Genomic DNA, 72,089 nt, shown 5'->3' with positions numbered 1-72,089 from the left:
CTCAGAGAGGATTGGGGTAACACGTGGTGGGTAGTTCTCTGGCCGTAGGGCCCATCTTGATACATATGTTGTATATCGGTGCCGTTCATCAGTTTTCCAATTTTGTTTTAGGATATAGTTTTTTTTTTTTTTTTAAAGTAAATCTAAATCTCAAATGGACCTTGTTGTAAACAACAGTGGTCATTAAATGCCTACCATTAAAATTTCCTGTAACCCTTTATATGCCATCCAACCTATTGATAAGGTAATACCGACCTGGACGGAAAAATACAAATTTCGTAACTTTTGTAACCCTTGAGTAGTTTTTAATGGTGGAAATTAAATTTATACCATGTAGTCCACTTGAGATTTGGATCTGCTTTGTTTTTGGAGCATGCCATAAAATAAGGAGAAAAACTGACGGACGGCGTGAATATACAACACATATCAAGGTGGGCCACGGTCGGGGAAACAGGCACTCGGTCTTACCCAACAACACCTACTCCGCTCCCAGTAATCTCGCGCACACCGCGCTTACGTGGCGCGCAGTTAGCGGCAGTCACGCTCCTGTACGCGAGACGAGTTACGCGAGCACGGTTAGGTTGAGAAAGCGATAGGTTGTCGTAGGCGAATGCGACAGATAGGCATTCTACTCCCCACCCAGCTGACTTTTGCGGGTACGCCGGTTACTGCCGACACTACACGATTTCGCGTTTCACAGCTCGAATAAACACGCGCATAGGATAAAAAGAAAGAAACACTCTCTCTCTTCGCGCGTGTGAAACTTTGGGACGAGCCCTGGAGTTATCTCGGACTGTCTCAAAATCGGATCGATAGGATCACAATATGGGCCACACTCGTACAAATACAGGCCATTGCTTTGTATGGTTTGGCCCAATGACGGCCTCGTCGATTTTTAGAAAGCAGATAAGTTGCATGATGAACGGCTCGGATGTCACAGATTCTTTCCCCATCACCACACGTGGAGATGAGTGCATTTAGCATTTCTCACGCTGAGCAGCCGTGGGCCCACGGACACAAACAAAAGAGATCGCTCCCCAGAACTTGACACGAGACGGCGTGAAGTCGTGGCACGCACACGTCAATCCACACCGTCCAAGTGGCAGATCACATGGAGGATGGAGCATATATGGATACTCGTATTAATCAAAGCAATGGTGACGAACGAATTGATGACTGTAAATCCAACCGATCAATAAAATGGCCAGTGGTCTAAATTCTACGGACTGATTCAGAAGGTTAGAACTGTCCGACATTATAAAATAGGGTTTTGCTCTATCCTCCGTAGAATCGTGATTTGGACGGTCCAGAACACATGTATGCCACGTGTGCATTGGCTACGACGACACGAGAAAAGCGGTGGTGAACCATCACCGCTGACTACACACGGCCAATGTACGGTAGCGGAGTGCCGGTGACCCTGGGCACAGGGCACAGAGATATTCCTGTGCCGGGCCTGTGTGGGGCCCACAGAGATGTGGTTGATAAATCTGCTCCGTTCATCTGTTTTGCCAGACCACAGTTGGAAAGCAGTCTGAAAATCAGGCAGATCCAAAACTCATGTGGGTCATACCAAACGAAACGGTGGGGATTGAATGTTGGGTGACAGAAGCTTTTTATCCAGCTGGTATTTGTGCCTACAGTTCGGTTTGAAAACGGTGGACGTTTCCGTTCCCACCGTTTAGTTCGGTGGGACCTACTTGAGTTTTGGATAGGCTTGAAATTTTAAGCCTCCTGTAAAAGTGAGAGTAGATTTATAACCGGAATCTTTTCTTGACTTCCCTGATGGACATAGAGAAAAACTTAGATGCCAATGTTGATTATGATAAATGCAGTCATTATAAATTGTTTATGTTTACTACTGTGAGTAAAATGTGCCGACCAATGATGAAAGGTCAAGTCGAGACTTTGCATAATTCTCTAGGCTGGACACGATAGCAGGTTCGATCTCCTACTCAGAACACGAGCAAGAAGTAAGATCTAGCTCGGCATCCCGTCACCAGAAATGAACACCTACTGACCCGCCCAAACACCTGAAGGAACACCGCCTCTGTCGATTCCAATATCTCCAGAGTTCGTCAAGAGCACTACGTCCCATGGCTCGACTAAGGAGACAGGTCGACATTACTCACCCGGGTTGGCGTCAACCAGGTCGGCCTCACGCAGGTCGACATTACCCAGGTCGGGACACTTTAGGTCGACTTCAAGTCGGCGTGTCCTAGGTCGGGACACTTCAGGTCGGCCCATCCTGCCTCCCATCAAGGTTTGACCACATCCGCTCGAGATCGTTGCTGAAGACCCAAGAAATCCATTGTGATGAAGATCTGTCCGAGGTCTTTGGAGGATCTCCACGACACGCTCGGGATCCCGAGATCTTCACCGAGGATCTCGAGAGATTCACCGCACACTCAGAATCCAAATCCCTCTATAATACGCACCTAGTAAATAGGGAAATCTTCTCTACACCACTGCCTCTCCTAAAACTATAAATAGAGATACCTCTAATGGTAAAAGGTACATTATCTCTAGCCTTAAACCTTCAATACTCGACTAGACCCAGATCTCTTTCTTGACTTTGGTATCGGAAGGTCCCCTACACGAGTCAGGGTTTTCCTTGTCCGCTCCTTATGTAGGTACACGATGGTTTAAAAGGGGCTAATCAGATTTCTGCATCAACATTTACACCTATTTAGCACTTAGACATGGACTAATAAGAGGTTGTCACACGTTGACACTAAGAGGTTAGTACGAACAGGAATCATATTAACACTTGATAGTATCTTTGTTTAATCTTCATTCGATGTTACGCATTTCGTTATAAATATGGTGGCACAAACCCTTGAGCTTGCCTTTAGGAGAATAACTTGAGAATGCCACGTGACCACATTTATCGTGCTAATTAATAAGGTACCATCATGTCTAGAAAAGACCCACTAAGAGGACGGATCTTATCATGTATTTGACTATGATATACTTAACGAAGTCATCTCTTACTGTCCTTAAAAATGGGAGATTGTCCCAGAGACATTCAAAAAGTTTGTAGTATTTGAAAAGGTTCCAAATATTGAGAGATCACACCAATATTCAATCCAAGTCAACCATGGTTCGGACCTAAATTAAGAGAGATAGACACATCAACCAGATCGGGTCTCAATTTCGTATATTGGAATAAAAAGAATGAGAGAACTTGAAGACTTAATCTTATAACCATGGTTTGATTGAGATAAGGAGAATGGAAGAACTATATATGAACTTATTCGATAACAAATCAGTTTCATATATCAAATTCCTCCAGTATTCCAAACTACTAAGGAACAAGATTAAATGCAGGAGGTGGTTCAATCTGAACCTTCTAATACCCAATTGAAAGTGTGGGAGGTGGGCCACCAAAAGAGCGGCCATTAGCCCCAATTTTCTTGATAGGTCTCTGATCTTGGCCCAATTGTCTTCATCACAGGATCTTAACATTCCCAAGACTGATCTCAAACCTAATTAATGAATCGCAAACATTTCTCATTGAACGGATTAGCAACGATAAAAAAATCTGAGAAACCAACAATTTTTTATCTATATGGAGATTTTCTTATTCGAAAAACATTTTAGATATGTGAAGGATCTAAATCATCAAAGAAACTCGACGAGGGTTTTGCCACCATGATAAGTCATAAAAAGGAGACACAATGAAAAGCTCGATACTATACGCCAAGCATATCTATATACTTTTTAATTTATCTTAGCATGGCCCAATCTAATTATAGCATAGATCACTACTACCTAGAGACTTCCACTACAATACTTTAAAAGTAGAATTAAATATATGCAATCTAAAATCGTAGGATCATGATCAATTGAGTTTTGACTTGGCTGATTATACCCATTCAGTCATATATTGCTAACCATCAGCCTTATTTGTCTATTTTGATAGATGAATTAAATATTTATCTCTCATTTATTTTATTTATTTGGTTGTTTAATACATTGTCAATTATAGCAAGTCATATATTTAAATATTAAACATTATTTAACAAATTTTATTTATCTATTGATTTTTATTCATTTGAAAAATATTAAGCTAAAGTATTAATGAAAGAACAGGTACTTAAATTTATAGGCACAGGTTTATTGTCACGATGCAAGAAGAATCTATTAGGAAGGGCTTACCCCTATACTTTCATTTACTGCCAGAATGCTGAGTGCAACTGTTGGTTAAAAGGATCAATGGATATTGCGTGTAGCCTCTAATCAATCTAACTTAACGCGGAAAATACCGAAGACACCAGTTGTCTAGTCAAACCTTGAGTTGAGTAGAATCTGACATGCTGGCACATCATACCCAACCATCATTCATGCGTGTGGTCTCGTTAGATTGAATTAGCAACAACTTAAAAATTATATGTCTATCATATAATTAAATATGTATAGTAAAGAAAAATAAACTAAGCTATTTGATCATCTGATCGGCAGATCAGTAATGTATGGCTCAAAATGAAAAACATCTAATGGTCTCGGTGTCATGAGGTAAGGACTTCGCAACCAAGATGATTTTTGTATTGTATTTTGACTAAGGTGGGTCCAACACGTTAGCTAGTTTAATTTAAGGTAGTGTAGCCCACATGTATCATTTCAAAGTGCATGCATATCAAGTGCTATACAGAGCAGAGTATAAAAAACTTACCATATGCATAAAACTCTAATTACTCCGAAAATAATGATCGAAAAAGTTCCTTTCTCATTTTTTTTTTTTTTAATTTTTATTTCCTCTGCTGCCCCGAGCCCCACATTCAGAGATTACGGTATTTTCCCGTTTGTAAGTATTGCTGCCTGTGGCATGTAACGAAAATATTCCAAGCTTTATGGCCAAATTATAACATAAGAACAATTTGTGCGATGATGCAACCTACTACCTAACAAATCAAAGCAGCAGTAACTCAGGTGGTGTGTTGACGTTGCTCAGATCAGTGAATCCAACCATGATGTATGTGTTATATCCACATCCCCCATCCAATTTTCAAAATCATTTGAGAAATATGCCAAAAAATGAGCCCATTCAAAGTTGAAGTAGACCACACTATAAAAAGTAACGGGGATTGAATGTCCATCATTGAAAACTTTTGGAGTGCCGTATAAGTTTTGGATGAAGTTGATATATATTTTTTTCTTATATCTATGTCTACGTGACCTTCTGAACAAGTTTGATGGCAAATAAACAGTAAGCCTTGGGAAGGTTTTAATGGTGGGAGATATTTTCCCCCACTGCTTTCTATATAGTATGGTCCACTTTGCTTTGGATCCATCTCTTTTTTTTCTTTTTTTTCTATCCCTAGATAATTTAGAGGATAGATGGATGATGTGGATTAATACAAATATCATGGTATATTCACATGACTTGGTGACGTCAACACATCACTGAGGTAGGTAGTGTGTGGCACACCACAAAATCCGCTTCCCGCCCCGCATAAGATCAACATCCATCCATCGATAAAAAACTTTTGTGTGCCCGTTAGCAGTTCTACTCGGAATAAAGTGGCGATATGGGATTACTGCAGGTTGAAATGACTAATTTAGGCTTGTGATTTTGAGTGTGCTCTTGGATTGCAATCAACGATAACGAATATTGTAAGGGCAGGATTGGAATCAGACAAAAAGTTGAGCACAACCCATATAAAATAGTATTCCATTGAAAAATATTGCCGGTCTTTATCAAAGATACCTTTCAGTTTTAGACCAAAAGCGAAGTGTCGGTGGGAATATATGGTCCATTAATAAAGGGCCGCTTACTTAAGGGTAGGTGGAAATGGACCTGGTCGAGGCTGGCCCTAGCTCTCAGGTTAGCCCGATCTTGCCATCCCAGCCCTATTTCTTAAGCCCTGGCCTAGCACCATAAGCCCTTATAGTGCTGAAAAAGCCCCAGCCAATGCCCTAGCTAGCACCCAAGTGTTGCAAGTGACTTTAAACCATTCATTCTTTCTATTAGGGGTAGCAATTGACCGGCCAGGATCAGCCCTACCCCTACTCTCATCTCCTAACTGGTGCTGGCCCTAATCAGGCTAAAAAGACTTTAATCCCACGGACGCAGATCGCGTCCAACTCCTGCCCGTCTCTGGCCACTAACGGGCAGTTTTCTGGGCGGGCCCACCGTGATGTGTCTGTTTATCCACGCCGTCCATTCTTTCTCTCGGATCATTTTAAAGTATGTGCAAAAAAAATTTTGAGGCAGATCCAACGCCCAAGTGGACCACACCAAAGATTACTCTTGCATTTAATTTTTTGGGCATTTAATACAACCCAAGCTTATTATTTTGTGTGCTCCACTTGCGCGTTGGATCTACCTCATTTTTGTGCACAGACATCAAGCTTATTATTTTGTGTGCTCCACTTGAGCGATCTGCCTCATTTTTGTGCACATACATTGAAACGATATCAGAGAAGGGATGGACGGAGTGGACAAACAAATTTATTAAAGTGGGGCCTGCCCGGAGAACTGCCCGTTCGTGACTAGCGAGGGGCGGGGTAGGGCACAATCCTCGTCATAATCCCACAAGGTCGACAGTGTGACTAGACCTACTTTCTACCTAACGGTGGCCCACTTGATGATTGGACCGGACCAACGGCCCAGGCTGGTCCATTCGTCACTGGCCCTGTCTGGTACAGGCATATTAGGACCCAAGCCATGGCCCCCACCACCTTATTTAAGTATAAGTGTGAGATGGACAGTTATTTATTAAAAATAGATAGGGGCACAATCAGAATAAATTAAAAAAGGGCTGTTCTACTACCGTACACGTGGCTGCTTAACTGGCATCTATCCGATGGGCACCGTGTCCGTGCGTAACGGCATAAAAATTCACACTTATTTCATGACATCGACTGTCACATGGCTCAACCTGCCGATCTCAAACCTATGGTCAAAAGCAAAAAAGTGGAAATCCATGGTTCTTGTTCCACCTTGATTGAACGGTCAGGAGTCACGAGGTATCTTTTATGGCCCACCCAATGGGTGGTCTCATTCATGAGTCCCTGCTGCCACTCTAGTGGAAGTGGTTGTTATGGGTGCGGTAGCAATCTCCATTGACTGGAACAGCAGCATGATAATGCAACCAATCTAGGCCGTCCATATTGGGCACCACCCTCTGGATTTCCAGTGGCCCAGTAATTTTCTCTGCAATGATGATCTTAGCCACACGACCCATGTTTTTCTTTTGCCATTGAATAGGTACATCGACTATAACTTTTCAGACCAGCCAAAGTTGTCACCTCAGTGAACAGTTAGGATCATCTAATCAAAATATTTTCATGCGACCAGCCAATCTGTACGGTAGGATTGGTATTGCAACTTGTCTGATACACTGGAATTGTAGATTGCCATGGGAAATGCATGGAGGGATCTACCATTCAACGGTTCTGATCGTCCAAATGCAATATCCGACTGTAGGACTACAATTCTGTTTAGTAGCCCGCAGACTACAAGACCGTGCCTCTGCTCAGGTTAAAAACACTCAGCAACTTCTTCCGGAACCATTGACAAAATAGGAAAGCTTCGATACTCTTACAAACATCACAATGGCCCACACCTACTTTACAGCGCAGGACTTCCTTTCGCAGGAAATCCGCGTCCGGCCCTGTGGGAGCGGATTACGTGTTACACGGGAAACACATTAGTGGCTGCTATCCCGCCTACCTTGATTACTATGTTGTATATCCACTCCGTCCATCCGTTGTTTATCGCTGATTTTATAAGTTATTCCAAAATTTAAGTAGATCCAAATCTCCGGTGGACCACACTAGTAGAAAAGTGGTTAATGACCATTAAAAACTTTTTAGAGGCAACAAAAGTTTTGGATCAGGACGAAATTTCTATTTCCTCTTCATCCCGTTCTGATTAACCTCATCAAAGGCTTTGATGGAAAATAAAAATTATGGATATGCTTACGGTGGGCCTTGGGAAATTTTTAATGGCCTTACTATTTTGTGGTCTACATAATATTTGGATATGCTTAATTTTTATTATAATTCATAAAATGGGCAGTAAAAACGGATGGACGTATATATATATATATATATATATATATATATATATATATATATATATATATATATATATATATATCAAGGTGGGCCCTACGGTAGGCGCAACACCTACTTAGGTGTTGCCCAGGTAACACCTAATCCGCTCCCATTCTTTGGCAGTCTGGGTCGGAAGATATGCAAGAACTGATAAAATTGTACGCGTGGCACCTATTAATTAGAATTGAACGGGCCAAACCTAAGCTACAAATTTAGGTGCGTCATAAACCAAAAATAACACATTTTAATTTATGTAACTATTGGACTAGGAAACATTTATTGGACGGTTGGAATGAAACATAACCAACGGTCCTGTTTCATAAACAAGCGTCCGCAGATCAAAGGGTATATTTGTTCACTAATATGATTTTCGGAATGTAGCTCCTTTACAGTGTGTTCCACATTTTAGAAGGTTTAATTTAAGTAAAAAGTTAGAAGTATACAATTTGTTAGCGTCAGTATCTCAAGTACCATACGCTACCAGAGAGGAAAAAAAAAAACAAACACTCCCACAGAAAATTTCACCACCATTAATATATGACACGTGTCAACACTCCACGAACCGCGAAATCAGATTGCGTACTATTTTTTCAGTACGTAAACTCAGTTGGGAATACTTCGAATGTATGGAGTCTATCCATGCCGTCCATCCGTTTTCCCATCTAATTTAAGTGGTTTAGCCCAAAATTGAAGCACATGGAAAGATAAGTGGATCATGGCACTGGAAACAGTGGGGATAATGATTTCCACCGTTGAAACTTTTCTAGGCCCCACAGTGATGTTTATCTGCAATCCAACACGTTCACAAGATCCTACAGACATGTATAAAGTTAAAACACAAATATAAGCTTGATCCAAAACTTCTGTGGCCCTCAAGAATTTTTCCACGGTAAACGTTCAATTCAACTATTTCTAGTGGTGTGGTCCAACTGAACACGGTCAATTTTTGTCTCAATCCCTAAAAATATCTGATAAAATGGATGGATGGAGATGATAAAATACATAAATTACGGTGGACCTCACAGATTTTAGTGGACGTCGATTTCCTGCGAAAGCATTTGGCATGAGGTTCCTGCGCAAGGATGCTGGGTGGGGCCCACCGAAATTTTTTTAAGAAATCCACCCCGTCCATCCGTTTTATGAGATCAGTTTAAGATTTGTGACTAAAAATAAAGCGTATCCAACACTCACGTGGGCTATACAAGAGTAAAAAGTGGGCATTCAGTGAGAACCATTGAAGCGTTTTTATGGCCACGAAAGTTTTGGATCAGGCTATAATTTTCGTGTTTCGACTTCATCCTACTGGGAATGACTTTGTGAAAGGTTTGAATATCATATAAACTTGGTGAAGTCCAGTAAGGATTCAACGGTAGACATATCTTTTCCCAACTTTCCCTCTCGTGTGACTTACTTGAGTGTTGTATCCCCTTAATTTTGGTAAAATTTACTAAAACGAGCTCGAAAAACGGATGGACGGAATGGATTTTTACCGTACATTGCAGTGGACCCCACCTAGCATCCTTGCGCAGGAACTTCCTGCGAAAGGCTTTAGCAGGAAATCCGCGTCCGATTTTACTCAATACAGCGTAGTGAGTAACTCACTACGCAATCCGCTTCCGCGAACCGCGTGAACAATAATAAAGCCTCGGGTAATGCCTAAGCAAAATCGAGTAATCTCACTCTCTCTCTCTCTCTCTCTCTCTCTCAAAGTCCGTTTTTCTGCCTTTCGTTTCTCGCAGCGCTGCGAATCCTGCCACGAAGGAAAATCTGAAGGAAAAACGATCTAGAAATCGAAATCCAGGCACAAATTCCCCCCCGCTAGCGATTAACCATCAGATTCTCTCTGGAACGGTACAAATCCCACCTATTTCCACGAAAAATCCACTTTCGCTGCAGTGATCTAGGGCATTTTCACAAAATCCCCGTCGAATCCTCCTCCTCCATCCCCGATCTGGGTAAATAAGTGCGGAATTCTGTTGTTTGGATTTTCTAGGGTTTCAGATGAGGATATGGACTGGAATTTCATGTCTTAGTGGCGTTTAGGGTTTTTGTTTTCCTTTTGGGGGGCGAATTGTCTGAAATGCAGACCAAGGAAGGGCGGAGTAATGGAATTTCTCAGTCCGTTTCAGATTATTTGATCAGTGAGAGAGCAATCGATTCGAGTATGATGACTTCGTCGAATCTTCTGTTGGCTCCATCATCCGGTGTCAATCACATAGAGCACCGCGTCTCGAAGATGGATACGTTGGCTGGCGTTGCTATCAAGTATGGCGTCGAGGTAAATGGATGATATTCTTTTAGATTTCTGTTCGAATTTTGATTTCTGCATCAGATTGTTTTTATGTATGATTCTTCAAAGCATTGTATAATCATATATTATTATTATTTGGCATTTTTTCTGTATATTTGATTTATTGGTGGATTGAATGAAGTACATGCCTGTACCCACCATGCACACGGCATGCAGAAACCGGCCGTCCAGATTGTTGGCCCAACACGGATTGCGTAATAGTGTAAAAACCTCATTTTGGTCAGATGATGCTATCCAATTGATGGACATTTTCCCCGTTGAGCCGGGACCTTTCTCCATCCCCCAACCCCTTCTGTTGATTGGGTGGTTGGGATTTTCTAATTCATGTGGTTTTTTGGGTTATGCTTGTGTCCAGTGGACTGGCTAATTAGATCATCTAGATTGAAGTGCATGTATTCCCCTTGCATGGTAGATTCATTCATTGAAATGACCAAAATACCATGGCATACTACCTTGTAATTCATCTTTTGATGAATAATGTCTTGATTATAAAATTGTGGGGTTGCTGTTTTGTTTTTGAGTTGCTTATTCTGTGCTCTCTCAATTCTTGGATAATTCAGGAAGAGAATGAGGTTCACTTTCTACTGAAGAAGCTGAACTTTGATTTGGAAAAGAAACTTGGTAAAACGTTTTTGTAGTTTGTGAAAATATATTGTACGTTTGTACTGTACCATTCTATTATACATTTGCATTGTAGTGGTTGGATGGATGTGTTTCTCCATAACCTCTGCAGAGGTATATTTTTTCCCCTTTAGGCATAGCCAGCTCGAAAATCTGGGCTTTAGTGATTATGATATCAGCATAACTATTTCCAAGATAGTGATAAGAACCAAACCTCAGCAAATAAAGACTTACCATTGATGTCAAGGTCTAAGGTATCGACTGAAACCACTCTATATCAACCGATATGTACCGGTATCTTCCATGAACAATACAGCCACATCGGCCCAAAACAGCTAATACAGGGTGATAAGCGGCAATATGACCCTATATTGGTGGTGAATGATGCAATACATCAAAACTGATTTTTTAAAACCATGATTGATGTCTAACATTGTGGTGTAGTTTTGGCCACCTTCTCGGCTCCCTTTTGTTGTTGTTTTTGCTTGTTTTCTGCTTTCAATAAAATTTCATCATCTTTCAAAAAAAAAGAAGAAAAGATTGATGTCTAACATCGGATCATTTCCCTACTTGGTAAGCGTGGATTCTGATTGTTGAGAAGTTCTTTCAGTAAGCTGTTAATTCAAATTTGAATTCGTATGTAATAATCACAAGTAGACGTGCGCGTTGTGGACTTCCGAAAAGATAATTAGATGCTTGCATTTTGTTTCCAATTTGTTTGTTACGAGGGTTTGCATGTCTGGTGCTTCAGGTTGCAGACATTAAACGATTGAATGGCTTGGTAACAGATCTTCAGATGTTTGCTCACAAAACACTGCTAATACCACTACCTGGAAGGCACCCACCATCTCCCATTCTATCAAATGGTTCAGCTAGTCCCGGGTACTGCTACTGCTCTTGCCATTGCATATTTATACAATCATTTCCCTTTTTTCATTTAGTGTTGACTTTATCTTTAATCCAGAATGACATTTTGTTTACATGATTACTGAAAATTCCATCACCTGCTGTACCTTTCTTCTTGATACCTTACATCATCATGTTAGTTCATGTATTATTTAGTTTTGGTGTGTTTGCAGGAGATCTTGCTTATTATTGTGTTTTGCTTTTGATGTTACACTGTGGAGCCATTCTTTCACCTTTTGTGATTTGATGGGTTTGATAACCTCTGAAAAAGTTCAATTCGAAGAGCTAAACATTTCTTTTGGTTCCCAACCGCTTTTTTTTTTTTCTTTCAACATTGGGATGGACACCCTCCCTTATGTGTACGGTCTCTTGCCATTGATGAGAAACAAACTGCCAGCCCTGAGCTGACACGTTTTTGGCAAGCTTACCATTAAATCTTATATTCTTGTATCTTCTTGATATCTTGACTGAATATGAAATTAATTTATTCTTTTGTCATTTGATTCAGATATTCTAGAAAATTGATCTCTCAAAAAATCCAATACCCAATACTGGAATCAACATTTTATTTGTGCCATCGCTTAGAAGCACACCAGTGATTCTGTCACATGCACAAGTTCTTCATACGTGATTGTTTCATATTTTGTTTTAGATTGAGAATTAATACAAACCCCAATTTTAGTTACAATTCACTTCTTCAATAGGAAATGATCAAAGATAGACTGTAAAGCAACAAAGTGGCACCCATCACAATCTTACATATCAAAGTTTGCCATTTTACCCCAGCAAGATGCAACCAAACAAGGGGAAGTCGTCCTCCCTCTCCAGGCCAATCTGAAAAATTCATATAACAGGGGCCTTGGTGGGTTATAAATAGACAACTACATGGCATCTGCTAGGGGTCGACAAGCTTCTTTAACCCTGCTATAAATTGGTGCAAGGTGTGATGAGGGTAAAAAATCTGATATCCATACACAGCCGTTCAATGTTAGTTCCGTCCAGGGTTTTAAATAGCGAGTAGCGTGTAAGGTAGCGTTTACCTCTCTAAAGCATGAGGCGTAAGCAGTGTTCGAGTTGTCAGTATTGCTACAAGTTTCGCTGGCTAGAGATAAAGATATAATATCGTTATCGCCGATAACCGGAAATGTGGGGAAAGGGGGGAAACATGGGGAAAATGATGGAATTTTTCAGTGAAACTTTAGGATATGCCTAAACACACATATTTGCATATTTAGGTATAAAAAATTGTGAAAAGAATACATTACATATTAAGTTTTCATTTAATGGGACCCAAAAAGCATGTGATACCATAAAAAATCACTCCAATAGCAAACAAAATGAGTTTATATATTACAAATGCAGCTAGCATACAATAATTAAGAAATGCAAAAGTAACTAAACTCAAAAAAGGCCAAATCAAGGATGGATTGGATTATCCGATTAGTGTGGTTTTTGCATGATAGAGATGCACGTCACAAATCTACTCCTACCATCTGTTTTGAAAGACTACAATAGGATAGTGTTCTAAAAGTCAAGCAGATCCAAAACTCAGGTGGTTGGTCATACCAACAAAATAGTGTGGGAGCAACAATGCGTTGAAACCTTCCTATAGGCCGTCGCTGACCATGATGTTTATATGTCATCCAAACCGTGCATACAATTATTACCACTCACATAAACTATAGGAACAAATACCATCCTAATACAAAACTTTTGTCACCGCCAGGTGTTCAATCCCCACTGTTTCTTGTGGTATGGCTCCCCTAACCTTTGGATCTGCCTGATTTTTAGAATCTTGTCTTATTGTGCTCTTTCAAAACAGATGGATGGAGTGGATTTGTGACTTACATCTCTATGGCCCCACGGAGGGGTCTTCCAGTTTCATAAGGGCGCAAATTAGGTGTTACCCGGGCAACAACTTAGTGGGTGTTACCCTTACCATAGGGCCCACTTTGATTATATATTGTATATCCACTCTATCCATCTGTGCCTATTTTAGGACATGGATCCAAAAATTAAGTATATTCAAATCTCATGCGAACCACACCACAAGAAAGAGTGATGATTGAAGGGTAACCATTAAAAACTTTTTGAGGCCCAATGTAACACAGATCCGTAATGCTTTTTTGCCATCCAACCTGTTGATAAGGTCCAACCAGAACTGGATGAAAGGAATATACAAATATTAGCTTGATCCAAAATTTTTGTGGCCTACAAAAAGCTTTTAATAGCCATTCGCTACCTTTTCCAATGGTGTGGTCCACCATAGATTTGGATCTTCTTAAGTTTTTGTATAAGGTCCTTGAATGAGTTGAAAAAACGGATGGGCAACATGGATATGAAAAACATTCATCAAGGAGGGCCCCACATGGTAAGGGTAACACCCACTAAACTGTTACCTGGGTTACAACTAATCCGCTTCCCTTTCATAAAGGGAAGGTATTTGATACTCTGGCTGTGTATGACACTTGATACCTAGCATTTGAAAATGTTACATGTGGCAAATTCTAACACAATCTAAACCGTATTTTGCTTCATCAAGGTCTGTGTGACCTAATCAAGAGGTTGGATGGCAAAAAATATATATTACAATGGCCCTAGGAAGTTTTTAATGGTGGGCATTTAATCACCATTGTTTCCCTTGGTGTGGTCCACCTAAGATGTAGATTTGCCTCATTTTTGGGCTTATGCGAACAACATTGATAAAATATTTATCATTATGATGGTGACTTTGTAGGAACTAGGAAGTGAATTGCGCACCGCGTAAGTCGATATGCTTATCGTACTGAGTCAATTCTGTAGGGCCATTGTGATTTATGTATTTTATCCACTTCATCCATCCATTTTACCAGATAATTTTAGGGCTTGATCCCAAAGATGAAGCATATCCAATGCTCAAATGGACCACACCACAGGAAACAATGTGAATTGAACGCCTATCATTGAAAAATTATTAGGGGCCACAGAAGTTTTGGATTCGTGTCATTTTTCTATTTTACCTTCATCCATCTTCGTGTGATCTTATGAACAACTCGAATGACAAATAAACATCACTGTGGGCCTTAGGAAGGTTTCAATGATAGGAATCATTGTCCCCACTGCTTTCTGTGGTGTGGTCCACTCAAGCTTTGGATCTACCTCATTTTTGGGGTCAACTTAAAATGATCTTGCCAAATGGATGGACCGTGTGGATATATAACACATGCATCATGGTGGGCCCACGGAACTTGGTGATGTCCATACACCAATGAGGTTGGCACCCGCACACCACGCAAATCTGCTCCCGTAAAAACCCTTTGAGAGGCCGTTTTCGAAATGGAAGAGGGTTCCTGAAGGAAACCCTTAAAACCCTAAATTCCCGAAAGAAAATCTCTTCAAATCCCTACTCTTTAGCAGATTCTTCGCTGAAATCATCTTTTGGTTTGAAAATTTTGACGTATTCGAAGAAAAAAAGTGGAAAGTAGAGATTGGATGGCACTTACAGCCCATCGATCGATCGATTGGCCCACTGCAATTTTTGATCACCAATCCTCTTCTATGATTGCCCCATTGCCATTTACTATCAGCGATCCTCTTCTATAGGTATGGAAATCCGCAAGTTTTCCCTTTTTTTTCCTTCTTTTTTTGTTTGTGTGGATATTTTGCGTATTTACGTAGCCCTGATGTTATCGGTCCTTTTATTGTCAAAAAGGGGTTGTTAGCTACAATTATCCCATGACAGGGTGGGTAGCTACTACGATTTCTCACTGTCAATTGAACTTTTTCGCAAAAAATCAATAAACACCGAAATTATCGGCGATAATTTAAATACTACGCATAAGCTACATAGCATGTAGCATAAGCTACATGTTATTTCTAGAACTTTAATCAAGGTTGCGCTTGGTTGCACCAATTTAGTGATATTCTACACTAAATTAGAGGGATTAATAATGAAATTTAACAAAATTTCATGATGTTTGGTGCAGCCAAATGCAACTTAAAGAATAGGAAAGGGCAATGATAAAGTATACATTTTTATTGAATATAGAAAAACGTAATAAATCATTGAAAACATTAATTGAAAAGATTAACTATTTTTTATTGAAAATAGAAAAACGTAGCAAATCATTGAAAACATTAATTGATTTTAATGTTATAGTAATAACTTGTCATGTGAGCTACATATTGTGTAGCGTATGCAAATTATCACGTACTGTAGGCTACATGCTAGCTATTTTCATGAGTTACGTAGTGTTAAGGCTAAGCTACGCTACATAGCGTAAGCTACATGGTATATAGTGTAGCTATTTAAAACATTGGTTCCATCTATTCCCTGCAACCGGTATTCATCCCATCTGACGTTTTGACTCTGTTGGCTAATAGAATTTCCTTAAAAGCAGATGAACTATTGAGCATGTTGTGTCCCAATGCCTCTTCTCCAGGTTGGTAAAATGCAAAAATTTATTGATGTAACTTACATCTTCAATCATGAAAATTCACAAAATTGTCCTTTTTGAAGTTGCATGTTGTGTAAATCTGCTTTCCTGTTGTAACTTGTTTTTGCATGGCGTGCATATGCATTTAAGTTTTTCAGCTCCTACTGAAAGAGAAGGCATGGTAAAAAAGAGGCTTATTCAGCTTATTTTTCCTGGAGTTGTAATGCCTGCTTACCCACTTCAGTGTTGTCAGGCTTATTCGTATTACAGTTATTGGGCCAATTGTTTTTCCCTCTATCAATAACTTCATCATAATGCCTGACAATTATATCGAAAATGATTAGAGGAAGTTCTGGATGACTCTGATAATGAAGATCGTATGTGGGTGTTGATGTTTAAATTTAAGGTGACATTATGTATGTGCACAACACTTTCAATTCAAGATGTTGCTCCTGTATCTGCTTGCATTTTTTGCTTAATAAGTGCTAGCTCTGTGCTTGACACTGTCACCGGCGCATTCTTTGGTTTATGTATTTGGTAGACTTCAGAATTTAATTCTTGAACAGCTTACACATGGTTGCTGGTAGTGATTCTGGCTATATAACAAACTGATGGTCCTTATCAATTGACAATTTAGGTTAAGAATACATTAACTTTATTACATAGCTATAGCTATTACAAATTTGAATCTCCCCTATCTTTGCCTGGTGCTGCAAACTTGCATCTTTGTAATGGCAACAACAGATTTAGGAGCAGGAGTTGGGAAAACTGTCCTGAAATGTTGGAAAATCAAAAGCTTCTCTTTGCATTGGGCTGGCATGCATTCATTTTATCAGATTTCACTGAGAAAGAAAAATTGGTTTCCCAATATGCCGTTTTCTGCTTTGGAAATTGCAGAAAACATGAATTATTTGGTGTTTTAATTGATTAATAATCATTAATTAGATCTTTGGTAATGGGTTTTGTTTTCCTAAATGATTGATGATTAAGTGTTTGCATTTCCTGAGGGAACTTAGGAGTACCACCAATAGATAGTAAGATGAGGGAAAGTAGACTTAGATAGTTTGGTCACTAGCAATTGATACCAAGAAATGCGCCAGTTAAAAGGAGTTGGAGCAAGTTGAAGGGCTCTAAAAGGGCAAGGGGAAGGCCCAAAAGGGTGTGGATAAAGGTGGTAAGAAAATGCTTGACAACCTGTGGTCTAACTGATGGTATGACCCTTGATAGAGTGGAATGGTGGAACAGGATTCATGTAGCCAGACCCCAATTAATTGGGATAAGGTGTAGATGATGACTATAATGATTTTCCTGTGGTTTGAGTTGTAGATTTTAATTTTGTTGTTCAAGGAAAACTGGTAATTGCTATCAAGTAATGCAGCAGAACTGCACTTGCAATATGCATCACAATGACACTGTTAATTTTGAATAGAATCCATGGGAGGTGTGCCTCTGAGAGTAATGAGTATAATTGAATTCATTGCAGGGAAAGTAGCAATGGACATACTAAGACCCGCCGACCTCATATTGATCTGTTGGATTCACTCCAGTCACTAAAGTTGAAATACCCACAACGAACAGTTTCTCCTGCCATGTGCAGTTTACAGGGCTACTATGGTCTCACACCTTCGAGCAACAGAGGTGCACCTGACGGCACAGAGATGGCAGTCTACAAAACCCACACAGGTTTTTACCCAGAAGATGAGTTGCAGCCCAAAACATCAACAACATCTGCTCAGCCTCCAGGCCATCGGAAGTCTAGAAGCATAGTTAATGGCCATTTACTAGAAAATGGTGAAATGGCTGGGGATGTGCAGTTTGCTGAAGCTGGGGACAGTGATGCTGACAGATCAAATGATAAGGCTGTCCGCAGGCGCCAAAAGGCTGATGTCGATCCTACCACCCGAACCCCAGAATTATTGTTGAAGGAGGATAGCAGTGGTGGCTTCTCAGGTATAACAGGGAAACGTCTAGCTCTGAGACCCAAGTCCGCAAGCAGGACTTCACTGGCAGCGGATGCTGAATCAGGCAGGCCAAGTCCAATTCCACTGGGGGACTCTTTAGTGGCTAATGGGCACGCCAGTGTCAGGAAATCATCGAGCACGTCAAGTTTGCAGGACTCGTCTGAAAACAGCTCCTCTATCTGGCCAACGGCCAAATGGAATTTAAAACCTGATCTGCAGGCTCTTTCAGCTGCAGCCATCGCCCGGCCAATCTTTGACGGTTTTTCAAAGCCAATAACCAGCTGGATAAACAAAGCTGCCCGGGATTAACATACACAATCCATTCATAGTTTTTGGAAAGATATATTCATTTTTTTTAAAAAAATATTCATTTTAAAGTTACCATTAGGATGCATGGATCTTTACTCATTTAGAAAGTGAGAAACCTCAAACGAAAGCCTTCCATTGAGGGCTTAATACAACAGTAGTTCATAGATGCTCTCTGTTAAGGAACTGAGGGAGAGGAAAGACACACCAGCCTAGGCCTTATGTTGACTGGGGTTTGGGAGGAGGTGGTGGTTCTGCTGCTCTGCTGCAACAACGAAGGTAATGTAATTATCATATTCCTTCATGTGGGGCTCATGCCTGTCGCATGATGGTACTAGTACACTCGGAGAGGGAACATTACCAAATGTTTATGAGGATATATATATATAGTTCATGGATTAGCAACATTAAAACCGAATTAAGTAAAAATTGGCTTATGGCTTGTTCACAAGAGGGAGAGAGTTGTATTATTATGTGCAGTTGAAGTCCTTTTTTTATGAAATTGTATTTACCAATTGGTATAATTTGTTTCTTGTTTATTTAATTTACTTTTAGTTGTGTCCTTGATAAATGGTGAACCCACCCGGTTAATGCAGTTCGTGTATGCTTTTCTTATCCAATTTGCTTCTGGGTGCATGCATTGCACTATTTACAAAAGATTATCCATGTTGTTACTCTGTATGAGGAAGTATTGAAATAGTTGGCAGATAGGAGTCTCTTAGCCGTTGCTGGCATGATCAGATGAGCCATTGTCTCAAAAGAAATAAATGGGTTGCAATTGAAATACGAGTCACGGTGGCATATCACTGAGACTTTCTGTTTAACATGGCAGCACTCAAAAAAGTGGGAATCCAAATGTGAGGCAAGTACACTCTGGAAACCAAGGAAAGGTGCCTCCCTAATCAGTAGTACATGATCGTTTCATATACCTTTTGTTTATTTATTGCAAAGATGCAGATGGGCTTCGATCCTTTTCTTTTATTAATTTTCCAAGTTAAAATGGACCTTGGACTTTGATCAATGTGTGCTGTGTTCAAGAGCACCTTTTTTTTTTTAACGTGTGGCCTCTCACAGAACCATCAAGTGCCATACCATGTGACAATATGGTGATAGAAAGGGCTCACATCTCGTCGGATGAAATTTTCACTGGACTGCTCTGACCATTGAGCTGTTCCGGGTTATGCACATAGGGCATTGATTGTAGCAACCTTTTTAAATCCTCCTTCAGCCAATAGACTGGATGGTCCATTGCCTTTCTTTTTGGGATATGGGCCACCAAACCACACTTTACACAGGTGCCACACGGCAAATAGGTCCTCACAGTATACAGTGCCACACAACCAGTCAAGAGTAACATTCCTCAATATGTTCAATTAATACCGTGCTTTCAGTTCTTGTTTTCCTTTTCTTTTAAGAACTATTCGCAGGCGTGTGTATGAGTGTTCCTTACTACCATTTAATAACCCCCACCCCAAAAAAAATAAAACAAAAAAAGCAGCATGCAATCTATCAAGATATCTTCACCTTTAATGACACAAGAAATGAGACTCTCTCTCTCTCTCTCTCTCTCTCTCTCTCTCTCTCTCTCTCTCTATATATATATATATATATATATATAATTAATAGCCATCTAAGGCCCTCAACTGGGAAGGGCAGGTCCTAATTTTACTGATCGAACTGACTGCAAAACGGCACGTACAACCCAAATAACTAAGCTTTAGGTGGCCCACTAGCACGAACAGTTATTACCTTTAAAGGCTTAATTGGAATTCAAGGTTTAAGGTTTGCATGATAGACAATAGTTCAAACAAAACATGAAGCCCCATGCATTACTGCAATTTCACTGATGGTTCCACGTTTTGGCCAGTCAAGCTCTCAAGTGATGTTGGCCAATGGATCTTGGATTTGTCAATAGCATCTTCCCATTCATTTCTTCCCAATCGCAATCAAAAGCCCCAAAGTAGTCAGATCAAGAACGATTTCATCTGTGGGCCCACTTCCTAGTTTCAAACACCTCAACGAGTACCGCATGCCATTCTAACAACAAAGGTCCATGGACCAACCATTTTCCTTCATGTATAGATCGGCCATGAAAAAGTGGAGCAGATGCAATCGTCATGTTGGATTCAGCAATCTTCAGCAAGGCAAGAAGCTACAAAGGATTTAGTGCCATATGAGTCTCACATTCAATGTCTCAAGATGAACAAATCCCATTCGATTCATCTGAGTTGACTCGACCCGATTCAGTTCAACACCATGAATCACCCAATACTCCCGCCACCATCAACAGCCATTCCATTCTTCAATGAAGGCATTGTACCATCAAACTAGATGTACTTCATTTCTTCAATATGATTGCCAAAATGAGTAGTTTTCATTTTCCATGTGTTCTCCAAAAGGCCAACAAGGGTGACATCAGATTGGTTTTCTGGGGTCCCACCAGCACTGGAGAGTCAACCAGAGTGAAATGAAGGGAACTCATAGGGGATCCAATCTCTTTTAAGAGGGGTATTTCCTGGGCACATTTTGGTCAACGAGGACTCAAAATGCAGTTATCTCCGCAACCAGGAAAGGAGTCGAACCATGGAGATTTGTGCCTCTTTTCCATCACAATCCATTATGAGGTTATTGTATAGTATTTGGGGAGGTGGGTGCATGTCTAATTTTATTTTTTTTACAAGTGCTTTAAGAGAGACACTCTGCTTAAAGCTCAGATGGATTCTATGAAATTGTTGGCACCCAGCTTGTGGTTTATTTTCGAGCATGAACATATGACAAGATACCCCATCTCTGAAATATATACTTCAACAGCTGGGTGATTGACATTCCATACAGCATATTTCCTGTCCCACTAGTACATTCATTTTCTCATCCATCTCCATATATACTTACATCTGCAGATATCAGACTCCTACCTTTAGAGAGTTATCCCTCTTCTCCAGTAAACTTCTTCTAAGCACCAAACCACAAAGACATTGTTCCCAACTTCCCATGGATTTCTAAAGCAAACTTGCTGGAGACTCCCAAATCCAATCCCATGGCAACATTTATGATCTTGGACTTCCAGAACCTAGTGAGGGAAAGCATTTTCAAAAGGTGACTGTAGAGTAGTCGGAGCTGGGTCAAATAGCATGGTAGTACATGGATGGCACTGCCATGGTGAAATATAATAAACAAATAACTATTATAAATTGTACTGCATGCAATTGCTCCAGAATTCTTTTGTTCTATTGTGGTAAGCCAAGGCAAAGATGCATTCCAATGAATCTGGTTGAGCAATTTGTAGTAAATTCAATATAAATTAAGTGTCAGGCTTTCTAAGCGAGGCTCGAAGCACAGAGAGAGATGCACTAAAAAGGAGGTTATGATTTATGAACTGCAAAAATATGAGTTCAAGGGAACAATACCATACTCAAAGCTTCAATATTCAGACAAACACTCCAGCAAGCTACATGTCATTATAAGAACCTAGTTCATATATGCTATATATTTTACAGAGGTTATCCTATCAACATTTAGGGATCGAAAACAATATGGCAATGTACAAGTATTAATAATTCATATGGGGTTTAATGGAGACCTGTACATTCAAAGATCCCAACTCTCGGGAAATACGATAGCTAAACAGTTGCTACATGTGAAATGGACGGCATTCATGATTAGTAGTTTCAGAAATGTTAATAGACCCAATACAGCGCCCAGAAAACCAATCAAAGTTCTGTTGAGAATTGAGAGATCAGATATCAACTAGCTAATCCAATATATTCAACATAACAATATTGTTGTAAGACTAATGCCAGCTTTTTGATGGGGAAGAGTTTTTCATGGTCTTGCAGTCTAAATTCTCTTTCTTGGCAGTTAAGTTATGCAAACCCCAGACTTGCTTCCACTACAATCAACTCTTTTTTTCTTTTTCTTGTTTTTTTTTTTTCTTTTCTTTTTTTTGGTCATAATGGGCAGATCGATGTTGTTTGAACCATACATTTGGTGGCAATGTATTATAGTGTCGAGAAAAATTAACTTGCACTAGAAAAAGAGATGCTGATTGTACTCTGTAGATCTGGGTATTAAAACGTTACATTTGAAAATGTAAAGCATGTCAAGGCAGAATACATTGTGGTGATGGGCTGGGAAAGACACATGCATGGCATGGCATGATTTCCATCCAACCACCCATTTGGCAGGAATCAGAAGTCCGCTGTAAGTTCTGCATGATACAAGTGACATCGATTGACATGAGTGTTCATGTGGAGACAACAATCATCTGCAAAGAGGCATTCCAAAATTCTGAGATTTGCGGGCTTGGAGATCTGTAATTGCCTCTGGTCAGTTTCCACCAAGGATTCCTCTTAAAGATAAAACCTTGAAGATATTTACCGAGCAAGGCAATGTTCATCTCCCCACACTTTCTGATGCCACCCACTCTCCCTTTTTATTCTCAACGTCTTCCCCTTCACAAGATAAAAACAAGGTCACCCTCTTTTCTCCATAGGAAATCTCTCAGCAACTGTTTCAAATTATCGATTATGCTGTTCAGGAGCATGGAACAAAGACAAACCTGACCCCTAAATAAGTCCCATCTTTACCAATGAGATTCTTCCAAAGGATAGATGTCCTCTTTTGGATGGTAAGTTTCCTTTCAAACATTTCAATAGTGGTATCAGCAAGAGATTTAGGCTGCTTTCAATGCATACTGGAGCCTAGCTAAGTGCGCGGAAATGAAATCCTATAATATTAGAAACTCGTCCAGCTCCAATCACTTTCATTTCTCATCCATATCATTTCACTTTTCCATAAATTACATAACATGTCAACATAGCCTTCAAATTAATCACTTGCGCTGTGAAAGCACCACAAAGCAAGAGCTCTATCACCAAAATATAGGTGCATAAATTGGTAGATTAGATCTATTGATCTCATATCCCTCTATCAAACACAAACCATACACTTTGGACAACATCTACTTTGGGTAACATACAACTGAACGCTTATGAAATAATCAAGAAGATGAATGGGGTAGTGAATGACATCGCCTCATTTTACAGATGAGGTGTTTACGGAAGTACCATGTAGATGTGGGGCCTACTCGGTTTATGTATCACACTCAACCTGTCCATCGGATGCGTCGCCTGATTTTACATCCAGGGGTTGAAAATCAGTGGATCTGAAACGCTGGTGGGCCACTGCACAGGGAACAGAGTGGGAAGGGACGCCCAACCTTGATTCTCACTAGCACACACTTGAGTTGCAGAATGATATACCACAGGAGCCCAACTCATCTTCAAAAGGATTCTACAAAAGCTCATACGACAAGCTTCAATACCCCCAACCAGGCCCCACTTTTCCATTTCCACCCTTTTTCTTCTCCTCTCAACATTTTTTGAGTGAGGGATTGTTTTAGGCCCATTTTTTACCAGATCTATAGTAGTTATGAAGATCAAAACAATGTTTTTTTTTTTTTGCCTCAAATCGAAGGATTGAAGGCTAGGTACCTGATTTGGGGAGGAAAAAAAAGGTTAAAAAGAAAGGAAAAAAAAATAAAAATTATTCTTATTGGAATCCAGTCAAATCAACATGATAACCCCAAATCAATCAATCATGCTTGATTTTTTATTTTATTTTTTTGAGGATTTTTTGTATTTTTTTATCGTTTCGATTTACATTGGACTTTTCTAAGCATTTCAGATTTTTTAAAACATTTTTCAACTAATTGTTGTAATGATGCATGAGAAGTCATTTAATGCTATGGATCTACATATTCCACAAATGATTGATTAAATATTTCAACTTTTTTATATTTTTGGGTAAGCTTTTTGAAATTTTTTATTTTTTGTTTTCAAATAATTTTAGGGAAATGAATCAAAAGATAAATCTAGGTAAAACAATGTTTCTTTTGAACATAGATCTACCATTTGTTTCTGAATTTAAATTATTTTTTGTATTTTCCGGCCATTTTTAGGCATTTTCAACTTTTCTTTTCTTTTTTTCTTCCAAAAGTTCTTTGGGGAATATAGTATATTCATGCTGTTTAAATATAGATTTAAGTTCTTTGAAGATAGATTTACATTTTATAAGCTGTAATCTTATTTTAATGTATTTTCATGGCAATTTTCATTTTTTTTAAAAAAAATCAGAATGGGGAAATAAAAATTTATTGTTTTCTTTAACATAGATCTATGTTGTTTGGACCTAGATCTACCAACTATGAGCTCTATTTTTTTAATGTATTTTTTACCATTTCATTTATAATTTTTTTTTTTTTTTTTAAAAAAAAAATCAATTTGAGGAAACAGACATGTGGATGAAATGGTACATGAATAAATTCATTTTCAACATGTGTTTTACTATTATGATTTGAATCATTTGATATACTTGATAGATTATCGTATTAGTAATATATGATATCAATTTATGACATATAACAACAATCAATACCCAAAAGACTCAACATTACAACTTACAGTAGGTCAGCCCAACATAGAGTGTGCTTACCAAAGAATGATCCAATACACCATTGAATAAATGGTCAAGACAAAAAATGATAATGATACAGACCGAGTTGTGGCCAATACCAATATGTGACACTGTATCATGTAGGTTTTTTGTCCGGGCCAATATGCTTGCCGATACCTATATTCAGAACCATGGACTGCTCGCCCACCAACCAATAGAAGAAGTGACTCTTAGCAGACCACAATATTTCCAAACTCACACTGTCAGAGCATCTTTGCTCTCCCCTGACCTCAATCAAAGAAAAATGTTTTAAGGATTTGACCATGAAATTGGCCCACATTGCATCACAAACTGTCACTTGAGGAGTCGTTAAAGTTGTTTGGAGGGGCATTAGCAAGCATATGGATACATCTGATTCTTCATAGAGAGGTTTCTTCAAAAGCAAGGCCCATAGACCACATAATTCCTGTTACATATCCTGTAATGTGAGATCCTCACATTTCTTGGCTGCATGAAATCATTGAGAGAAGCCAAATAAATGCCATAATGGTCAAGCAACACACCACCTGTCTTCTCAAAATTTGATGCGAATATCATTCCCCACCTCATAGGATTCTCGATGCACCACATGTAAATCTTGCTGCCAATTCCAATTTCAAAAAGTTATATATTGGGAAGACTCCTAGTATGCTATGATTTGTTTCCATAGGCTTTCTTCCTTGTTTTCAAACCTACATGACCTTCCCAACAAAGCTTCCTTCATGATGCTTAGCTTCTTCATCTGGGTTTCCCCCTCAAGATTGTGACTCATTGAAATTTCTGTTTCTCCTCATTTTTTTGGCATAGACTAATCTCCATGAGATGCACAGACAGCCTAGAAACAATAGCATAAAATAGATAAATAATAATAATAACTTCCTTTCCACCTTCCAATGATCAAATCATACAAATGCTTTGTTAGCTTTCCAATACACAACAGGAGGCCACAATAAATTATTGGCAGCTTCCCAACTAACCACCCAAACAACTCAGTAAGCCTTCTCATTTACCCATCCCCTGAACAGGCCCCCAACATAAACACTTTTTGCATGTTTATTTTTAGCCCCACACAGCTTTGGAGCATAAGATCTTCCTTAGGTTGACCACCTTTATTTGCCTAGTATTTGCTGAATAGCACTGTATGATCTGCATATTGCAGATTGGTAACCCAAAAAGGCACAACTTGAACCTGCTTACCAGACCTTGCTCAACAACAATAACCATCATTTTGCTCAACGCATCTGTTGCTATGACAAACTGAGGTGGGGGCAGAGGATCCCCCTGACGAAGACCCCCCGAACCACAAAAGAAACCTTTTGGAGGACCATTTACCAAAACTTAGAAATACGCAAAGCCGAAATACTTGGACATACATTCTTTCTAATTTACATCGTCATATAGACCTTTCCGTATCAAGCTTTACATAATAGAGACACCCCTATGTGTGCCTCAAATCAAAACTTCCATGCACAATAAGGGCCTTACCTTACTCTTCAACAAAGGGACTCCATCTAAGATTTGTCTCCCAAATAAAAAATCCCTTCACAAAAGTTTAAAAAATAAATCTTCAAAATATATATATATATATATATATATATATATATATATATATATATTGAAAAATAGCAAATGAGCTCTCTTCTTCTACCAAACAGTCCCATCATAGGGGATTTGATCCATGCTCCAGTGAGCTATCATTCACATGTGTCATATCCTAGATAAGGCACCAACTAAAGACCTTAGTCGTCCGATCATTGGCCTTAAATGGATGGTTAAGATGATATTAGGATTGTCCAACAACTGCAAGAGTTTTTTTTTTTTAACCTGTAAGGAAAAACTTGATAAAATAAATCATAACCAACATTGCACCATGACAGGGGAGTCATTTTATTTTTTATTTTATTTTTTTAACATGAAGAGTTTTTACAATTAAAATCAGGCTGTTTTGGAGACTGACAGACAACTGCAGTGGATTTGGGTCATTTCTGCAAAGAATAGCTACAAAAATCAGCACTTGATATCATGCAAGCAAACATGCATGTACTGAGTTTAGCACATCTTCATCACTAAATTAAAAACAAGTGAAAACTTTGACACAAAAGCAGTAGCACAAAACATTATAGAATCCCTGTGTTTCCAATGGTTTTTCCTCCTAATTTACATCAGTAACTTCTCTAAGATATAAACCTAGATTTGCATTTAAACCACAATATGACATTGAGAAATCAAAGATCAACTGCACATGTGATGCCTTTTAGAAGTTTAGTTTCTATCACAAATAAACAGTAAGCAAGCATGTTTGCGAACTTCCTCCAAATGCAGCACTCATCTATTTGCACGCCTAAAAATTACTGTAATATCCTCCGAAAATAATAAGCTAATCCTTTGGTAAGAAACCCATGGTTTATAATATTTACCTCTACGTTTGAAGCAATTTCATCTGCCAAGAAACTTTGAATGTAATTCCTTGATTTGTTGCCAACAAGAAATCATACAAATGACTTCATTTTTATAACATCATCATTTGCTGTTGTAAAAACCTGTAATAACTCTCTTTTAGTATGGATATCAGACAGCACATTATTCTGCAGATATTTCTTTTCACTGGATAACATGTGATGCATACATTGAACATCTCTAAAAGACTATAGAAGATAAGACATGTCCAATGATTCAAGAATAAGAGCTAGACCATACGTATGTGTTTAAATATCGTTTATAGAATATTGCAATATGAATGATTCCAACAAAGCAGTGACAACAGGGTAATCTCACATGTATTGCCGTCTCGAACAAAAAAAAAAAAACACAGAGTGCCTTTAATCCATAGTAGAAAAGTATACCATGAGGCAATAAACCACACATAACCTAAGGGCATGTTTGGATTGTCTTGAAAACAAACACAAAAGGAAAAGAAAAGAGTAATTATTATCCAATGATGGATTCCCAAGGATTCCATGGCACTAGTCAACCATGGATTCCATTTTTAGGATCTTGTTTGGATGGCAAGAGGAATCTCATTTTTGTTAGACAATGCTCACCTCGTATCTTCTGCTGGGACGGACTACGGAATAAGTATAATAATTGCTATGTGGAATCCATTACTGTTTTGCTATCCAAACAGAGAAATATCCCATCATAGGAAAAGTGTTTCCTTTTCCTTTCTTCTATCTTCCCTCAACACAAACAGGCCATGAACTTCTATCAATGTTTAATTTTCACGTCTCCACAGGAGGAGCAGGTCATTTATCACACCATTTATTCATCGAGGTTCCTTGATCACTGCCTCCCAATCCCAATCAAGGTCCACCCGCACATGATTGCAAAAGGAAGGATCCTCCCAAGATTCCGCCTGCTGCCATCTGCTCTCTAGATTGTCGTCCAAATTGGAAGAACCCAAGAAATCCTAAACAAACAGCAGAAGAATCCCCAAACTTCTCTAGATGCCTTCCAAGGAATAACAAATGCTCCCCCAAGCTTAGCTTCCTATCACATAAAGCATGTGTTGGGGAAAGCAAGATTTCCATTACCAAAGGAGGGGGTCCAACTTGATCATTTTCTCAGCCGTCACATCATACAACAAATTTCTCTGGTAGGTAGACAAGGGTTCCCCACACTTATAGACAAGAAACAACTCCAACGATTCCCAGCACCAAGGGCTTCTCAAAATATTTGGTTGAGAACTTGTGCATGGTAGGATCCCACAGTCATTTTTCCTTTACTATTGAGAGATAGAAAAATCTGAAATCTATCTCTACTCCCTAAAGGTCTCCAAGAAATCAATTTCCAATTCTGAATTGGATACACTCAGCCCAAGTTGCCTACCACTTTGAACCCCATCCCAACTTAGCTCATATCTTCTGAAACACTCGGTGTCTTTCCTCTTTGGTCTCACCCTATACCTAGCCCCTCTCCCCTCTCTATTTTTGCTTCTATAGACCTATGGACAGTGTTCCGAGTATCAGCGATTATCGATAATATTGCCGATATTCTCAATATCGCCAGCTCAGCAATACCAATAACACTAGTAGTATTAGAAATTCCAGGTATCAGTGATATATCGCTGAGCATCGCCAATTTATTGCCAATGTTTTCGAATGTATAAATTTCAGGTGTCACCTGCATTGCCAATGTTTTTTTTTTTTTTGAAAGACGAAACAAATTTATTAGGACGAAAGGCCAAAACAGAAAAAACAATAAAGAAAAAGGAAAAAAGGAAAGAAAGGGAAAAAAAATAGTAGAAAAGCCAAGTACAACCCGACAGGGAGCCACCTCCCCGAAGGACAACCAACCAAGGCACCCAAAACCCAAAAAACGCCCCAATGTATCGAGGATATTTTGATAATATTGCCAAGGTATCGACATCGCCAAAAATCTGTTTATTAAAAATAATCCCTTTCAAAAATTTTCTTATTAGTGCATGGTTGTAGGATGAAACACATGAATGGATGTATGTGTGTGTGTGTGTGTGTGTGTAAGCATGCATGCATGGATGGGTGAATGGATCATGCATGAATGAACGGATGGTTGAACGGATGGTTCCACCATTTTCCCCATGTTGCCCTGAGCCAATGATACATGCTTTTAGGCCCCCATTAAAGGGAAACTTATTATTTGATTCCTAAATATGCAAATATGTGTATGTTAGCATCTGCTAAAGTTTCATTGAGAAATTCCACCATTTTCCCCATGTTTTCCCAATTTCTCCCTCAGTTGGTGATACATTTTCGGGTATTGGCGATATCAATACATGTTTCCATATCCCCAATCGGCAATACGTGTAGGGCCTATTTGGATTGTGAATTACGACTTATTGTATTATAAATGTGTAATGATTACAAATTATAATACTTGTCTCCTATTAGGCAGGTGAATTGACTGTCAATTCTTATGTCTGGATAGGCGTGCGAAAATCGTAATGATCATACTTCTACATTACTGAAATGTCAAATCGACATGAAAAATACACTAATGTGCATGTTTTGAGAGGATATTTCCACTTAAGTACAATAGAAAATTGTAATGATTTTAAATTCCTTTCCTATCTCCAATTATATCTGCATTTGACTGTTGAATTACGTGTTTAAACCAGTGTTTTAAATAGCGTGGAGCGTATAGCGTGGTGTTTAGCCCTCTATAGCGTGTAGCAATCCTTAATATTTTTAATTAAAATAATAGAACATATGATAAAATTTACAAAATGCATAATTTCTATGAGTTCTTGACTACGAATCTGGATCATCAACCACTTATTTCCATGCAAAATCCCTCTCTCTTTGCCTTTAGAAATATCTAAGTATGACTTCTTTTTTATTTACTGAAACATCACAAATTCATGATACAGACCACAATGTGGATGGTCCTGATTGATCTAAGTGTTCTATGTACGATATGGACAACAATTTGGATGGTCCAAATTAGTTTAGTCTAGTGTCATGTGTCATAGGTATAAGTCATCACCATTTTCAAATCGGTGTTTAACTAACATAGAAAAAACACTTGAAAAAAATGAGATTCAGGTAGCTTACGCTACCAGGGAATTACGCTACATGCGTACACTACGTAGCGTTTTCGCTACGCTACGCTATGCTACGTGGCGTACGCTACAGCGCTAATGAAAACATTGGTTTAAACATAGTAAAATTGTAATGTTTTTTTTAGAGGTAACAACATTTTATTAGAAGCTCGCCAAACGCGAGAAAAGAAAACAACCCACAACACTACAAAACTAGGGCCAGACGAATCTGCTATATATTTCCCACCTAGTTCGAAAGAAGACCTTTGATTTTGCCAATGACCTCACCAAAACCTACATCAATAATTCAAAAACATTGCCCATTTTTTGCACCCAATATCACCCAAAACACAACCATAATTAGGAGTCTCCACAAGATTTTGCTCGCCCCACCAATTCCTCCCCCATGCCAAGCCCAAAGCAACATCATCTTGACTGATTTCAGCATTACCCAGGCCATATGAAATGAATCGAAGAAGTGATCACACACTCTAGCAGCAAACGGGCAATGAATCAAGAGGTGGTCGATCGTCTCCTTGCTATTCATGCACATCAAATAGACGTTGGGGAGGATGCAAGCTCTTTTCTGCAGTCCATCTGCAAATTATTAAAAGTAAGAATCTTCTTTCTTCCTACAAGCCAGACAAACATCACAACACGAGGCGGCACACCATAGAACCACTGGTGGAAGGGAGATGTTGGAAGGTAACATACTGACTCAAAAATGATGTTGCATAGTGATTTGATGGAAAACTATCCGGACCGGTTTCTCCCCCAAAAAATGTGGTGCTTTGTCTGAATCGTCGGCTAAGAAGAATTGAGAAGATCCAACGGTCCTGCAACCTCATCGATCTCGTCTTCCCAATCACACATGTTCCGCTGACATAGGGGGGTTCACACCACTTCTGACTTGTGAATGGAGAAATAATCCGCAACCATGGCGAATCGATCAACAACTAAACGGGCAATTTTCGAGAAGAGTTCTTAAAGCGCTCTATCTCCCCACCATGCATCAATCCAAAAGTCGATATGCTTTTCGTTTCCAAGCTTGAAAGGCATGCCCCTCTGATGCAGGACATGAAATTGAAATATGATGTGAAAGATTTCAAGCTTAAGATCACGTTAGTTCAGAAACAATTACACAAATTCCATATCCCACACAGAGGTCCAAACATTCAATGAAGGGAAATCTATGCAGGTCCAGGCATATACATGTTAGGGCTGGATCAATAAAAACTATGAACCAAACGATACTCAAAGGGAAATAGAAATCACCCACAAATGCATGACAATCAATCCTAAATCCAAGGAATTCACCAATTTCAAATCAAGGAACCCTGGGGTGAGAAAAGGGGCACATAAATTAAGGATAATGCAATCTAGGGTTATGGTTTATGAAAAACAGGTATGAGAGGGTAAAATAAAAGAAAACTTGAACTGCAAGACAATTCCAGCATGTGGACAGCGGGCCAGGGCCTGGCGCACGTGCACACTAGCCTAGCCGCACATGCGAATAGGACCCACACCTGAAAACTGATTCCTTAGCCCTGGTCAGCTAGGGTGGGCTCCAAACCCCCAAAGTTTTGGGCGATCCGAGCTACGGGCAGTGTGTGGTGCTCCACGAAGTTTCAGCCCTCCTGTAGGGCCAGATTCTGAAAACTAGCCGTAGGGAGAAGATCCACTGCAAAAACTGATTGATTCGAGGCGAGGATGGATGTAGAAGGTGAGAGATATGGATGGAAGAGTGTAGGGGCGAATGGGGATAGATATGGCTTCACACCACGGTAGTTAGCCATTCGAAAAGGGAGGGCTTCGCACCCACTTGAATTTTTCCACGACTCAGAAACTCAAAGAGTAGAAAAAAACTTGCAAAACTTTTTATTAAACTTCAATGAATCAAAAGAACTACAAGGGGTGCTTATTTATAAGAAAAACCTGTATCCCAAAACTCGGGCTATATGCGCAACCTATTACTTGGCGATGAAGTAAACCAAAATAAAAACTAATCAAAGAAATCTAAAGCGTTCATGATATTCTAAATAACATAAATAATCAAAACCTAAAATATGAACTTAATCTGACTAGTGGGCCCCGATCATGAGATCCCATGATGGGCCTTGATTATCGGGCCTACTCCAAGGACCCAAAACTCCGTCTTCTAGCTAGGGGGGCTCTCCCTCGACGTCGTCATCGAGCCAGATCAACGGTGGGGTCCTCCCTCTCCTTGCGTACGTGCGTGGGGGCGGTGTGCGTACGCATGTGCGTGTGATGTCCCCATCAGTATCGTTACATGAACCGTTGGCTAGGGATATAGAAACGTGTATTCATATCGCCGATATTATCACAAATACCCGAAAATGTGTTGCTAACTCAAGAAAACATAGGGGAAACATGGGGGAAATGGTGGAATTTTTTAATGAAACTTTAGGAGAAGCAAAAATACACATTGGAATTTTTACGACAAAAATCCTAATAGATCTATATTTTGCCAAATAATGCCTCCACCGTTAGAAATAATGTGAAGGTGCTTTTCAAGGGTTGAAATTACAAAAATTGTCCTCATTTATTTTATTTTTTTCCTTTAAAAAGTAGTAAAACTCAAGGCTTGTGGGCCACGTGGTATGTGTATAACATCCAACTCATTAAAACGTATGCACCATACCATGTTGATAACACGAGAAAAAACACCATGCCAATCAAATGATCAGATGGGCTACACTTGAAATGGGACAGTTGAATGGTGTACATTATTTTTAATGGATTGGCACATCTTATGATTGGAACTGCCATATTGGTTGTTCGTCGGGTAATAACAATGTTGGTGTGCACTTGTTGGACGGGTTGGATGTGAGACGCATACCACGTGGGCCCCACAACTTTTGTTTTTCCACTTTGTTGTAAAGAAAAAGAATTCAATGGCAAATGTAATTTCTCCTCTTAGAAAGCACTACCTCCGAATATTGATTACTAAAGGCACTACTTGGTAAAATCCAATTCCTTGAGGAATTTTACGGTTGAAATCCCTAAATTTTACTATAAAATCCCTAATAAGTTCCTCTTTAATGGGGGCCTAAGGGGTCGTTTGGCACCATGGATTTGAGGGGGTTTGAGGGGATTTCAAATCCCCTGGTATGTTTGGCACCATAAAGTAATTGGGGTTTTTAAATCCCCTCAAAGAGGGGTTTTGATTTGGGGGGATTTGAAATCCAAGTTGAAAGCTTGGATTACATCCAAAATCCTTCCAAGAGTTGCATGTGTAACATGTGTGTCACTAGGCCATTAATCTATTGGGCACATGGCCCACTGATGATTTCCCAAAACAATCAGATTATCAATTACATCACTATAATTACTTTAATACAATGATATGCGTTGTCCAAACATTGTCCATGTAAATCAATGGTTAAAAATCGTTGGCTAGTCACTTGGATGTGATCTTGTGCTTGTGGCCCATCCGAGACTTGGAATTTCATCATTTTCGAGCAAAGTATATATTTCAACGGGCTTATTATAACCATTGTGTCAAACATTACATACGTAAACTAATTAGAGATATTAAAGTTGATTTAATAATTAAATTCAAACCCCTCTGAATATACTATGCGTAGCTACTTTTAGATTACATGGGATTCTGAATTCAGGGTGTCAAACACAACAAAAGGATTTCAAATATAGGGGGTTTCAAATCCAGGGGGTTCCGAATCCAAGGGGTTTCAAATCCACGCTCCCAAACAGGCCCTAAAAGCATGTAATGCTGACTCAAGGAAACATTGGCGAAACATAAGGGAAAATGGTGGAATTTTTCAATGATACTTCAAGATATGCTAAAATACACTTGCATATTTAAGAATCAAATAATAGCAAAAAAGACAAATTTGTATATTTAGGAATCAAATAATAAGTTTCCCTTTAATGGGGGCCTAAAAGCATGTATTGTTAACTCAGGGAAATATTGGGGAAACATGGGGGAAATGGTGGATCCATGTATCCATGCATACATCCATGCATGCATGCATGCGTATACATACATACAAACACATATGCGTGATCCATCGATCCATCCATCTAACCATCAATCCATCCAACCATCCATGCATGCATACATGCATACATACAATGACACACATATATACACACGTGCACGATCCATTTGTCCATCCATCCATGCATGCATGCATACACACATATACATACATACATCCTACCAACCAACAATCCATTCATGCATGCATACATATATCCATGATCCATCCATCCATACATACATACATATACACACATTCATCATACAACCATGCGCCCATAAAAAAATTGAAACGGTAACATCTTTTTGGCGATATCTATACATTGGCGATACAAGCAACACCAAGAATTTACATTAGTCAAAAGAATTGGCGATACAAGCAACACCAAGAATTTACATCAGTCGAAAGAATTGGCGATACATTGGGCGAATGTTGATGATACCTGGAATTTCTAATACTAACAGTGTTATCGGTACCAATGATAATATCGTCGATATTATCGATAATATCATTGATACTTTGAGCAATGCCCACGTTAAGGTATTCCATAACAATAATGGTGGCCATAATGGCCACCACCATTACTGTTATGATACAAGCTGTAATAGCCATTATGACCTTTTTCTGAATAAAATCTGTATTGTCTTTGTAACGGGCCACCGTTGCCGTTACGGCACACCGTGACCCACATTGAGTGGAAGCATTAATTATAACCATATCTGTAACCTTTTAGGAAAAGTTTACCTAATCCTCCAACCAAAATTGAAAATGGTGATAGCTTAATGCAATCCACCTAAAGTTAAGAATAAACTTTTATAGGAACAATGATCCAAACTTAGAACTGACTGGAAACTATTATACCCTCTTATCCAACCTCCTCCAAAACTCATTCTTTCAAGCATACACTCTAGCAAGTTTCAATCTACATGGTTGTAACTTGTAAGCCATTCCCTAGTCAACATGCAAATAAGGATAAGACCATTAACGGGTGTTTGGACCAATGCCTAGTTCATGAATTGGGCAACTAGCAAAATTATCCAAATTTATGAAGAGATTTGAAAATTTTTAAGTTCTTTATTTCACAAATCGCGTCTTGGGAAAGAGATCTTGCACTTGACAAGCAATAAAATGATCTACAAGAAATCAAATGTGAGGTCCATAGGATGGTTGGTGTAAATCAATGTTTGGGCCTTTGTAAGCGGTATGGACCATAGATTTTAATAGGGCAGTAATTAAATGGTGATTATTGTCTGCAGGAGTGATTCTTGGAGACGTGACAATCTGATGTGAATCACATGATGGACAGTTCGAATTAAAGCATATTATTGCCTTAATCAAAGGCACACTAGCCAACTTGCCAGTCTATTAACTATTGTTATTCGGGATCCCATTAGTCGTCACAGTGAAAATCGAGAAACTCCAGACAGATTTTCCAGAAGTTCTGAAGTCAATAGGAAATTTCATCTCCTTAATTGGAAAGAAGCCCACAGAAATTAGCCTAATTGGGGGCTTGAATAAGATCCTAGCAAAAATCTTGGCTTCCAGATTTGGTCAAGTCCTAGTGAAGAGTGTCTCCAACATCCAGAGAATGTTTGTTGCTAGTAGCAATGATTTCAAAATTGTTATCGTATCGAATCGCAAATCGTATCATAAATCATAAGATTTTATTATCATTTTCTTAAAAAAATAAAAATATAATAAATCAAAAAAAAAATAAACTCAACGATCCTCCTTTTGCCATCAATATGCACCAAGTAATACCATGTCATGATGATGTCAAAGGATTCCTATCTTCCCCCTTCTTCTTCTTGTCTTTCTCTTTTTTAGTCTTTCAAGAAATTTCCCTTAAAAGCATATAAGGATCCTTTAATGATTTATATTCTTGTTGCCATTCTTGAATGTAGAATCACGTTGGAAAAGTGGCATTTTGATTATGTAGGCTGAATAAAAATGATATTTTGATTTCTAACCATCATTCCAAAATACATACAAGCCAACATGATCATAACCATCCATAAAAACATTCCAAATAAGTCGTACATCAATTTGGTGGTTAGTTAAGAAGTAAGAAATCATTATTAAAAAAAAAAAAAAAGCTCAATGATTTAATGTTGAAGAGAATATATCATTTAATCTCTTATACAGAACAAAATAAAATAATTTACCTTTTTTAAACAATTCTTTTTTTTCTAAATGATTCTTGAAGTCAGCACCATTTAAAAAAAAAAAAATGAAAGCCAAGTAAAGATTAAAATATAAGAGAACAAGTATAATTTGAATCGTAAATCAGGATTTAAATCGTAAATCGCAGGATTCATATAAAAAGGGATTAAAGGTGGGATTTAGATCATTTTGCTAAAGATTCAACTAAAATCCTAAATCATAGGATTTTAACAACACTGGCTAGTAGACAAATCTTGGATAGTGCGTTAATAGTGCACCGATGTATTGATTCACACAACACAGGAAGTAAAAAAAGGGCATCTTTTGCACGCTTGATGTTGAGAAAGTCTATGATCATGTGGATTGGGACTTTCTCGACTGCATGTTGGAGCAGTTGGGGTATGGGCAGAAATAGAGGTGGATCCAAGTTTGCATTTATTAAGCCAAGTTCTTTGTTCTGATTAACGGGTCTCCCAAAGGTCTATTCAAGGAGACAGGTTTTTGGTAAAGGGGCCCGCTTTCACCCTTTTTGTTTGTAGTTGTAGCAGAAGCTTTTAGCAAAATCCTGGATAGAGGCCAACCCTCTGGTCTCATCAGTGGATTTAGGGTGGAGAATGCAGTGTTTTAGGTGTCCCATCTCCAGTTTGCCAATGACACAAATATTTTATTCAATGGAAAGGAAGTTATGGTGGATACTTTGAGGAAAACTGTGAGGTGTTTTGAGTGGTGTTGGGTTTGAAAGTGAATATTCATCAAAGTAAGATGTTGAGGGTTAGAATTGCCAACAAGGAGGTGATGAGGCTTATAGAAATTTTCAAGTGTTCTGCAGATTCCTTTCCATCTTCATACCTCAGTTTTCTTTACGTGTAGGAAAACTGGCGAAGCACCTGTGGAACACATTCAATAAAAGAAAAGAGAGGAAATTGCCTAGGTGGAAAGGAAGGCATACGTTCTTAATAGGCTAGCTGAGGCGGGATTTTTTGTGGGAAGGTGCAGAAGAGAATTATAAGTTCCACCTATGAAGATGGGATGAGGTGTGGGCCTTATTGGGGGGGCTGGTATTAGGAAGTTGGAGAGTATGAATATTGCTCTATGTAAATGGTCTTGAATGTTTGGGATGGGAGAAGGGAACTCACGAAGAGATGCGATCACCAAAAAGTATTGCGTCAAAGAAAGGGGTTGGTGGGTAGGGGATTCTTTCTAATATAGGGCCTTTGGGTTGTGGAGGTCGGTTGCTAGATTGGGGGCCGAATTCAAATATGGGGTCAGATTCCCTCTTGGTGATGATAAAAGGATTCATTTCTGGGAGGATGTATGTTTAGCAGAGGGATTGCTTCTTGTTAAGTTTCCAACAACCCCCCCACCCACCCCCCCCTATTGAAGGAATTTATCGGATGATAAAGTGGATGATTTTCTTTGGATTTTGGCACGTCTTCAGGACATCCATCCTGATCTAGGTGAGAGTCAGACAAATGAGATGTTTGGAAAGAGGATAAGTCAAGTCTCTTCTCTGTTCTGTTATTCTACAAGATGGTTCAAAGGCTTCCGGTGGGTGTATTACAGTCCCCCCCGCAGTCGGTGGGTAGGATTAGGGTGCTTACCATCGATGATCTTCAGAAGAGGTTGATGGTTATTCCCAACATTTGTGTATTGTGCATGCAAGATGCAGAGTCGGTAAATCATTTTTTCGTCCATCGTCCATTTGCTCGAGAAGTGTGGGAGAGATTTTTCTCCTTTTTTAAGGTGTCTTTGGGTAATGCCAGTGTCCATAGAGGGCTTGTTTTTAACATGGCATAAGGGCGGGGTTGAAAAGAAAGGAAGAGTGGTTTGAGGTTAGCCATGTTGGTAGTTATTTTGAGCTCTTCTGGGAGAAAGAAACAATTGGTGCTTCTAGAATCAATGTGGGTCAGTGTCGAATGTCTTTAGAAAGGTAAAACTTGATACCTTGGGTTGGGCTTCTTTTTTAAAGGGTTTCGACATGTGTAATTCTTCTGTGGGGCTTTAGCTTTTGTTTTCGCTGCTAAGGCCTTGTTGGCACTCTTCTTTAATAAAAAATTTTCATTACCTTTAAGATAAAAAAAACAAGTCCAAAAATCAAAAGTTGAAGGGAACTTAGGTGTGGGAAAGGTCAAAGAGAGGAATTGGAGACTCTTAAATAAATGGTCATGGCCATTTGGCATTGAGAAGAACACACTTTGGAGGCAGGCCATCTCAGAAAAATACGATACTGACGGCAGGAATTGGGATCCCAATTTTATTTAAAGTTAAAGGTTAGCCATGTTGGTAGTTATTTTGAGCTCTTTTGGGAGAAAGGAACAATTGGTGCTTCTAGAATCAATGTGGGTCGGTGTCGAATGTCTTTAGAAAGGTGAAACTTGATACCTTGGGTTGGGCTTCTTTTTTAAAGGGTTTCGACGTGTGTAATTCTTTTGTGGGGCTTTAGCTTTTGTTTTCACTGCTAAGGCCTTTTTGGCACTCTTCTTTAATAAAAAAATTTCATTACCTTTAAGATAAAAAAACAAGTCCAAAAATCAAAAGCTGAAGGGAACTTAGGTGTGGGAAAGGTCAAAGAGAGGAATTGGAGACTCTTAAATAAATGGTTGTGGCCATTTGGCATTGAGAAGAACGCACTTTGGAGGCAGGCCATCTCAGAAAAATAATATACTGACGGCAGGAATTGGGATCCCAGTTTTTTTTTTTAAGTTAAAGGGATCCAAGAGTTGTTGGCAGATCCTCAGTCTCCAAAACTTGGAAATGCATTTAATAATGGGAAACACAACCAAGCCGTGGGCAAGTTCTCAACAAAGGGCCCTAATTCATGGTCGAACAGTGACGACTGTGTTTGGTTTTGAGAGGATGAACAGATTGAAGACAACATGCATGACAATCATTTCCAATGCTCTACAGATTAGCAAAGTGGAGATAAGTTTTAGTAAGCAATTACTCCGAGCATCAGGGAGGGTGACCTGTCCGGAATTTTGTTCCTAGGCGCAGCTTAGAGGAGATGGAAGATTTTTAGGGGTTGTGTGGCATATTGTGGATGGATCATACCTCAAGAATCACAAAAATTCAGCAATCCAAAGCATTAAATAGATGGCTGTCAAATAAATTGTTAAAAGTTGAAAAAAAAAAAAATGAAAGGTCCACATTCCAAGGGCAACATCAGATGATTGTATCAAATTTTTAAGTATAATTGTTCAGGTTGCAGTCCATCCACATTTGGGTCAGCAATTTAGATGATCACAATTGTCGTGCAACTACGCCTACAACTAAGGTTGAAGAGTCATCATCACCTTTAAAATGTTGGTGAATTATTCTTGGAGTTTTGCCAAGCCCACCAGCATGCATGACAATGCATATTACATGCCCTTACACATGCTAACATGGGACACCTGTGATATCTGAGCAGTTTATCAAGCAAGAGCAAGGCACACTATAAATACTCAAACCCGAACCTGACCCAAACAAATGGTTGCGACCTCCGATGGGTGCCCAAACCTAGCTGGGTCCGAGAACTCAAATATGATATCCGGACCCAGTAGGACCTGACCAAATATGACCTAGGGATCGATCAATCCAGGTTTGGGTACATTAGGACCTGACCCATTGATACACCTAAAGGTGAGGTCGTCTCACTATCAAACCTGTTGCTGCACATTTCAGCCTGCCACATCCCTTGAGTGGGAAGGGATAGGAGAATCTGGGTGCTGGACTCTAATGGCATTTTCTCAGTTAGGCCTATGTCCAGGGAGTTATCCGGAGGAAGATCACAAGCAGCAGTGGTTTTCCATAGCCTCTGCAAATCTGAAGTCCCTCTGAAGGCTAATGCTCAGATCTGGGTGGCCTGTCAGGGGCAGATCTTAACTATCAGTAATCTTAAAAGGCAGGGCATGGTTATGCCTAAGAGATGTGTCATGTATTGCAAAAATGAGGAAACAGTTGACCATCTTCTTATTTCCGGTCCCATAGTTGCGGTGGTATGGAATCAGGTCCTCCAGAAATTCAGCACTTCCTGGGTTTTATGCCAACACAACTGCCAGTTGAGTTGACTGCTGGACAATATATGCGTGGGGAGCAACTGGTAAGGCTATCTGGAAGAAGGCCTGTCTCATCACATTATGGGTTGTTTGACTAGAAAGAAACAAATGTATCTCTAGAGGCAGAAGATGCCTTGGGAGATGGTGGGTAAGATTTTACGGCTAATCAAATTTTAGGGCAAAGCCAATAGGATCCCTCAGGTCCTCTTTGCAGCCTATTGGATGGAAGTGCTGCATTGAAATCACAAGGTGGATATGCTTCGACAACCCCCAACACAAAAACAAAAAAAAACAAAAAAAAAAAAAAACTTTGATATCAAAACCCGAGGTTTGTGGGCAGTGGGGGCATTATCCATGACCATAACAAAAGCATTATTGGGATTTTTCTATGCTGCTGGGTATTCAAGACTCCAGTTATGTGAAAGTTGTGGATGTCCTGTAATCAGTCAAACTAATGGTAGATCATAGCTTCCTTCCAGCAGTGATTGAGGGTGATGCCTCGAATGTTGTTGCATGGCCATCATTGTAGAGATTTCTTCAGAGGCTTGCAAATCTGATAGAGGCAGCTCTAGACCTGTGCAGAGGAAAACCAGTTTCCTTTACCATGTGAATAGAGAGGTAAACATGAATAGACAATGGCGGACAGGCTTGCAAAAGCTGGGGAGTCAAGGCCTTCCCTCTGATATCATACTATATATCAGTAAAGAGTAGGGTCTGAGAGTGTTGCTGACATGGCTTTGTGGTTATATATAGTCTTTTCCACTGGCCCTACATTGTTTGATCTGCATGTTGTTATATTAGTATTTGCATTTCCTTGATAAAGCATTCTTCCCAAAGAAAAAAAAAAAATAGTTAGTATAAGGCTTAGATGATGATGATATATGTATGCACATCCATACATGGATACACACACGCGCGCGTTGTTTTTTAATCTCCATATATGCACCAAGAAGCCACGCTTTTACACTCAAAGTACACTTAAGTTGCTTCGAATAAATTTCTTTTTGATTGCATCACCAACAAAGATAAACAAGGGCAACAGTATAGTACTTCTATCACCTAAAAAAAGTTATAAACAGATTTTCACGTTGTGTCAAAAACATCGGCTTACACTCAGTAGTATTAAGCTTGCGGGATGCAGTTTTCAGTAAAAATTACAATATAGTCCTTTGAGGTGTCTCTGAAGATCTCGATGCCATCAATTACTGGCCAGGCGATTTGAAAGTCAGCAAGAAGACCAAGACTGCTTTCTGAAGCAGTATGGGATGAAAATCTGCTGCTTCATTGTGTAATTGCAGATGCCTGAAATAACAAAGCAATAAGTTCTTCAATATATTCGTGAATCAGCAAAGAAATGAAGAGCCCAAAAAATGCTTGCTAGAAAATGGAAAGCTTACCAAATTAACAATGTAACTTTAATTCAAAATGATTCCTATGCTGGCCTCCAACAATTAAGAGGTGCAATGTTTGACCTGCATGGTAACATCTGGGGAACACCATGGCCAGGAGGACCTGAAATAGCAAATAACTAATGAATTTCAAGGGATAAACATAAGCTCAAGTACTGAAAGCATTTTATTCAATCAACCACCAGGTTCATTGCAAGATGAAGTCACCTAGATTTTCATTCTTAATTTTCCTAAAAATAAAGTAACCTGTAATTGAAGCTCTGGGTGCTGCAGGACTATGTACAGGAAGTTGTGAACCCATCGAATTGGTGCATTGTCTTTCCACAGGTGACCGATAGAACCCTGCCACGCAAAATTTTATTATTTTTCTCTTGAACTACCCAAAAGCACTGGTGATGCAATTGCATTCCAAAATCAATAGAACAAACACGTATGAGGATACTCTCAGTGAATTACACATATCTTAGTCTTAATACAATAATGTAAGACTATTTTTTAAGTGTATGAATAATTCTGGAGATGTTAAGTTGGCTAAGAACAAGAAGTGGCATACCATCCTGGACAAAAGGCGCCCCTGAACATGATGGTGTCCTCCCTCCAGCCACCCAAGCATGATGCTGATTGTCTGGACTAAAATTGCTAGAATGAGCTCTCCACTGTTCATCGCTTACATATTGGCCCCGTCCATTGGGAACGGTTGGCAAAGAGTAGGGACGGAACTGTTGCTGAACTGTGGGCTTCACATATGAGAAATGATTGGATGGCGTTTGTGCATGGGCGAGGGGATGGTATGGTCTATGCGGTAAAGATGCACTGCCAGGTTGGAAGTGCTGGTTGGTAAGAGAAGCTTGAGGGGATATATACACGTCACTATGTCCAAATCCAAATGATCTTGAGGAACCAAAGGCAGACACATCTTGCATGTTGCAGACTCCTGTTGTCACAAAGCAAGGAGAATGTTGCTGAACCATTTCACTTTTCACAGTGACATTATCATGGCTCTGGAGAGGAGCATTTCCAGCCATTTGGATAAGCTGGTTACCCTGTATACAAAATAGAGGTTATAAAAATTACTTCCATGAAAACTGAAAGAAATTAACAGCTATTAGACTTACATTTGGGGTCCTGTGAAATTCTTGAGAAAGAGAAGAGTGATATGCAATGGGTGGTGAAGTAGAAGGCAACATCGATGGTGGCAGCAGCATTGATGGCGGCGGTGGTATAGATGGTGGAGACGGCGTTGATGGTGGTGGTGGTAGTGATGGAGGTGGTGGTGGTAGTGATGAAGGTGGTGGTGGAGGTGGTGAAGGAGACAGTGGTGGGGGTGGTGGAGGTGGTGAAGGAGGTAATGGTGGTAATGGAGGAGGAGAATCTAAAGGTAACGGTGGAGAATCCAACGGTACCGGAGGTAGCTCTATCAGATTATTTGAAGTAGATTCCAAAATTCTATCTGAAACATTCCCAGAAGCGGTTCTTTCATCTTTGGACGACCCAGAAACATCTTCCATTTCAAGTTCCCCATCCACCTCCTCTAAAATGTGGTTACCGCGCCTATCACTTGGAGTAACTGCACTTGTATCTGGCTCTTCTAAAGCATCGGCAGCTTCCTCTGGCGATTCATCACCAGTATCCTTGCATAAATTAGTAGGAAGATCTTCTTCATCCTCAAATACACGAGAAGATAGAAATCCAGGCAACTGAAATGTTGCATTGCTGAAAAGAACACCACACAAACAAACAGCATGTAATAGACCTGCATGATGTCATTACAAGGAAGCAATAGTGTATAGCCTACAAAGTAAATGAATAATGGGGGAAAAAGGTCTCCATTACTAGATCCAATGAAAATAATGAAGACGAGAAATTTAAAGAAGACCCTCAGTAAATATAAGAGCAATTATGAAGAATCAGGCACCTTAGACAAAACCATAAACTAAAAGAACATATATTTGTGTTTCAATATATGGAATGTTCTGTGTCCTCAAAAATGCAATGGTAACACATACAAATCTATGCTACGTATAACATGATTAGCGTTTGGCCAATTCTACTGCAATTAATTTTTAAAATGTCAAACTTTGAATATTCTAAGGACAAGTGAAGAAATTTAAAATAAAGGTATGGTATTTTGGGACTTTGAAATTGTGGCTGCTTGCCAATGAACAGCTCAGATTACACCCGTAAAAAGCCCTTCAAGGGTTGGATTTTAAGGAGGCAAAGCAACTGGCCGAGATTGTATTCGGCCCTATATAATACAAGGAAAAGCCCTAATACCCATTTTCAACCTCTTTCCATCTCCCTCTCTCAAACAGCAGAGGCTTCCGAGGCTCCCTTTCAATACTCTATCTTATTCTCTTCCTCATCTCTTCCTACTTCTTGTGACAGAGGGTCCAACTGCTGATCCCATGGCTCTCTCTCAGAAGATCACTGACTAGGAACAAAAAGAAGAAGAGCATGTCTTTTTCTTCTGAGATTTTGGACCCCTATTTGGCTGGGCCCCACCACACACCGTAGGGCCCCATCAGAATTTGGGCCTTTTTTAAAGGTTCCTTCCCCTCCTCTCTTCACACGCGTTGCGCGTGCTATAGCCTAGTACATGGTAAAAATAGGATAACTAGCAACCTGTAAACATGAAAAAATAATAATAATAATAATATTAATTAATTCTTGGTGACAAAATTTTGGCAAGTGCCTGAGAGAGGTTACTGCTTAAGTTCAGATGCACATGGTATTGCTTGCAATATATTTGATTACTAAATGCTTCCATCTACTGCTATTCTCCTTCTCTAACTCTTCTTCCAAGGCACTTGCATGATTAAAATAAAAAGAAAAATCTAGACCAGTATCACGCTCTCTAAAAGATCACAAACTCTAACGAAACTTCTTTTTTTTTGTTAATTGCAATATAAATACGAGCTGAGACGTGGATTGTAGAGACAAAAAGTTGCAGATGGGCTAAAATGGTGCACATCATGAAAAGGAAAGAAGGTTCCACCCTCATCCACTCCCTCTTATGCGCGCAAAAGGCGAGCACAAACTCAATTGTTATAAGGAACTCATTTTCCTCACGAATCAATAGCTTTTCCTGAGGTTTTGTCTGGGATCTGAACTAGAAACTAGAATCAAGCAGCAGCCATGACAAGTAGAAGGTTCAGATTGAGGCATTGGATTTTTGAAGCTGGATAAGCCATCCTGCAGTTGATGCCATATCTTTGTTTATTCATGTTTCCTTGGGATGGTGCATTTTTTCTCTTTCAATCCTCTTAATTGAACTGTTTCACTTGGACACTCCCAAAATGCAGGTCTCGTGTTTATTCTGTAGTTGTTCATAGTATCATTATAAGCAGCATGGACCATGATCGCTTGTTGCCATGAAGAGTGAAAGCAAAGTGTCAACAGATTCAGGTGAAAGAGTGGAAGTTGCTGTGTCAGAATGTTTTCAAGTATAAACAGGAATGAAGTAGGAGAGGGAACGCGAGCAGGAGTGTGCGAGTCTGAAGAAGGGGCAGGACCTAGTTGGAAGGACAGTGCAACTAAGGTTGGAATAACAGATTGATGCTTCCAAAAACTTGCAAATCAAATAAAAGGGCAAAAAATCATTCATTGCAGTCAAAACTAGAGCTGACTAATCCTTATTCCAGCAGATGCAACATAAAATATCTGAATAGAAAAGGAATAGCAAAATTGGATGGCTCGTTACCTCTGGAAAATGAAAAATAAAAATAACACACCTTCCATATTCATCAACAAGAATGCCATCCATTTCTCTGATTGGATCATCCAGAGCACGCTCAGCGCGAGATGGACGTCTAAGAAAAAATCCAGCAGTCGTATCATCATTTGAAACTCCAATATCATCCATGTAACGACGAAGAAGCGAATCCGGTAGGATTTTCCGCTCAAGCCATAACCTCAAAACCTGAGAACAAATCAATTTATGTCCTCATTTACGGGCGAAAGGATTTTTTTACAGGCAGAACTACAACAATTACCTTATGGCATTGGCGACGGTTCTCATGAGCACCAGCCCCAGGTGGAGCAGCAGCACCTAAAAGACGTGGCAGTGCTGCTTGTACTGTAGGAATGTATGAGGCTCCTGCAATGCCTGAAAAATCGGGGTGGGGGTTAGGAATCAGAAATGAAATTCCAGCCATGGATCTGACAGTTCCTTTTCTTTCATTGATTCATAGATATAAATAAATCTGTAAAATTACCTTTCAAAAATAAAAATAAAAATTGTAAGATTGACTAAATCAATTGTTTAAGAAAAGTCAGGACATGGGATATATGAAGGTGATGTCTGGACTGCAAATATCCCAGAACAATCTACTTAATATAAATTTCACATTGATCTAAGACATATATTATATACCATCATCTTAAGACCAAAAAATAACCGCGTATAAGGAATAAAGAAAGCAATCATCACAGATTCATGGTTCCTGCAATACTGTCTTCTCAAATATACATACCTTTCTGACTATGTGAACATTGTGTGATAGAATCCACGAGAAAGAACAGATCAATTCTACGATGAAAACTGGGTTCATTCTCCAACTTGCGAATGAGGAGTTCGACAACCTGCATAGAACCAAGGATTTGGATTCTTAGCTTCCCCCCAAAAGCTTAGTGTGCCTTTTCCTGTGGAGAATAAATTTGACATAGGACTCATTATTGTAACTATAGTTGATTAATTTTACCTGTTGAATATTTCTCATTTTACATGCATATCTCAAAGAAAAATGGTATAAAGACGAAATATGGGAGTTCCAAACGACCAGAAAACTTATTCGGGATCTTTCTTTTTTTTTACTTTTTGCCAACATTTCTCAGGATTAAGAACCATGCCCAATTGGTAGGATCCAAAACAATTTCTTGAGAACCTGTCTCCATACTTGGCTGGGCTCTGGGCAGTTTCATGTCGCTATGTCACAAGCCATTATAAATTTTCTATTGAAGAAAAAATTATCACCAGCAGATGCATCATCTGACAGTAAACAGCTGGTGACCAATAGCCAATAGCAAAACCTAAAAATTGAAAACCTTCAAAATATCATGGGCATAAATGCCAATGCTTCAATTGATATGAACAGCTGAAGTCTTACTTGCAAGCACAATAAGTTCTACAATCAGATGGGGTTCAGATTACTCATTTACAATTTGTGGACAATACACTTTTATTTTGAGATGCAGATCATCAGTGGTGGATAATTTAAGGAAAATTCTACGGTGCTTCAAAGAGGCATCAGGGTTAAAGGTTAATGTCAGAAAAAGTGAGATGCTAGGCATTGGGATTTCTGAGGACGAAGTTTCTTCCTATGCAGATGCATTCGAATGTGGTATTAGGTTTTTCCCCTCTACTTGCCCGAGCCTTCCATTGTGCATGGGTAAACTCGCAAAATATACATACCTAGTGAGGGTAAGATGATGATGGAGGTTCAGCCACAGAAGATTGACTCGCTAGAGGATGCAATGATGGTCACTCCATTGTGCGTAAAAAAGGTGACTACATAGTGGAATTTGTTCCTGCATTGGATAGCTCCTGAAGATAATGCCATCGGCTAGGGGTACTGGAGGGGTAATCTTAAAGGAGCAATTCATGTGGACAAAATATGTCTTGATTCGAGTGGGAGGCTTGGTGGGAATGTCCTATGGGATGCAGGACGAGGACGTCTACGACTTTTATCAGTTCGTGAAAAGGAAGGCAATTCAATGCCAACAGTCTTGCATTCGGTCGAAACTACGGAAATCTCCCAAAGATTGGAGAGAGCTACTGAACTTGGAATGCTTGGTTAATTATAGGACTTCTGCGAAAGAGAGTGGAGGCAAAAGGGCAAGACCAGGGAGAGGTAGTGATCAATGATCATTCTTTCTTGGAATGTACGAGGTCTCGGGAACAGTGTCAAAAGGGCTCAGGTGAAGAAGATGTGCAAGAAATTGAAGGCTGAGATTATCGCTATTCAGGAGGATTGCGTCGATGGCCCATTTTGTTGACTGGGTGGGCAAGCACAACTTGGTGGATCTTCCTATGGGGGGGAGCCAAGTTCACCTAGTTGAACGGAAGGGATTCTCCTACATTGTCGAGACTGGACAATTTTTTGGTTACGGGGGACTGGATCGATAGGTTCCCTTTAGTCAGCCAAAGGGGTCTCCCAAGAATAGTGGCAGATCATCGCCCATCCTCCATGAAGTGGTTGAAGATGATTAGGGCCATAAGCCTTTCCGATTTGAGGCAATTTGGCTGGAAGTTGAGGGGTTCGATCGGCTTGTGGCAAAATGGTGGTCCTCTTTCATCGTTGAAGGATTTGCAAGGTTCAGGATTTTATTTTTTAAATGAAGGTGCTAAAAGACAAGCTGAGAGAGTGGAAGAAAGAGGAGTTTGCTAGGCGGGAGGAGGAATTCGAAAAGATGGCAAAGCAGATCCATGCTTTTGACGTGCTCGAAGAGGAAGGAAGGTTAACCCCCAAAGATAGACAGAAAAGGGATGACATCTCTTTGTCCCGTGCTAGGCGGGCCAAGGAGGGGAAAATCAAGTGGAGGCCAAGATCGATGGTGGTGTGGCTAAAAGCTAGAGGGAAAAAAAACGCTCTTTTTTTCCCAATATGGCCAAGGCACGATCACGTGCAAATAGAATTTCTTCGCTTATAGTAAGAGGAACTCCTATGTCCAACAAATCAGATATATGCGATGCTATAGTTTCCTTCTATAAAAATCTGTTAGCGGAAGAGAAGTGAAGCATACCAAGGCTGGATTTCTTAGAATTCAAGAAGTTATCTCTTAAGGCTGCAGTTGACCTAGAAAAGTTGTTTACTAAGAAAGAGGTGAAGGCGACTATCGGCTCTATGTGTGGGATAAGGCGTCTGGCCCAGACGAATTCCCAATTTTATTCTTCCAAAAGTTTTGGCACATCATTAGGAAGGACATTATGGACTTCACAGCCGAGTTTTTGGAAAGGAGTCCCTTATCTACATAATCAGGTGCTTCATTTATTGCTCTTATCCCTAAAATTCAAGGGGTGGAACAATTGAAGCATTTCAAGCCAATTAGTTTGATTGGGAGTCCATACAAAATCCTTGTTATAACGCTTGCATCCAGATTAAGGGAAGCTCTCTCTTCAGTTATTTCTGAATATCAGGGGGCATTCGTGGCAGGAAGACAGATCTTAGATAGCGCTCTTATTGCCCATGAATACATCGATTCCAGACGTAGGGGCAGGGAGGCGAGGCTGGTGTGTAAGCTGGATCTTGAGAAGGCCTATGATCATGTCAATTGGGACTTCCTCGACTACATGATGGAGAGGATGGATAAGGGCTTGCGTCCAATCTGCGTCCTTTTTGGTGATGATCAATGGCGCACCGAAAGGTTTTTCCATATCATCTCGTGCCTGAAGCAAGGAGATATGCTAGCATATTTATTTGTGGTAGTTGGTGAAGCCCTAAACAGTATGCTTTCAAGAGGGTGAAGCCCTAAACAGTATGCTTTCAAGAGGGGCTGATAATGGTCTCTTTTTAGGTTCTCATATGGTAGGGTTCATAATCAGATCACTCACCTTCGTTATGTGGATGATACACTACTCTTTTGTAAAGCTAAGGAGGAGTCGGTGGAAAACCTTAGGAAAATTCTTGTGTGCTTTGAGGTTGTGTCGGGATTGAAGATTAACGTTGCGAAGTCCGAAATGCTAGGAGTGCACATTGAAGAGGAGGATCTCAATCATTTGGCTTTAGTATTTTTTGGTGCAAAGTTGGTGCCTTTCCTTCCACCTATTTGGGGCTTCCTTTGTGTATAGGGAAGCCAGCGAAGCATTTGTGGAATAAGGTGACCAAAAGAATCGAGCGAAAATTGGCCACGTGGAAGCGTTATAGTTTGTCTATGAGGGGTCATTTTACTATGTTGAAATCAACGTTCTTCAATATGCCAGTTTATTTCTTATCATTATTTAAATGTCCTAAAGAAGTGTTGGACAAGTTGGATAAGTTAAGGAGAAATTTCTTGTGGTCGGGAGCAAGTGATAAAAAGAGGTTCCATGCCCTAAATTGGAAGGAGGTGTGCAAGCCGATTCGAAAGCCGGGGGGGGGGGGGAGAGTTGGAGGCCATGAAAGCCGCGTTGCTTGAGAAGTGGATTTGGTGCTTTGGAGTAGAGGAAGGAAGATTGTGGAGAGAGGTGACAGCGGGTAAGTACGGCACGCAAGGGGGTGGGTGGTTTGTGAGAAAGACCTCACTCTATAGGGCGTCCGCAATCTGGAAAGCGATAAGAGGGACGGATCCTATGGTTAGGTGTGGTATCTCCTTCAAGGTGGGCAGAGGCAATCGCATTCGGTTTTGGATTGGCCCTTGGCATGGCGATCAGGCTTTTCAAACCCTTTTCCCAAGGATCGCCCTTTTAGCTACTGACAGATTTGCTTTGGTGGCTGATTGTTTCTCCCTTGTGGAGGAAACAGTGGTCTGGTCACTGCCATGCTGTAGGGATTTGTCAAAGGAAGAGACTATTAAAGTGTCTTCACTTTTGAAGCTCCTCAATCGCATTACGCTCGATGTCAACGTTGAGGATCACGTCTATCGGTCCAGGCATAGATCGGGGAGGTTTTCGTTGAAATCTCTCTATGAGCTCATTGTCGAGGCCCCTATTCTGTTACGAATGCTTTTCCCATTTCATTTCTGGTTTTATGCGGCACCCCCTAGGGTGGCAGCTTTTGTGTGGCTTCTTGGGCGGGGAACGTTTCTCATAATTGACAATTTGCAAAAAAGACAGCTTATACTCCCTAATGTTTGCCTCGTGTGTAAGAAAAATAGGGAGTCAGTTTATCACCTATTTATACATTGTTCTTTTGCCCGCCAAGTTTGGAACCACTTCCTCAACAGGATGCAAGTGGCCTGGGTTAATGCCAAACTCCGCCGGTAAGATAATTTGGGCTTGGCATGGCGGTGGAGGTACTACTACAAGGAAGGCAGTTTGGAGATTACTTCTGATGGGGATTTTTTGGGTTCTTTAGGGCCTATTTGATTTTTATCATTTCACCTGGACACGGTAAATACCCTGGAAATGGGTGATTATTACCGTTTCACCTGTTTGAATATTCATGGGAATTTTATTTCTTGAAAACCAGTTCAATAGTAGCGGCCATTTTAAGACCCCATCTTGATGTATATGATATATATGTTCCGTCCATCCATTTTATCACAACATTTTGCGGTATGAGAAGAAAAATGAGTAAGATCCAACACTCAACTGGCCCAAACCAAAAGAAGCAATGGCCACATGAAGTTTTTAACGATAAGTATTTAATTCACATTTTTCTATGGCGTGGTCCACTTGAGCTTTGGATATGCCTCATTTTTTGGCTTATATCATAAATTCATCTGACATAATGGATGAACGGTGTAGATATATGATATGCATCATGGTGGGACCCACAAATATTTGCCATTTTTACACCGAAAAAGTAAGCCTTCAAATCAATTATGGGGAAGAGTGTGGCAATTAAGGAGGGAAATATTTATTACCGTTCACGGGGCTTTTCCCTGGGAATTGGAAAATCAAACACGCCCTTAGGGTGCCCGTAATGGGCGATGTTTTGATAACAAGGACATGGGACCAGAAGAGGTCGTTTGTAAAGTGGAAAGATTAGTCATTAGTTGGGCGCCTTGTTCTTAGACTGTTTTGGGCAGTCCTTTTCTTTGAATCCAAACGAAACCATACACTATTGGAATTTCTTGGATTAAGATGTATTTCTTGCGGATTGGTCGGTGATTATGTTGTAAGTTATGGTATTTTGCCTTCAAGTGTTGCTTTTAATAAAATTTATCGAGGTGGTTGGGACCAAAACTGCAAAGTTTCAGTTAGGGAGATAATGACTAAGAGTGTGTTGATCATCATTGTATAATCTGAAAGCATTCCTAAACATCAAAGATTGTAAGCCGGGCAGATTTCTCTTTCAATATTAGGTTTTCTCAATAAAAAAAAAATATACACTGTTAAAAGTTGCCTCACCTCACTGGCAATACCATACTTGGCACAGTCAATGGCAAGACGAGTTGCACGGCCAATACTTTCCTTTGTCCTTGACAATGTCTCTATCATTCCTTCAAAAGCATCACGGGCAACAGCTGCTTCGGTACCACCACTCAGTGAACCCCCACGTGTCCTGTATCCTGGAGTAACTCGACCACTCTGATATTCTTCAGGATCAATTTGATTTTGTGGTACAAGATTACCAAAATGAGCAGTCGGAGAAGCTAACGATGTATGAGCATGAAAACCTTTCATATCATGTTGCATCACATTGCCAGATGAAAAAGGGTGAACTGCAGAAACAGGGCTGGGACTCCTTCCATGGGCCACAAGTGGGGAAGAAATAGAAGCCGGAAAAGGATTTGCATGGGGAAGAGACTGAGAGTGTGCTTCTCTCCTCTTCGCTTGAGCAGCTGCAATCAGGTGTTTCATAGATGTAGAAGAATCTGTGAACTTTGAATCTGTCAATGGCGTAGCAGCTTTATCGTCTTTACTAACTTTGACTCTGCATTAAGACAAATATGTATATGTATAATAAGTCATGAGCATGAGAACATACCAAATCATGAAAATGGGTGCCATATAGTGAGCCAATACAAGTTCTACTTACTGTTCGCCTAGCAGAATATCTTTCTCAGTGCTAAGTTCTGGTGAACCAGCAACGTTAGACACATTATCAGAGCCAACATTCGTATGTGAAATGACTTTTGCAGTAACCTTCAATTTTTCTAATGAAGAGGTGGGCTTGTTCCTTTGTGCCATCGCTTGATTATTAGAACGGTTTGAGTTTTCAGATACCACATTTGAACTTTTGGATCCGCCCTGTGCCTTCTTTAGCGTAGCAGTACCGGATGGTTTAATCAGGGGCTTGATGATTTTATGTTCTACTGACTTGGCTGCATTAACTGACCCAGGGGATATTTTGGGCAAGAGGATGGTTGGTTTACCCTCAGAAGATGGTCTCTGAGATTCTAGCTTCCCTGGATTATGGGCAATATGTGACTCCATAGTTTTTTTCGACTTCTCTTTGTTTTGTCTTGGAGTGAGTGATAGAGAGTCTTTGAGAATTTTAACAGATGATATCATATCCTGGGCAGCACTATCATCAGGTCTTGCTGAATCCAAACTTTCAACCATGACACCTTTAACATCTGATTGAAAATTGCTGGGACTTTCTTGATTTATATTAGCATTATGCACAGAAACCACATTTGAAGCCACTGTCTTCAAAGTGCTTGCAGATCCACTGTGAACTGGAGTTCTATGATTTTCTTCATCCTCATTATCAAATGGATGATATCTCCGTCTAGAACAGACTTTAGTTGGGGACCTATCATTATCGGAACTTGACTTGTCATTTTTATGGAAGTCAGAACTCTTTTCAGTTGTATCTCCAGAAGTTTTAGTAGCACAGTCGGTCATTGCCTCCAATGCACGGCGATGTCGCTTAGTTGGGGGTAGAACGGCCTCATCACTTGCTAAGTGGCTGCCAGCAACACATGTTTCAGTTCTTGATGCTGTAGAATTTTCGGCTTTGATGTGTGATGTGGATTTCTTACTTTCCGAAAGTTCATCTCCTTTATTTTCAACAGCAGAGCGTGCGGAATCACTTCTCCTGCTCACTAAAGTTGTCTTTTCAGCCATATCATCAATCTCAGCCACACTGGGTCTTTTGGCTAGATGTGAATCTTCATTGATAGCCATCTCATTTTTCCTCCGTCTGGGCCGGGGCCTCTTTTTCCTGCAACCAACAGATGATAACCCCTTGTCATTGCCCTCTTCCTCATCATTACCTGATGTTGCTTTCTTATGAACATGAACTCCAGAAGTTTTATCTGCTCCTGAAAACTGCTTCTTAGCTTTGAGCAAGCTCTTGGTCTTCTTACCACTGCCAACATCTGTATCTGATTTTGAAGCATGTGGGGATGATCCTTTCATGCTGCCACATGTAGTAATTTTTCCCTGCACAGTTTTGCAGATAATTTCATCTTTTAAATGGTCTCTGGATTCAGGGAATTCATGGTAAGCACCAGAAGACTCATGCTTCGACAATTTTAGAGCTCCATGTGACTTCATGTGTACTTTCACAGCACTCTCTACCTTCCTTTTTGAATCACTAACCACCTTTATTGTCCTGTGACCTTTAACAATAACCTTCTGTCCAGAACCAGAATTTTTGGAATGCAAGGACACAGCCAGAGGAGGAGAACCTTCATGTCTGTCACCAATCACACCAATAGACTTCTCTTCAGCATCCGAGAACATATAACCTCCACTAGCATCTTGGCCTTTCAAATCAGCTTCTGCCTCACCATGCTCAGGGCACGTTGCTCCACCACTAACTTCAGCATGAGTACTTGAAGAAATTTCTCCTTTATGGGGCGAAGCTGACCTTGTGATGGAAACTCCGCCTTTGTTTGGTAAGAGTGCACCTTCATTGGATGTTTTATTCCTGTTATTATCAGATAAAACAGGAGACGACTTCTGCTTGGTATTACGTAAAATACCATGCTTAACATCTGCAGCAACAGTATCCTCCCAGCTCCGTGAAGAGTGTTCCAATGGATACGCTTCATCATCAGGACCCTCATTACTGTCACTTTCCCTCTGTTCAAGAATCTCTTCCTGATCTTTTAAAGCAAAAGCTTCATGGTGCCCCAGATGTTTCCTGTCTTCTCCATCATCGTTTGATGAAGTTACACAGCCAACAGCAGTCCTGTCAATATCCTCTACAGAATCACTTGATTTTTTTCGCTGTAGTTCTTCAAACGCCTCGCATATCTCCTTCACAGCACGGGCAAAATCGTTTACAGTTTTACCTTGACATCGAGCTGACAACTTAATCTTTGCTTCATTGGTAAATGCTTGAATATCAACTGGTGCAACAAAAGCGCTGCATAAAAAGAAAAAAGGAGAGATGAAAGGCTGATAATTGCACCGCCAAGAAGCAGTTGACAGAGTCCATCGAGTTCTTAAATGCTGCAATTCATGACTGAAGTTTATGGAATGGAAATCATATCTAACAGGGAAAAAAAAACTGACAAGTCAATATAAGATTCCTGCTCAGTACCCTTCAACATCATTTGAATGATACACCAGCTCTCCCTCTCCCTCTCCCTCTCTCTCTCTCTCTCTCTGAAAAACGAGTGGATGGCGTGACTGTGAACTATTTTTTATTTTTCCAATACTCCACGGCACATACCGCTTAGTGCAAGTGCACTGTTTCATCACATGGGGCCCACCTTGATTTGGGTTTTGTATCCATGCACAATCCATTAGCTTTTTCAGTTCATTTTAGGGCATTGTCCCTGAAATGAAGCAGATCCAAATCTTGAGTGGACCAACAGTAGGGATTGAATGCCCACCATTAAAAAACTTCCTAGGCCCCACGGTAATGTTTATTTTCCATCGAACTGTTGATAAGGTCACATAGACCTGGATGAAGGGAGAACACAGATAACAGCTTGATCCAAACTTTTTTGGTCCCTACTCCCTATAAGTTTTTAATGGTGGGAATTCAATCCCTACTGTGTAGTCTGCCTGAGATTAGGAACTGTCTCATTTTTGGACCATGTCCTAAAATGAGTTGACAAAAAGGATGGATGGCTTGGATATACAAAAATGCAATGAGGTGGCCCCACATTCAAGGGACCACTCACTAGTGATCCACTTGAGATTTGGATCTAACTCATTTTTTTTGGAACATACCTTAAAATGAGTTGGGAAAACAGATGGACGGCATAGATAAACAAATATATCAAAGTAGGCTCCATGTTCAAGGCCTCACTCACTAGCTGTCCACCTCAGATCTAGATTTGCCTCATTTTCTGGACCATACCTTAAAATGAGTTGGCAAAATGGATGGACGGCATAGATATACTACACATGTCGAGGACGGCCCCATGTACAAGGCCCTAAAAAATGTGTACAAGAGGCATATATTAACTCAATATTAATCAATTATGGGACCATTGTTATTAGGTCACAATCCCAAAATCAAATTGTTTGAATGATTTTAACCATTAATTTGCAGACACTTGTTTTTTGAAATGGGACCATTTGATATTTTCCATTCTTCACTCTCCAATGAATGTCCGTGGATCCATTAGTGGGATAAGTGCCAATAAATGGCATGAATTTGAGGCTGATTTGGGGCACGAGCGGTCCCCCAAATCAACAACACTTTTTACCCGAATCTAATTTCAACTTTTTCTTAAGATCTATTAAAGGAAATGATATCAAATTGCTAGATGTATGAATTACATAATATGACAGTCTCTATATTTTGTATGTTGAAATGAAATATACACGAGTCACAATGTATGTAATATACAAATACTATAAATAATGGTAAAAGCCATAAATATGAGATGTTTTGGTATTACATTCATTCTAATAAATTTATATAATCAATATATAGTTAGAAAAATTAAATATAAAAGATTTACAGTCAATTCCAAGTTGTCAGATCCATAAATTCATCAAACAACCCGATACAACATTCTTACCAAAGACCAGACCGTTACACTACCATAAATATGTTCAAAATCATAAATGAATGCATATTTGGAATATTTACAATTTTCTAAATATTATTCCGAATTATTTGGAGCCAAAAAAAAAAAAAAAATCGACCGATACAGGGTCATATCAGCCGTTACACCCCTCCCATTGACCGTTATGCCGATTCAATGTATCAGTAACAGTGGGCACCATCACTGCTACGGAACACCTTGCTCCAAACACTGAATTCCCACACCACCTTCCTTGTAAGGCTTGCATACTTCATTCCAAGATTTTGTCCTTTTCTGCTTCTCAAATGTTGTAAGGATCAAGTACATAGTGAACTGCCTACAGGACTAGCTCTGGAATAAGCAAAATTTTGACAACATCGAACAACGGCTCAAAGAGAATGCAAACCGCTCCTTGTTAAGAGCATCTCATCACTGAGCCCAATCTTCAGATTCTTTCTTTTCTTATTTTAAGGACAGGGTATCAAAAGCAAGCATAATGAGGACTACTGATAAATTGTTCTCTCACGACCAATTTTCACGAGATCACCATCCATTTCCAACCAAAAAAAAAAAAACACAAATCAAACTGCCTGAAAAGTCAAAAGGCAAGTTAGATCCACATGAAGGTGATTTTTATTTTATTTTTCCTTGGTGTTAGGTGATAGTAGAGGCACTGGGGGAACTATGAGGATTAGTTGGGTTCACGTAAACAATCCAAGGGCTAGCCTAGACAAAGAGGGGTAAGAGCAATAAATTCCACTTGGTAAAGTGGGAAGTAACATGTGGATCAATAAACGAAACTGGGTGGAGGGGAAGACTCAAAGGAGTCGGGTTCTTTATGGGAGTAGCAGGCTCTTTTAAAGGGGAGCATATTTGGATGCATCCAAAAAATCAATGTCTCTCAACTATTTAGGAGCACTTAGGAAGCATTTATATAAAACAGTGAAGAATTTAAATAATGTCCTGTCATTATTATCATCATCATCCTCCCACCACCATCATCAGCATAGCCTTGCCCCTGATACATGGGGTCAGCTAAAAGTACTTACAACATGAAGAAGTTATCATATTTACAGATTGCACCTCCTGAAACTCAAAATATCTTATTATTATTTTTATCTTACTTTTTAATGGCAAAAAATTTTATTAAAGCACCAATCAAAAGAGAGAATATATGTTTTTATAAAATCATCTCTTTTATAAATGGCAAAAACCAGTGTGTGCAAATTGTGCATCACATGCACGAACTAAACATCAAATCGCCAAAAGGAAGATTATATCATCTAAAAGATATGAAATATGCAAATCAGGAAATTGTTGAAATGGAACATTGGGAATGGTGCTTGCTAAGGAGGTTATTAACAAAAATCCAATATGCTTGATAAGGAGTCTTAATGTAGGGAATGCCTATCCATCACCTAAATAGCTTTTCTTCCAAAAAAATTGCATTATTTATGAGAATAGAAAGAAAGAAAGAAAAAAATCCGATGCATCCTATCTTGCTCTACTTGACAGGCAGAGGAACTAAATCAATAAGCTGAGCTGCCAAGGTTTAATGCACAAGCAATCTAGAAAGTAGTGTCCTGTCGTGAGATTGATAGAAGTATCATAGGCGAACGTAGCTTGTGGTGGTATTGGTCCCGTGTAGTAATGCAATCACCAACTACACAACACAAGATTTCAAGCTTGTGACTGAGTACATCTTTGTTTGACTATCAATTCGAGGATGGTCCGTAGTAGAGAACTTTAGTGTCATCCCCACCTTAGCTCATAGTGTCTTTCCAAAGTAGCTCATGAAGTCATTGCTCGTAGTGTCTTTCAGAACCACTTCCTCGAAGATGAAATTGGCAATGCGTAACACACCCGATGATGCCTTCTTAGAAGGATATTAGAAAACCAAATACACACAACACAGATTGAATCGCAGCTGCGGAGAGTCTTGGATAATCCTAGGACAAAATCCATACTAATGTCTTCCCACGCGGTGAGCATTGAAAGTGGAGTAGAAAAGTCAGTATTCAGCTGACATCCCTTGCCTAACTGACATGCTCAACACCGCTTGATGAGGGCCCTTGCATTCTTCTTCAGGCTTGGCTAATATAAAACATCCTCTATGAACGTATTTGTCTTATCCTGGCCAAATTACCAGTAAAACCTCTAGAATTCAACTCTCTGAAGGAAAAAAAAAAAAAAGCTCATATAAGGAAATCCTGGGAAACATAACTGCATATCATAGATTAAATAACCCTCAAGAAGGACATAATATGGACATTAAGCACTACCATCTGTAGATAATGACATATCTGGTCAAAGTCATCATTACTGGTATAATCTCTCTTAATTTCCTTGAACACACCACAAATTTTGAGATTGTAGATAGATGCATCTTGAGTGAGAGTATCTGTTACTTTGTTCTCCATGCCAATTGATGCATAAGACAAAAGGTGAACTCTTATATAAGTGCACTCCATTTAGCATGTTGCACAACAATTTCTTTTGGGAGTTCAAGTACCGAAGCGCCTCATGATTGAAATAGAGAACAAACTCCCGATGGATAAGCTAGTGTCACTAGTGTTTTGATGTCTATGAAGCTTCTTCAAAATCAACATGATAAGTACCTTTTACGAGTGTTCTTGAGATTCTTGTTGAAGAAGGTCACTGGATTTCCCTTGCTGACAGAGAACAACACCAATGCCTACATGAGAATATCACAAGCAACTTTGAACACCTGCTCAAAGTCAAGAAGGCATAGAATAGGCACTTTTGTCACCTTGCACTCTCTCCTCAAAGACTTTAGTCGATTGTTTGGGTCAACTCAAAAGGGCTTGACTCCTAGACTGTAATCAGGGTTATGACCATTAAAGTTTCTGATGAACCTCCAATAAAATGTTGCCAGCCTATGGAAACTATGACCAACAGTTATGCTAGTTAGAAAGGGCCAATCCAATAGCATGTGCCTTTTCTAGGTTGGCATTAACGCCTTCAGAAGATACTAAAAATCCAAAAAACAAAAAATAAATAAATAAAACACCAAGGACTCATGAAAATACATTTCTTCAGGTAGATATAATGCTTGCTTTCCTTGGCATAAGAGTCCATAACTTGTTGAAGTTAACTCAAATGATCCTCATGCAAACGGTTCTAAACAAGGATACAGTCAAAGCAGACAATGACATACTTGCTCACAAAAAGGCCATAGGAAGTGCATCATGGAAGGTGTTGTTAGGCAAGTTGGCTAATCCAAAAGGCATGACTACCCATTCATATAACCAACACATCTTTTTTCTCTCTTTTTTTCTTTTTTTTTTTTTCTTTTTTGAATGGTTATAACCGTGTTTCACCTTGAACGCTATCTTTCACTTATTGCCTAGTCGGATCCTAATCTGGTGGAAGTCATTCCTCAAATCAATCTTTGAAAAGATTGTGGAATCTGTCAAATCTAACATATCACCTAGTCATGGACAGGAAGCCGATGCTTAATTGTATCTTATTAATGACTCAGCCATCTAAGCACATCATCCAATGGCCATCCTTCTTCAGCATCAATAGAACAGGTGTAGTACATGGGCCTAGACTTTTCAAATAAATCCTTTTTTATAATAAATCCTCTATCTGTAGGTGAACTCTGCATGCTCTGTCAGATTCATACCATGATGGTGGAAGATTTGGCTATGAGGCCCTAACACCAAATCTATTGCGTGTTGAATATCATACATAGGTGGAAGCTCATCTAGCAGCTCTACTATCAAGTCTTGAAACTGGACAATAAATCTTAGGTGGCAGAATGGGAAAGTCTCCAAATGACTCACACTTGCAATCAGGACCTATCAGTGCATGCATAGACTTAGGATCTCCTCAATAAACCATGTCATGCTACGAGACAAAAAGTTGCTTTTTTTTTCTCTTTAGGCTCTTAATCTCTCATTGAATTGAGAGTGATATGCTTAACTTTAAACACAAAGGCATGGTATTCTTGTATCATGAACGGTCTACCTCCCTATCAAACAACCAATGTCAACCTAATAAAATGTTTGACTTTCATTTGAATAATGTTGAACCATAGAGTCCTGATAATGCACACCCAGTGAGAAGTTCACCAAATCCGCTTAGGGCCTGTTTGGTTGGATGTATTTCAGGGGAATTGCAGTGTATTTTACACTTTTTAAGCATTAATTACATGCTACATGAATTTGTGATGGAAGGGATGCTGCATGACATTGACAGCAATAACTTTTAGGTATGGAAAACAAGATGGACTCTATGGGTCCCACCATGATGCGTATGTTTTGTCTGTGCCGTCCATTCATTTGGCCAAATCATTCTAGCATATGCCTTCAAAAATGAGACAGATCCAAAGCTCAAGTGGACCACACTCTGGGAAGAACATTTAAATGGCTAGCATTCAATCTCCAGTATTTTATGTAGTGTGGTCCACTTGATCTTTGAATCTGCCTCATTTTTGGGCCCATGCACTGAAATGATCTGACTAAGGAATGAATGGAGTGGATATAACACATATCATGGTGGGGCACACCAAACTTTGGCTTCGAATTATCATGAAATTTGATCCGGGCCAACTCCTCTTCACTTTCTTCACTTTCAAATGCATGCGGTGTTGTTTGATGTATGCATTTAATGCTTATGTGAGAGAAATTACATGAAAATACATGTAATTACAGCAAACTAAACAGGCCCTTAGTCATTGGAGGTATGCAGCAATTTAACAAGGCTTCGGGTGCTTATATTTAGCTTCAACATGCCTATCATCTCCTGTGGAGCCACATTCATGCTGCTTCATCTATGATGACTTTCACACCTCCACCACAACTCACTCATGTGTGGAAAATATTGGTTCGCAAACCAAAAATCTTTTTCTGCCTCCCTAAGAGTGTTCAATGTTCATCGAATGACCAGCAGTAGCAGATTTTCCATAAGGCCATCCAATGCATAGTCATCATCTCCTCTAGGTCATCATCTTGTTCGACCTCCTCTATGACGTCTCCTTCATCATACCAGTCACCCTCTTGCTCCTCGCAACTACAAATTTCATGAAGAGCAGGATGATGCAAAGTATTCAAGTATATTCTCCCATTGCCCGTTTATCCTTCATGATTGTGCAAGTGTTCTTCTCCGCACCATGGATGGCTTTTAGCTTCTATGTCCATGGTTTTCCGCCAATGATATCGGAAAGGATCATTGGAGTGACCTTGCACCACCCGCCCTCAGAAGTATTTTTCTCCAAAGGAATAAATTAAAAGGTATCGTCGAGTTGGATATTCCTGACATTTGGGAAAATATCCCAACTTCGACAATCTCATTATCACCTCACTAGAGATGAACTACCACAACTATTTCCATCCATTATCATCTGAACACTCTTTCCTTGTAAATTGCATCTAGTTCTAAATAAATCTCCTCATGGCTTTAAGATCCAATTGGCTTACCCTAGCATCCACTTCTCCGACAGCTGTTGCACCATCATCAATACCTCACTCCAACCTTCTCCCACAATGTAAGGGCTCAAAGATGTACCGCTTGAGCGGACATCAAATTTTGGTATCAAATTTGGTTGGGGAATGGGCTGAGACGGGGAAGATTTGGGGACTGTTTTAGAGTTTTCCCAGCTCAGAATGGTTTTGTGGCTGATTATGGACAGGGGCAAAACTGAGAGTGGGCTAGAATTGTGGAGAGATTTGGGTGGTTTTGGGGGTTATTTTCATCATATCAAATGAGACCCGATTGAGGATCTTCTAGATCAGATCAAGGGTCTGATCACAGATTTGAACAAAATCAATGGTCTGATTGAAGATGCCCCTCTAACGGATCGATTGACCCAAGGGTCCAATCAAATGTCGTCCAGGCTCCGTGGCTTGATATGCAAACCGCATAAGTGTAAAGAGGCCCTTGTACAATCATACAAGGCCTATAAACCCCAAAAATTGTTGTGTATACAACTTTCAAGCATTTGGACACTTTCAATTTGTTTCCTCACATATTTAGTTCCCTTCTTTATTTACAAGTCTTTTGGCAGAGTTTGGATTCTTTAAGGTTGTTTCCTTCTTTAGTTTAATTCTTTTATTTCTATTACAAATTTTAGGGTAGATTGAGAAAGATTATGGAAGGAATTTTGGACCAATAGGCTTCAAGCCTAAGATTCTTTAACTATAAGTTGGACCATGTACCAAGGCTATATATAGCCATGCAAATGAAATTTTAGATATTATGCTATAAATTATTCAATTGAAAATTGCTGTCTTTTGTGTGGTTATTGTGATTGGAAGCATGGTCTAGTAGTGAGATGCTTTTTTATTCCTTTTGGTTTCGCTGGTGTGAATCCACTATTCCATCATCATCATCACCATAATCATCATCTAAGCCTAATCCAAACTAATTGGGGTCAGCTACACAAATCATGTTCTACCGGTCCACTCTATCAAGGATCGTATCCTTGACTAAGGAAGAGATTGAAGACTTCACTTGCCTTATGGGCCTCATCCATCAAGATAAGATCACACTTTCATATTCAGATGCTTGGGTTTGGAAGGCTGATAATTGGGCCGGTTTTCAGTCAGATCATTTTACTTGGTTGTCGTTTGGTAACCTCATCCTTGGCCCTTGGATCCCATTTCTTTTGTATGGAAGTATAAGGGTCCACCTCGAGTCCTTGCCTTTGCATGGTTGGTTGGTAAATCAAGGGGTTCACAATTGATAATCTTAGGAAGAAGGATGATCATCACAAATGGGTGCATATTTTGTTTGAAGGATATGAAGTCGGTGAATCATTTGTTCATTCACTACCTTTTTGTTCAACATATCTTGTGGAAGTTCCTATTCCTCCATATGGAGTGGGCAATGTCATATTCCATGGGTGAGCTTTTGAGTGCTAGGCATGGGAGGAAGGAAGGATGGCAAGAGATGATCGACAACTTGTTGATTGTCCATCCTGGCAATGTTTTGGGGCGCTTTGGCTTGAACACAACAACCGTATCTTTCAGGGTAGGAACATAGTGTGTCATAACAGCCGTAAAGGCTGTTACGTAAAGGTAACAGTGGCAACCATTACACGTTATAGGGTCGTAACAGCTGTAACGGCCGTTGTGGAAAAAATGACTCATAATAGCCCCCATAACAGCCTATTACACCGCCCATAAAGGTCGTAACGGCCTCGTAATAGTCCATTATGGGGACAATACAGGTTTTCTGAGTTTTTTAAATTTAAAAGAGAGAGAAAGAGAAACTGTAATGGCTGTTATGGGGGGCTGTAAGGGCCGTTACAGCCCGTATCATAAAGGTAACAATGGTAGCCGTTATGGCTACCATTACCGTTACGGAATACGTTGGGTATGACTTGTCCTCCGGATGTATTTTTTCTCAAAGCTAAACGTCTTATTATCGAGTGAGTTTGTGCATCAAAGATCTTTGGGAACAATCATGGGGACTTTACAAGGGCTTTTTGGGGTGTTGATTGTATTTGGGATTATGCCTTATCATCATTACGCCTTGCTGTAATAAAATATTGTTATCCTTCAAAAAACAAAAAAGAACAAGAATTATAGCAGATTAGGATAAAAAATTCCAGCAGCTATTCTTTAAGATCTGAAGATAAACTTCACACATAGATAAATAATGGGCAAAAAAGGAAAGAAAGAGAAAAAGTTCTAATGGCACCACACCACTAGACTAGAAGAGTGGACCTATAGGAGTGTCACTTCTGGGCAAGAAAATACCAGTTGCAAGAATTGAAGAAAAAGGTTTTATTCAATCCAAATCTAAAAGCCATACGGCATCTATTTTCCTGTATGTTAGGCTCAATAACCCAAGCATGGAACCCCACTTTAGATTATTTTAGGCTCCTAGACTAAACCCCATTGAAAAATTAACATGCAGACAACCCAACACCAAAATTAACATCAAGACGTTTACTAAGAGGTGGAACCACTTGCAATCAATAGAAACCCTTAAAAGACCTCTACTATAAGTATAGATATGAATATTAGTATCGTATTGGTCGATACGGCCGTATCGTATCTGTATCGGCTCAAGATGGTATGCAATACGGGGCCGTATCAGCCCAATACGAAAAAACTAACCTGTATTGGCCTCTATCGGCCATACGAGGCCGTATCAGCCGATACGCCCATAAAAGCCCAATTTTGAAAAACAAAAATTAATTTCACTCATGTCTCATCTTCTTCTTTTCATTTAAACCATGGAAGAAGCTTACAAACTCATTTTAGGCTATATCTAGACCTATTCTGGGATCAAAACAAATGATTTGAATGGGATTCGACAAATCGAAGCGAAGTGGACCATTATGGGAAAAATCAGAAAGAATGGTAAACCTTCACTTTCTTTTTTATATTTTAATCTTCTTTTTGTTGTATTTCAATGCAATGAGCACTAGTTCACTAAATCAAGTGTGATATTGTGTTCAATTAGGGCCCATTTAGTTGACCTTCAACAAGTCAAATTGACAGGCAACATTCTCATCAAAGAATGGTCCAATCAACCATTATATGCATGTCCAAAATACAAAAAACAAAAGATCAATTCTTGAATATTTTATTATTCTCTCTTTTCATTATATTTTTCTTAATTCTTTGGCCTTATAAAAAAATTTGACCGATACGGACCGATATTGTCCGATACGGAATGATATCGATACACAACGGGGGCAACGATGCCCGTATTGTATTGGTTTTTGGCCGTGCTGATACGGCCCCCGATACCGATATCCAGAACCATGACTATAAGTCAATGGGACCTCAATTTAATAAGGAAACTGGTGTTTCAATCCATATTTTTAGCTGGTTAGCTAGATATTACAGAAAACCTAATTTGGCATCAATACATCATCAAAATCCCACTCATAGATAGCATAATAACTTAAGGACTCTTTAAAACAGCAAGTACTTAACTATTAGTCCTGGATTCTTTTGACCATATCATTTTCAAAGACTCCTAAAATCTGCCCCCACTGAGATACAGCCTATAACCCCTTCTATTAAACAAGTGTGATCCTTATGGACCTCATGATACTCTACCCAATCAATATTGACGTACTAAAAACAGTAAGATAATTATGAAAACCCTAAACTGATCTAAAACAAACTTTCTGACATGTGAAACCTAGGTGGACCCAGCAGTAGCCCTTTTTTTATGAACGGTTACTTTTATTAATTAAAAAAAAAAAAGGGAACAACACCGACAGAGAGACCAACAAATAACCAGCAGCTCAACCCCTAACTACAGGCACTACTCTAATACAGCAGATGAGACAAAACAAGGCCAAGAATCCAGCTAAAGAACCCCATGGCTAACCAACTTCAAGCACGGATCATGAACTCCAGGTTGTCTGATCTGTTCATAGTGCACAAGGTAGAGAGGTAGAGGGAAACGAGGAGAAATAGTTTTTGTGTAGTGGAAAACAGTGCCTAAGAAAATTGGAACAGAACCTGCTCAAGCCAAAAATGAGTCAGCCCCGGCTGAGTCAAACAAGTTTTGATAGCTCAGTCTTGCTTTCTTATTGACATGGCCAGGCTTTTCTGATTTTTATTTTTATTTTTATTTGTTAACTATACCAATTCAACTAAGTTGAATCAACAATTCCTTAACCATTTGTAAATCCAATAAAAGAATCAGCTTGAGTGTCAACTTGAGGAAAAAGATAACCGGACATTCGGATTAAGTTGTCGAGGGCACACAAACTTATCATTTTTTCATCAAAGTTCACCCATTTGATGATGCTCAGCAGATTCCCAAAAGAAACTCACAAGCTTTGGCCTCATTTGAATACTTCTTTCCAGGCAAAATGGAGAGCTACTATGAATTCACCAAGATTCTCTTGGGGGACCACCCATTCCCGAGTCTGCCAGAGCTATGTTGCGCAAGTAGCTACCTTCAAAATTCAACCTTCTCCCCCGATTAAAACATTAATCCCTTGGTCTTCTAAGGTGAATTAGGGGCTCTCCATCATAATGTCACCTTTCTCAAAGTGCTACTCCCCCAGTTTTCCTCTTGCTCTACATTCTGATTTTCTAATCAAACAAGTACAAAAGGCAAATCCAATGGGATTTGGAAAATCATCAATACCTGAATCCAAAACCACAACTAGGTTTCGCAAAGCAAATCACAACCAAAACATTTCAGAAGCAAAGCAAGCAGACCAAACCACCTGGCATCAAGAAAAGGAATATGTAAATAGCGTGCTTACATTTCAGCAGTTCCAAAGAACTCAACAAAATATTTCTTCGGATCCGGTGACCGTTCCCAATCTTCAGGCCTGCTAATCTGCAGATCCAAAGCCCATGAATCTCTTTTAGGAACATAGCAAGCGATAGATAAACAATCACTAAAATACACAAGAAAATAGAATTAATTCAGCAGACACGGGAAACTAAAACAGAAGTATGGAAACAACGAATAAGGGATGGATTGTGGTGTGCCACATTTGTCAAACAGTAGTGGCTCATCCATCATACATGTGGCATGCATGTACGCCAATCCAGACCATCCAAATCGTGGACCCCTTCTTGGATGGAGCACATACGAAACTAGCACTGATCAGGCATTCCCAGGCATCCAGGTGATGAGCATCATGTGGATGAATAGGAAGAAACCAGTCAGCAGTCCAAATTTAAAAGCCAATACCAGATGGTTAAGATCATCCAATCAGTATGAATTGCGGCCCACAACATGGTCCACAATTTGGACGTTCTGGATCGACGAGTGTATATGCCAGCGGGCGAGTAACCACCTGTTAGCAATTGGCACAAAACAAACAACCTAGTCTAACCCGATCGATTCTTTCAAAAATTCATTGTACTTATATTCAAAAAGTAATTCCAATTTCTCCACAGAAATGGAAAACTGAACCCTAATGCTTCATTTTCGCGTGAATTGGTAGCGGAAAAAATCCCAAAACAAAACAAAAAAAACAAAAAAGAGAGAAGAATCTTGAAAAAATATATATACCTTAGCCGGCCAAGCTGGGAATCCTTTAACCTTAGCAAGGACAAGATCTCCTAGACTCAACGGATTCTTTGCCTTGGATCGATTCGCTCCCTTTTTACGCCCAGGAGGCATGGCGAAATAGAAACCCTAATCCAACCTCGTCTTCAGGGAGATTTTAGAAGCTTTACGGTCAGACGAGCTGAGAGTACGTGATAGAGATCTTCTGGGTCGCGAAAGCTGAGAACGAGAGATTCCAGCGAACGAAATGGCTACTGGGCAAGAATCGGACGGTGAGGTATGAGTGATGGGTAATTAGGGTTCTGCATTTGAACGGCGGAGATGGGAGATGAGGGATTGAGGGGGGTGAGATAGGCGAAGGAGGGAGAGGAGGGACGGGGACTTGCGGTGTATATGTGAGAAAGAAAGAGAGGAGAGAGAGAGACAGACAGACGGAGGGAGAGAGAGTTCTCTGTGCCTTCTGTCGCGATCCAGCACCACCGTGTGTCTCCTCCCACTGTGGCCCACATGCTGAGATGGTCCGATGATTTGAACCGTCCATGTTCTTGTTATTACTACAAGTAAGCAATTATCCAATAACCACGCTTCATTAATCAGCTTATAAATTGATTTTTAGAGTTGAATGGGAGCCATTGAAAACTTTCTTTTCGTTGTTGTGAACTCAGCTACAGGTAGTACTTGCAATCATCCTTATAAATAGAGTTTCTTGTGGTGGCCCGTATGGCATAAAGTCCATGAGATGGACGGTTCAGATCAAAGAAACATTCAGCATGGCAGGCCCAGTGGTCGGTGACGTACGCTTGATTCTTGCACGCAACGGTGACAAATCGAACGAGAGAGGGCATGGTGATGAACCCTGCCAGAGCAAGTCGCTATTGGTCGGTCCTCTGTGGGACCCACCATGATTATATGTGTTATCCACGCCGTCTATCCGTTTTTACACATTTTTTTACGGCATATTTCCAAAAATAAGCAGATCCCAATCTCAGGTGGACCACACCGCAGAAACTTCTTGGGGGCAGAAATAGTTTTGCATCAAGCTGGTATTTGTATTTTCCATTGGTGCCGGTCTGAGCGACCTGATCACAGGTTGGATGACAAACAAACATTACAGTGGGCCATATAAAGTTTTTAATGGTACCCGTCCAATCACCCCCACCAATTTCTTGTTGTATGGTCCACGTAAGATTAGGATCTACCTCATTTTTGTTTATCGTGCACTAAAATGATCTAGCAAAGTAGATAAACGACCTAGATAAAAACACATTCATCATGTTGGGCCCGCATAGCACCGAGCATTAGCTACATAGCTACCGGCAAGGTCAGTTTGTTAAATGAGTCCAATCGCAAGGCTATTCATCAAGTGGATCATGTTACTGCCAATTCAATCAAGGCTTGGATTGGCTTTTCATGTGTGGTTAAGATGCGGGTGCATTGGAGCCTATTCAACTCAAAAGTTTGGTTGAATCGGTGGTGTCTCCCCCGTTGAAATGAACAAATTAGAGGCGGGACGCACGATCCTATCATCCTTTCAACCACGATCTTGTTATCCTCTCAAATTAGATTTCTTTTGCTTCGAGGTATTGAGCGGTCTTGTCATACCACTTCTTCCTTTTCACCATTCACTCACTGCAGGATGGTTTAGAGTGCCAGAGGACATAGACAGACGGGACTCATCACATCCTGACCTCTCAAACTCTTTGTCCACTGCAGCATGATGTCTTAATGGAATCCTTGATCTCTCCCAAATTTTTTTTAATTCTGATTAATGTACAAAGAGGGAAACATGATTGGACCGCTGTGTTTGTTTCTCTTAACTTAGGTCTGAACCAAGACTGGATTGGCTTGGACGGCGGTTTGATCTCCTGATATATGGAATCTTCTCAAGCATTGTTAGCTATCCGAACATCTCTGGAAAAATCTTCCCTTTTGGAAGATCAGTAGGAGATGAGTATGCGGAGGGTATCATTACCAAATACGTGATGATGTATTCTCTCAACGAGCTTCTTATGGTCGTATTGGGTACATTGCCTCGTTGAATGGGCATGTTGTGACATTTCATTCCCTTATAAGCATGCATAAAAGTTTGCACCATTACATTAATAATGAAATGCATGAGGTAATGCATAAGGTTAAAGGAAGATCAAGCAAAGATATCTTCGGAAGTGAGTACGGCTTCCATGTGTGCCAAACATGTAGTGTCATTACACGGCGGTTTTCTACCGGAGCAAGTGTAGACACCGAAAATAAGTGTAAATAAGGCCCATTTGAAACACCCTATTGTCCGGTGTCCAAGCTAGTCCGCCCATCAAATGAGCACGGCTGTTGGGGAAATGGACGGCGGAGGGAAAGATGATCAACGGTTTGTGTCAACGTATACACCTGAGCCATTTAATGAGTTAACCAGATTATTTTTTATCCAGAATATGTTCAATGTGGGACCGACCCCATAAACGATCTGGATCTCACATTGGGGATGGCAAAGTCTACTAATCACCTCCTAAATTTCTCCCATAAATTTTAGGATTCCATGGGTGAAATGCTCAGGATGGATTGAGGGGAGAATTCATATAGCATGTGCCATTGCGTACGTGCGGACAAGATCCGTTGTTCCAGTGGGGTCCGCCCTGATCGTGTGCCATTTCAAAAGTCGTGCGATTGCACTCATGAAATGGACAACACGTCCCTAGGAAAAAATAATGGTTTATGCCAAGGTACACATGTGGCCCACCTGATAAGTGTAACATTATAATTCTCGGCCTTATTTCATGTTAAGGCCTACTTAATTGATTGCATGTACTTCACACGTGTCCGACTAGCCTGTACATATCTTGAGTTGTCGGGTGATGTACCATGTATGTTTGAGATTTGCCAAAAGAAAACAAGAAGTTGGCTAGTTCCATGCCCTGCCAATCCACCCGCAAGCACACGTACTAACATGAAGCACACATGTGAGATTTTACCTTTCAATCACATTGGGAAAATGGTTAAATCTCTTACCTAAAAATGAGTTATTTGGATCCTTAGGGGCGTTTGGCGCATGGTATTAGATGGGATTAGGTGGGATGAAATTGCATTTGGTCCCCATTTCCAATCAATGTTTGGGATTGAATGGAAAAGCTTGGAATTAGATTAGATGGAATCGCATTGGCTCCCATTCCAATTTCACTCAATATTAGCAAGTTGTGTTGGTCTCACCAAGATGTGTGGGTTATATCCACACCGTCCACCCATTTTTCGAGATCATTTTAGAGTATGGGCTAAAAAATCAGATAGATCTAAAGTTCAAGTGGACCCCACCATAGAAAGCACCGGGGATTGAATACATACTATTGAAAACTTCTTTAGGGCCACATAAGTTTTGGATCTACCTCATTTTTAGGCCCATGCTATAAAATGAGGTTACAAAATAGATGAACAGTTTGGATATAACACATGTGTTATTCTCAATAGTTTCAAATGATGGTGGGTATATCCATTCAATGTACCACTATATTACAAACATAGCATAGCATGGAATTAAGCTTATCCCATGGTAACTGGAACGATCCATGCCATATGTAATAATTACGTTTTTTTTAATCCCATCCCACATAATCCTTCCCAATATCATGCCCCAAACACTTCCTTAGGTGGGTCAAGAGTATCGATGACTAAAACATTATTTATAGACGTCCATCCAATTGTTTTGTATGGTGTGACCCACTAAAGATTGTGCAATGGCCTGATTTATAGGCTAGAAGATCTAAAATAGTGCAACCCTCCTAGTTGAAAGATCTCCTTTGGAATAAGTGTTTATATTAGCACGTGGGCCTATGTGAGGATTGTCGAGGCTCCCACACTCATGTGGAACTAGCAAAGCTTTTGAAATGATTAATGTTATCATGTGACTCAGTTACCATGGAAGATACCAGGCAGTTTACACATGGCAACCACGTGCAGCGATCCGGACTGTTGATGAGGCACTCCTTAGTTCGGCTATAGACTAATAATCACATCAACTGAATCCGGATTGTTGATCTGATGGGACACTTCCTAAGTGCCAAGAGTTTCTTATTGCACAAAATACAAACTAAGCATTTTACGACTTGTGATGCGTCAACTGATTAGCAGGCACGCATGCCTTACATCTCAAAAGCACATCAATCTGTGTCGTTGTAGTCCAACGAAACTAAGACCACATGTGTTGATGCACAACAAATATGATATGTGTAATTAAGATAGTGTTCGGCCTGCCAAAGTTGTGCTTGACTCGAATTTGATTGAGTGATTGTAACTCCATGCACCAAATCAGCCATAGGATTGGATCGATAAAAGTTAACTGACTGTCCAAGCATGTAGTGATCATGCAATTTAAAAGGGGAGTGTTA

The 72,089-nt window shown here is 39.8% G+C and overlaps 2 protein-coding genes and 1 long non-coding RNA gene across 9 annotated transcripts; 1 reads left to right on the top strand and 2 right to left on the bottom strand.

Moving 5' to 3' along the window:
• Window positions 1-9,687: 9,687 nt before the first annotated feature.
• Window positions 9,688-19,199, top strand: LOC131236842 (uncharacterized). Its single transcript, XM_058234318.1, has 3 exons — window positions 9,688-10,342; window positions 11,748-11,878; window positions 17,801-19,199. The coding sequence occupies exons 1-3, from the start codon at window positions 10,145-10,147 to the stop codon at window positions 18,585-18,587; spliced, it is 1,116 nt and encodes a 371-aa protein (XP_058090301.1). The 5' UTR covers window positions 9,688-10,144; the 3' UTR covers window positions 18,588-19,199.
• A 2,176-nt stretch (window positions 19,200-21,375) lies between these two features.
• Window positions 21,376-68,140, bottom strand: LOC131236839 (ENHANCER OF AG-4 protein 2). Of its 7 annotated transcripts, none has more exons than XR_009166894.1 (14): window positions 67,723-68,140; window positions 66,962-67,038; window positions 52,845-55,127; window positions 52,214-52,739; window positions 46,698-46,806; window positions 46,218-46,330; window positions 45,957-46,144; window positions 43,341-43,938; window positions 42,779-43,268; window positions 42,472-42,567; window positions 42,214-42,328; window positions 41,928-42,118; window positions 27,494-27,616; window positions 21,376-21,735 (listed from the first exon to the last, which is right to left on the bottom strand). XR_009166894.1 is itself a non-coding variant. In XM_058234317.1 (12 exons), the coding sequence occupies exons 1-11, from the start codon at window positions 67,831-67,833 to the stop codon at window positions 42,249-42,251; spliced, it is 4,671 nt and encodes a 1,556-aa protein (XP_058090300.1). In that variant the 5' UTR covers window positions 67,834-68,140; the 3' UTR covers window positions 41,790-42,118; window positions 42,214-42,248. The 7 variants fall into 7 exon arrangements, 1 of the variants encoding a protein (XP_058090300.1); XR_009166893.1 differs by having other exon boundaries at window positions 21,376-21,654; XR_009166897.1 differs by having other exon boundaries at window positions 21,376-21,654; window positions 41,975-42,118.
• LOC131236840 (uncharacterized) lies at window positions 58,163-66,467 on the bottom strand. Its single transcript, XR_009166898.1, has 2 exons — window positions 59,367-66,467; window positions 58,163-58,920 (listed from the first exon to the last, which is right to left on the bottom strand). It is a non-coding gene; the product is annotated as an uncharacterized LOC131236840 (long non-coding RNA).
• Window positions 68,141-72,089: the final 3,949 nt, after the last annotated feature.

The sequence above is a fragment of the Magnolia sinica genome, chromosome 2, assembly GCF_029962835.1.
Source record: "Magnolia sinica isolate HGM2019 chromosome 2, MsV1, whole genome shotgun sequence".
NCBI lineage: Eukaryota > Viridiplantae > Streptophyta > Magnoliopsida > Magnoliales > Magnoliaceae > Magnolia > Magnolia sinica.
The sequence above is the reverse complement of the archived record's forward strand: the minus strand, read 5'-3'. Positions and strand labels throughout refer to the sequence as shown.

Excerpts from the sequence above, each read along its gene's own strand:
- LOC131236842 (XM_058234318.1), top strand. The coding sequence starts at position 10,145 with ATGCAGACCAAGGAAGGGCGGAGTAATGGAATTTCTCAGTCCGTTTCA. Across the intron at positions 10,343-11,747 it reads CTATCAAGTATGGCGTCGAG|GTTGCAGACATTAAACGATT; the intron begins GTAAATGGATGA and ends CTGGTGCTTCAG. Across the intron at positions 11,879-17,800 it reads AATGGTTCAGCTAGTCCCGG|GGAAAGTAGCAATGGACATA; the intron begins GTACTGCTACTG and ends AATTCATTGCAG.
- LOC131236839 (XM_058234317.1), bottom strand. The coding sequence starts at position 67,833 with ATGCCTCCTGGGCGTAAAAAGGGAGCGAATCGATCCAAGGCAAAGAAT. Across the intron at positions 43,269-43,340 it reads AATTTCACAGGACCCCAAAT|GGTAACCAGCTTATCCAAAT; the intron begins GTAAGTCTAATA and ends TTTTGTATACAG. Across the intron at positions 42,568-42,778 it reads GGCGCCTTTTGTCCAGGATG|GGTTCTATCGGTCACCTGTG; the intron begins GTATGCCACTTC and ends TTTGCGTGGCAG.